The 60,948-nt window shown below is 37.3% G+C and overlaps 2 protein-coding genes across 2 annotated transcripts; one reads left to right on the forward strand and one right to left on the reverse strand.

The window, feature by feature from the left end:
• The first annotated feature begins 51,448 nt into the window (after positions 1-51,448).
• LOC145164121 (uncharacterized) lies at positions 51,449-51,942 on the forward strand. The gene is made up of 2 exons (XM_079082845.1): positions 51,449-51,681; positions 51,723-51,942. Exons 1-2 carry the CDS (start codon positions 51,449-51,451, stop codon positions 51,940-51,942), a joined length of 453 nt encoding a protein of 150 aa, XP_078938971.1.
• Positions 51,943-53,845: 1,903 nt separating this feature from the next.
• Positions 53,846-55,804, reverse strand: LOC145164122 (uncharacterized). Its single transcript, XM_079082847.1, has 4 exons — positions 55,613-55,804; positions 55,270-55,518; positions 54,879-55,125; positions 53,846-54,750 (listed from the first exon to the last, which is right to left on the reverse strand). The coding sequence occupies exons 1-4, from the start codon at positions 55,802-55,804 to the stop codon at positions 53,846-53,848; spliced, it is 1,593 nt and encodes a 530-aa protein (XP_078938973.1).
• Between the last annotated feature and the right edge of the window lie 5,144 nt (positions 55,805-60,948).

Genomic DNA, 60,948 nt, shown 5'->3' on the forward strand with positions numbered 1-60,948 from the left:
GTGGAAATCATAGGGTGATGCAGTGCGACCAGGTCGGGCCCTTCCCATTTGAACTGGAAGTACCTGAAACATACACTGAAAACTAGAAGCACAAAGCTTAGTGTGTTTCCCCAACATAACACATACTAAAAAAACCTACTGCCAAGCGTATCTGGTTGTTGTCTATTTCAATCAGATACTACCAAGCATATATGGGTACTTGCCTATCCCTTCGGTCTATTTCAAGCGGATACTATCAAGCATTCTTGGGTGCTTGCAATCCACTTCGGTCTATCTCAACCAGATACCGGGTCTATTTCGCCCCTACTACTACCACATAATATCATAACATGAATCACAAAGTCATCAAGCAAATACATTCATAAGTGACACTTGTAACAAAGACAATCATCTCAGCGCATCATAAACTAGTCGGCCGACATTAGTGCCTTTGACCCACAGATACTACAAAGGAAGACCCACCTCAGACAGTAGGTATCAAATTGCACATAGCGGATGACTCGCGAACTACTTTGCCTATCACACAAGCATAAAAACCTAATTAGAAATTAGGCCACATTCTAACCTGAAAGTCCAAAACCCTAATTATTGACTAAAGCAAAAAAGGGCTTCTTTACATTGCCTCATTGTGCCTCCCTCCTTCCAAGGCCAATGTAACAGCCCGAAATTCAGGTACATCTATTTAGCCCTTCTTCTTTTCTAATTTGTCAAGTTGGCCCTTAAAAGGAAATGCTAGGCTCGTGAGTACGCTGGGCGTACTGAGGAGTACGCTGCGCGTACTCGCGCGCTTAATTGTTACGCGGGTTCATCCGGGTACGCTGGGCGTACCAAGGTTACGCTAGGCGTAACCGGCCCAGATGCAAAACCATAATCCTTTGAGCCTCCCTATTTAAAGAACCTTATGACCCTTTGTTGGCCACCCTTCTTCAGAGACTTATCTCCTCAAAACCCTAATTATCTTTCATATAGCAAGGAAGTGCCTTGGAAGAGCTTGTTGGTGTGTTCTTAGCCATTTGAGTGAAGTGAAAAGCTTTGGAAGAGGAAGAGTTAGAGCTCATGCTTGTGGATCCGAGATTAGCAGTGAAAGAAGCTTTATCTTGAGGTAAAAAGCTTCAAGCTTGACATCTTTTCTGTTCATGCTTTGTAAAGAGAAGTTTTAGGGTTTTTGTCCCCAAGTTCATAGCTTTATGAGTTGTTGAGTTCTTGGAAGCCGAGATCTGTCCGACGATATAGACCGGACCGGAGGGTCCAACGATATAGACCGGACCGGAGGGTCCAACGAGCTATGACCGGACCAGAGGGTCCAACGAGCTACGGGACTGGAGGGTCCCGCTGAGACACATCGGAACGGAGGGTCGTATTGTAGCCTCGAGTGGCATATGTGTTGTATGTGGTATATTGGGGAACTCACTAAGCTTTTATGCTTACAGTTGTTGTGTGATGTGTTTCAGGTACTAGTGAGGATCGCGGGAAGGCACCGGCATGATTCGTACACACGAGAGAGGATTTAATTGTTTGAGATCTTGGGACATGTTTTTGTGATGATACAGAGATTTATTATGATTTTGTGATTTTCATGTGGTTGAAAGTATGTTTTGAAATGAAAAATTATTTTAAAAATTTACGTCATTACAGCCCAAATCCAACCAAAGTCCAAAAAAGGCATCCAAGCCCAACTATCACGCCTCTAAGGCCCAATATGACCCAAACAGCCTCTACATGGCTTAAGGCCCAAAAATGACCTGCTAGAATCAAGTGGGGCCGAGGCCTAACTTAAACAAGTTCAAAGCCGAATGCCAAACAAGCCCAAAAATCATTAAATCTCATACATTGCATACACGTGATGTACTTGGCTTGCACGCCCAGCGTATGCTAGTGTTGATTTGGAGTCGGGATGTTAGTCTAGTACACGCAACGTACACTGCAATACGCATGGCGTACTGGTCTGCCAACCCAAGAACACTTGCATGACTTAGTCCATTAAGCCCTAACGTCAAACTTAGATCCAAGTTCATAATAACTTCTTCATCCATAAAGTTGCAAACTTTATGCTTTTGCATGCATAGATGGGACTCAAACCATGAATTAAGTCCACTAACTCACTTGGATGGTTACTAGCACTTGCATGGTGGAGTCCTAACCACAAAAATCCCATTCTTATGACTCAAAACACTTCCAATAGTCCAAAAGGACAGCTCAAATTGCCTGGAGTTGCTTATATTCCAAGAAAGCAAGCTAAGTGACGAAAAATGTCATATTCTACCCTAAACCTAGATCTAAGCTTGCAGTGATCAAGATTCAAACTTTATACCTTCAATGGGATAGTAATGGTAGAAAACTTCTAGTTCTACAAGCTCCTTCTCCTCTTTTTCTTCTTTCCAAACCTCTTTCATCTTCAAAACCAACAAAGATCACCAAAATACCCAAGGTAAGCTCAAAGATGCACTCAAGAAAGCTGGGGTTCGAGATTAGCACTAAAAGGGAAATGGAGGCTGAAAGGGTAAAGATCTTGCGGGACATAAGCACATTAAATAGTGTGCAAAACCTAAAAATTAAGGGTTTCCCTTGGCTTGATTACACCAAGCATACGCATGGGTACGCCCAACGTACCCCGGGGATCCCTCGATGGCGCACATGCAACTAGTACGCCATACATACCTAATGTACACCCAGAGTACTCACAAGCCCTCCACCACCTTAACTTGAATCAAAATAGATTAAGTCAATAGCTTCAAACTTGGCGACTCTGGTGCTCCAGTTCTCCCCCACTTGAATCAAAATTTGTCCTCGTAGTTCGCTGCCGGAAATAACTCTTGGTAATGCTCTCTCATCTCGTCCTCCAACTCCCATGTCCATTATGAGCCCAGTGGTGCTGCCATTACACCTTAACCAACTCAATAACCTTCTTCCTCAAGTTTTTCGTCTTCCTGTCGAGGATCGGTACTGGTCTCTCAATGTAGTTCAGACCGTCGTCCACCTGAATGTTCTTCAAGGGAACCACTACGGAATCATAGGCCAAACTTTTCCGTAGTTGCGAGACATGAAAAGGACTATGAAATTGACTGAGCTCCATACGCTGCCCTGCCCACCCGGGCTATAACCCTTAAGGGATCGATATACCTGGGGCCCAGGTTGCCCCACTTCCTGAATCGAATGACACTTTTCCAAGGCGACATCTTCAGGAGTACCATATCCCCAATCTGAAAGCCCAAGTATGATCGGCGCTTGATGGCATAACTCTTCTATCGACTCTGCGCTATCTAAAGTCTGATACGAACCTACTGAATAACCCAGTGGTCTTGAGTACCACCTTGGTACTCCCCATGACTCGATGACCGACCTCGCCCCAACATATCGGGGTCCTGTATTTCCTCCGATAGAGCATCTCAAAAATAGGTCAATCAACGTTGGTGTGCTAGCTATTTTTATACGAAAATTCTGCCAGCTACCACCGAAATCCAGAACACACGCCCGCAGCATATCCTCTAATGTTTGGATGGTCCGATCGCTTTGACCATCCATCTGCGGGTGAAAGGCCGTGATGAAATGCAGATGTGTACCCAACTCGTCGTGGAACCTCTTCCAAAATCTCGAAGTAAATCGGACGTCCCTATCAGAAACCATAGAAACCGGCACCCCATGCGGTGCGACGACCAACCTAATGTATATCTTAGCCAACTTCTCCGTAGAGATACTGTACTGAATCAGAATAAAGTGTGCGCTCTTTGTATATTGATCCAGGATGACTCAAATTGAATCCACTTCGCGCTCTGTCCGAGCTAGCGTTGTAATAAAATTCATGGTAATCTCCTCCCATTTCCAAAAGGGAATATCCAACAGTTGCATCTTGTCGTGATTTCGCTGATGTTCGTCCTTGACTTTCCTGCAAGTCAAGAACCTCTCCACATACCAAGCTACATCCCGCTTCATTTAGGGCCATCAATAATCAGGACAAAGATTGTCACACCCCCGAACCAGACGGCGGAAACGTCCGGGGGCTTGCGAATGACTTCATCTTGTAATATCATCACAATTGTATATAATTGAAACAAGACAACACCATCATAATACATATCAAGATACAACCAGCATTGTTTACATCAAGTACAATATCATAAATTACATGTTCAAAATATTTAATGTATGATGATAACAAAATATAACAAATTCCACCATTTCCTGCTGACCTTTCTGCTTAACGATTTCCTGAGAATACAAGTTATTTTGAAAAACGTCAACATATATAATGTTGGTGAGTTCATAAGCATATTTGAATGAAAAGTTTTTAATATTTTGTAAACACCAGAAAATCCGATATTTTCTGAAAATGGTTTGAACGTGATGTATCAAAATCAAGTATTAATGCATGTGTGTTTTCTGTATTTGGAATGTATAAAAATGTAATCCAGATAAAAACTCTGTATTTTATGTAGTACGTAAAAGATATTGTTTAACGGGTATTACCCCAGAAAATCCGATATTTTCTGTTTATAAAAGTGTTGTGGTCTCAACCCTAAGACCGAATAACAGTATAGGCATGTTTTTGTATCCACAAGATTTTATAGGTATTCTATAAATTTATGTTGGAGAGGATTTCTAAGTCAGCCGTTTTAACCATACTTGATTTTTGACGAGTTCGCTTGCCGTGGCGTTCTTAGGTGCCGGTTTGATTTACGGTAAGGTTTGTCACCCTAGACTGGCCTAGTCTAACTGTAGTGAACAGCTCAGGTGTGGGGTGTCACCCCATATAGATCTATACACAAACTCTCGCTCTCCCTCCAGGAGACTGTGGTTATAACTACAGGCTACGATCATACACTCTAGAGGTATCAACCGACATGTCTCACTAGATCATTAATTGTTTTCACGCGAGTATTGAATTACGATATGTATAATGTTTTCGTATATATAGTTAAGATTTGCAAAGCCCAAAAAATATGCATATGAATGTATAAGGCCCAACATAGATGTAAGGGAGCAGCTATGGCCCACTAAGCATGTGATGTATAGACTGAGCCCATTTAGCATGTTAATGGGTCACATAGGCCCAAATTAACATGTGATAAACATGATTTGCGCAAAAAACATGTAAATGGGCCACAAAGGCCCAAATAGATATGTAATGGATATATTAGGCCCAATATCACGAAATTTACATTTATGGCCCATTTTTATAGAAATTGACATTTTTTAGCCCAAAATATATATAAAATATTATTTTCGGCTCATTGTTGTAAGGATTTACATTTTCAGCCCATTTTTAAATAAAATGACACTTTTCGACTCAAGTTTTATAAAAATGACATTTTCGGCCCATGATTATAAAAATTTACATTTTTATCTCACTTTTCATAGAAATTACGTTTTTGGCCCAAGTTTTGGAAAATCTTCATTTTTAACCCAAGAAACCGTAGGTTTACATTTTGGACTCAAACATGAGTTAAATGACGATTTACTCCATAAAAATCAAGATTTTTACATTTTAGGCGCAATAAAACCGAAAAGCCCATTTTTATGGCCAAATATTCAAAAATTTGCATTTTTGGCCCTTTTACTCCCAAGAATATCATAAAAACTCATTTTTGTATAAAAGTGACTCTTTTAGTCCTTGTAAAACCGAAAGTGTCATAAAAATCTCATCTTTTTGTTTATTTGTCGAAAATGGCCCTATTTCAAGATTTTGTTTCATTTTTCCAACAATCATCACATATGTACACTTTCATTCCCATGTTATGGTGTGTAATGTGTTGTAGTTTGTAAATTTCACAATATGTTGTTATAGATTTCGAGATATATCATATTTCATCACATAAACAAAGAAAATCACACATAACATGCACTAATACATAGATCTACACATATGTACTTGTATTCTCCCCTCAAAACAAAGTAAAACTGAAAACAAGGGGGTATGAACTCACCTTGAGGTTTGGATTCGATTTTTATGAAGATGTGAGAATATCTCGGCCCTAGGAAGCTTTTTGAGAATGATTTTCGGCCTTAGATGGTCCTAGGAAGCTAGTACACGAAAGGAACCATGTAAGGGGGTGTTCTTGGCTTAAAAATGGAAATCAATGACATATGTATGATGACAACTTACCAAGTAGATGATGCTTGTTGAAAAACTCTTGGAGTCTCACCTAAGATCACGAAAAATGGCAAAGGAAATGAGAGAGTTTCTCTTTGAGCTTGAGAGGATTTGAGAGGGAGTTTGAATAAATTTTGAAGTGAGATGTGGAGAGGGGGGGCGTCTCGGCCGAATATCAAGAGAAGAGAGAGAGATATGAGGTGATGTTGCATGGAAATCCACCATGTAACAATGATGTGTCACAAGCACCAAATTCCTCATTTTCCCTTTTTTTTATTCTAATAACCCTATTGGGCCGAGAATTTGGAATAAAATGATTTGGTTTGGGCCCATTCTTAGTCTTGTTCGAATTTATGAAGCCCAAAAATTATTTTTCAACCCATTGGGCCCTTATGATGGTTTACGGCCCAATAGAAGTCCAATAGGTAATTTACGGCCCATTAGGACTAATGGAATCATTTATGGCCCAACAAGGCCCATTAGGGATAAGAGAGCCCTTTTAGGTCCACATGGCCCAAAATGCTAAAGTTTTACGAGTGTAGGTCTAATTAGAGCCCAATTACGGTTTTTAGGCCCAAGATAGTCGAGTTGAAGGTTTATTGGTCCATTAGGCCCAATAAGAGAATCCTTGTTCATATTAAACTTGAACCAGAATTTTTTAGGGTTTTCAACACAAAATTGACTATAAGAGATGTATTGTATAAGATTTTGAGCTTTACTGAAGAATGTTGATTAAGTTTGTTGTCATTGGATGAGCATAGGTTACACTATAAAATTAGGGTTACAAGCATCACAGTAGAGAATGTTTACATGAGACTAGAATTTCTTAGCCAAAATGCTAGTTGTGACAAAGATCTATGTACATCTTCGTCTCCCCGGGATGAATGGAGAATCTTGATTTGTGTGCTTCCTTCTTTACATTCTGATGCACACCACCCCAGTTCGGAACCGATATTCTACGATGGAGAGTCAATAACCCTCGACTATCATAATCAAAGGAAGCTATCTGACCCAATATGCGCTCACTCTTCCAATGCTTTTCCTTCATGGCCTCAACCTGTGCCTCTCGAATCTACTTCAAAAGTGGAGTAATCACTTTCATCCTCAGACAAATATCTCTGATAAGAGACACGACCGCCTTGCGGCTAAGAGCACCGCCCACCACATTGGCTTTCCCTGTATGGTAAAGGATCTCATAATCATAATCGTTCACCACATCCAACCACTGGCGCTGCCTAATATTCGGATTCGGTTTATCCATCAAGTACCTTAGGCTCTTGTGATCCGTATAAATAGTACATCAGAACCCATAGATGTAATGTTTCCAAATCTTGAGGGCGAAAACCATAGCCCCCAGCTCTAAATCATGCGTTCGATAGTTCGCCTCATGAGGCTTCAGCTGCCTCGAAGCATACGCAACAACACAACCCCTCTACTTCAACACCACACCCAATTCCGTGATAGGCGCGTCACACTAAACCAGAAAATCCTCAACAACCTTTGGCAGGGTCAGAATCGGTGCCTCGCACAATCTCTGTCTTAGGGTCTCAAACGATACCTGCTACTCAGGCCCCCAGCAAAAAGTGGCAGTCTTCTTCGTCAGTTGTGTCATGGGAACCGCTATCTTGGAGAAATCCTAAATGAATTTCTGGTAATATCTTGCCAACCCAAGGAAACTCCAAATCTCAGACGGAGACGTACCTCGGAACCTCCCACCTCATCACGACCTCCACCTTGGCCGGATCGACCAGAATAGCATTATGGGTGACAAAGTGCCCCAGAAATTGCACCTCGTGGAACCAAAACTCGCACTTAGAGAACTTAGCATACAGTCTCTCCCTCGTCAGGGTCTCAAACACCTCTCGCAAGTGCTCCTCATGATGCTCCTAGGTCTTGGATAAGACCAGGATGTCGTTGATGAATACAATCACGAACTGATCCAACATCAGTCGGCACACGTGGTTCATGTGGTCCATGAACGCGGCAGGAGCATTGGTGAGACTGAAGGTCATCACCACGAACTCGTAATGACCATAACGAGTTCGGAAGGACATCTTCTGCACATCGTCCTCTCTGAATCTCATCTCATGATAACCCGAACAAAGATCAATATTGGAAAAACCAAAATGCACCTTGAAGCCGGTCAAACAAATCATCAATCCTAAGGAGTGGATAATGGTTCTTTACCGTTAGCTTGTTGTGCTCCTGGTAATCAATACACATCCGATGCAACTCATGCTTCTTCTTCACGAAATGGATCGAGGCACCCCAAGGTGAACTACTCGGCCGGATGAATCCCTGATGTAACAACTCATGCAGCTGTGTAGACAACTCCTGCATCTCTGGTGGAGATAATTGATATGGTGCTTTGGCTATCGGTGCCGCACCAGGAACTAACTCAATCTGGAACTCCACCTGCCTCCCTGGAGGCACCCCAGGCAAATCCTCCGGAAACACATCCGGGTACTCTCGCGTAATCACCACATCATCAACTGACGACTTACCCTTCTCCCGGGTATCCATAACATAGGCGACGAAGCCAGAACAACCCTGATGAAGATATCGTCTGGCCCTAGCGGCTGAGCATAGGGTCGGACCATGCTGAGCTCCCTCTCCATGGACCACCAACTCTCCTCTACTTGGGATGCGAAAATGTACCAGCTGGCACTCACAATCAATCACCGCCCTATTGCGGATAAACCAATCCTTCCCCACTATAACCTTGTGATGGGTTTTAGTATACTACGACATCCTATGGTGCACATACAACCCTAAAAGCTTTGGTTCTATGTTTTCTCTAATTATACATGCAATATTGTTTCCAAAGCTTTAAGCTTACAACTAGCATAAACATCATAGAAATGAGTTGTAGAATTACCTCTTTGTTGTAGCTTGTAGTTTTGGCCTTTAAGAACTTAGCACCAATAGTATGAATGCCTCAAATGGAATCACAACACACCTTTGGACAAAGGATGACTTTTGAGATAATATACTTGCATTCTAAAATCGGCTCCATGCTCTCCAAGAACACTAGTGTATCTAGTAACCAATTTTGGATGCTAAGGGGTTTCTTATATAGTGTGACAAGATTAGGGTTACACCATGTAAACCCTAATGGGTATGACCTTCCATATTCCTTAGGCTCCATGGGTTTAGCCCAACCTAAGGAATCATGGATCATTGGTCCATACCATAAAAATGAATGATTTACCAATTCAATCCCCATATATTTAATTAGTCTCTTTTGATCACAAAATTAATTCCAAATTAATTCTTGATTAATACTAATTAAATAATAGGATTCCGTATTAGTATATTAGAACTTATAATATATTAATAAATCATGAATATCCTCTTCTCAAAAGTCCATCCTATCAAATTGTCCTGGTGATATACAGCCCAAATGGACCATGCTACTCACGGGTCAAGTACATACCAATTATTGTTATGGGCTTACACATCTAATCCAACAGTCTCCCACTTGGATAAGTCTAATAACTATTATTGCAAGTACGACTCCACAACCCGACTAGCATTCTTAGCTCTTAAAAGTCGTTGTCGAACTCTGACCCAGTCAATGATGCGTCCATTAGATAAGGGATCATATATTCCTCCATTCTAGATATCATATGGACTGAGACATGGATTATAATAATTCTATATGTCCATCTGTTGTTTCCCGATTTCCGATTTATGAGGACCGACTACATGAACAAATCAAATCAGTCCAGGCTTGGCCAAGCACTTAGGGGTGTCATCACTAAATCATCGAGAGGCCCACAGATATCGCTTTTATCCACATGGGTTAAAAGGAACGGATAAACTTTGACCCAAATGCTTGCTTGTACATACTCACCAAATTAAACACAGCAGTATGTTTTATAACACCAAGTTACTGGTGCGTTTACATATGTCAATGTGCAACCGACTCGCAAATACAACTCACATGTCTCCGTTTGAAGAATATAATATATTATCGTCCCACAATCACTCGTGATAAAATCCATGAAGTGATTCAGATGAGCGTGCGTTGAATCCAATACTCGAATATTATTCCATGAGTACTCATGAACACTGCAGCCAACTTGTGTTATGACTAAAGCACCTCCACAGGCCTATTCATGACAGTCTTGTCTCAATACCTACTTTCAAAGTATGATCGACTGTCGATGGTTTGAATAACCTAGTTATTCGAGAAGTCAAAACATGCAAAGTGAAACACCAGAATAATACTAATCCTATATGGCTAAAAAACTTTTGAGTCCCATATTGATTACTCACTATTCATTATATAATGTTTCGATTTATCAACTTAATAGTTGAATTAAAACAATAGCTATGCCATGCTCCAAGCATTCACACTATGTTTGTCTATGGTCCTGACTTTGTGAAATAGATCAATTGAAAACATTTCAATGACGCTCATTTCTCAATTCCAAATTTTTATTGTAAGTGTAAGAATTCAAAATTCTTGTCATTGCTAAACTTTCATGTAATGCAGCCTTTGTAATCTCATGGTACCAAAATTCACAAAGACTTGACCAACGATATTACAAAACTTTCCACTGGAAATTGATAACAAAGCAATTCCAAGGAAGAGAAGTCTCAAATTCAAAGTACATTCCTTTGAACATCCTTCTTGCATTAAGTTTCCTAATCTTACACAGATTTAAAGAATAACTTCCACTTATGGAAACATTTCCACATTCCCATTTTGACTATCACTTCTGAACAAGAGTTACCTCTTTTAGAGTATGTCAATATGGTTCTTTCCAAAATTTTAGATATACTTCCAATTGTCGATGAGCAACCAATCTTTGGTAAACCTCAGATTGTCCTCGACAATTGGTTAACCATTTTAGTCATATCTGGTTCTATTCCTTTTTCCCTCTTAATGCCCTAGGCATTTGAAAAAATTAGAACACGAGAATATTATAGCATATGCAATTGATCCTATACCTGAAGCATATAAGATGCGGTTCATAATGTCTAACATAAAGACATGATACTTGATCAGTCTTTTGCTATAATATTTCTATTTGCCATGTTCTTATAATTTTGATTATGAAAAGGGATACCGTAATCATAATAAAAAATATTGAGAACACATTAACATTTCCATATATATAGAATTTCCTTATGTTGAATTCTATTTGACATGTTCTCACAATTCGAACTATGAAGAGGGATGTTGTAATCATAATCGAATTTGAGAACGCAATTAACATTTCCAACATAGCATTCATATATATCCTTAACTAAATTTGATTAAAATCTCAATCTAAGATTTTAGATTTGAAATGAAGTATGAATTCCTCTCCTTTAATTATATCAAAACAACTTTTCAAACCCTCCATCTTTGCAAATTGAAACTTTTGTTTTCTATAATTAACATTGCTAACTTGCAACTCTTGACGCAATAATTATGCTCCCACTAGCATAATAATTACATCAGCATAACACTTATGCTCCCACTAGCTTTGACATGTGTTCAGAAATCAGCTGGACTTATAGAAATCAACACTTATTGACTTTCATTACCAATGTTCAGATTTCTTATACGGGATGCTTCGATAAGACTTTATCTAGGCTTCTCAAAATCACACACCTTTCCTTAGACAGCTCACATGTCACACCCCCAAACCAGACGACGGAAACGCTCGGGGGTGGAGGACTTCATTTGTAGTATCACAACACATGCATCATAGTAAATCATGTACAAACAGCCATTGCATTTAATAGTAAAAATATTTACATGTGTTCAATCACTATATATTGACACCAAAATAGTTATAGAAAAATACAGAATATGGGACTCAAAATAGCTCCATCTTCTCAAAAAGATCGGGGAGTACCTATTTATTGTTTCCCTGAGAATACAAGTAATTTGAAAAGAGAGTATCAACATAAAGTTGAGTGAGTGCATAAGTATTTATGTTTAAAAGTATGTTTTCTGTTCCATGAATCTGTAAGCTGTTCCAGAAAATCCTATATTTTCTGTTGTATATGAAAAGTAGTTTTAATCTCATAAAACCGTTCTTATTTGTAAACCACTATTCTGTATTTGTATTCCTTTATGTAAAACTTGTAACTGTGAGTGTGCCTGGTTCCACCAGCTGTTATTGTAAACTGTAATGTACTACTGTAGTTTGTATTTTGTAAACTAGTACTTTGAAAATGTACTTACGTTTAGTTGATTATACACTAACGTATTGTTAATATCTTTTTAATGAGTTATTATAATCATACTGAGACTAGATGGCCTGAAACAAACGCTTTGTAGGCGTTTAAACTATTGAGAACAATTGTCACTCATTGGCGTGTATGCCTGATTGTAGCTAGCAGCCTGAGTGCGAGGTTGTCAATCCCAATATAGATCTACACACAACTTGTTTCGATCCCCTTACTAGAGATTCTTGTTATAATATCAGGACTTTAACTTTGTTGTTTAAATGAATTAAACAACCTGAATCGAATGACTCATCAAATGCCTATAAACGTTACATGTATAATAGTTATTAAAACTCAATCATCCTGAAATAATGATTGATTGTATATTCCTGAATTAGTATTCTTAACATGTATTTGAAAGTTGTATACCCTTGATTTGTTTTGAATCAAACCTTTGTTTCTTGTAAAACGGTGTATTATAGTATACTTGTATCATGAATTAATGTTCTATGTATCATAAATTATACCTATTATAATTTATATGTACTTTCTGAATTGGTATTAGCTGTTTTTTAATGTAACCCTTTGCTCAACATGTTACAAAGGATATTTAAACTGATGAAATAACTTTTATATTTATATACGTATATAACTATATATAAGTAAATTTTAAACGACATTCGGACAAATAACCGGTACTATAAGCCCACATCCAAACAAGGAAAAGGACCCATAATGAGTTATCAGTCCTAAGCCTTTTAAATATTATTTATATAAATATATCTATACAAATATGAATTTTGGGGAAAAATATAAGTTTATAAAAGAGTTTAATATTTTGAGCATTTTGATGACTTAATGTCATTTTATCACGATTTGAAATCATTTGTTTGTAACACAAAGTTCTTGTGTTAGACTTGTATTCCCCCCCTTAAAACAGTAAAAATTATGAAAATACGGGGGTATGAATTCACTTGATAGGTGGTGATTTGGATAGCGTTTCGTTTTCTGGAAATAAGTTTATTTGAAGAAAAACCGGCTTTACTTGGATAGAGTTTTGATTGGAGAAGGTTGTTTTTCTCGCGAATCTCGGGGCTTCGAGGCTTGCTTAGGGTTTTAGCTATGATATTGGGGCTTTGGGGTTGTAGGTGAGGTTGTGGGAGTGAAAGAGGTGAAAGAGGATGGAAAATGGTGTAAAAACGGGGTTAAAACCGGAGGGTCTCGCACCATATATATAGGCCGAAGCCTCTGAACCGAAGGAAGGGGAAGGAGAAGCGTGTCTCGGACAGGTGGCGAGGGGGAGGCTTCGCCTCGGACAGCTGGCAAGGCACGCCGGATTCTCACTAGGCCGCGACTTCGGTCGAATCAGAAGCGGACACGGGGCAGACACAAGGAGAAATTTCCCGGTTTTCAAGGATTTCTTGATTTTTGAGCCAAAAACTTCCAAAATTCATAACTTTCGCATACGAGCTCCGGTTTTTACGTTCTTTATACGCACGTGTAAGTAAAATTATACTCTACGATTTTCGTTTAGACTTTGTCGGCTAATTTTGAATTTATTTTTAATATTATTATTTTTAACAGACCGGGACAGGAAAATCCGTTAAAAATTCATAACTTCTTCATCCGACGTCCATTTTTGTCTGTCTTTTTACCGTTGTACTACTATTGACGAGACCTTCAATTCATTTAGATTGTGTTGGCTAAAAATCACTCGATCTTTATTTCGAGTTTTTAGCTGTATACTCCTCTACTAAAACTTAGAAAAATCATAACTTCCTCATACGAAGTCAGATTTTGACGTTCTTTTTATGAAAGTTCTTGGTTTAACATATTCTACAACTTTCATTTAGATTGTTAAGGCTAAAAATCCATTTATTGAAAACTCACTTTTTACACTGAAAGGTGTTTTGCCGGTTTTGTCGCGGATTTTCGATTGATCATAACTTCTTCGTTATAACTCGGATTTTAGTGTTCTTTATATTTTTGGAAACCTGGTTACAATATCTATCACTTTGTTCATACCAATCGAGATTGTTTAATACCTTATTTTTGAGGGTCAATTATGTAAATGTACACAGTATGCTAAAATTTCTCTTTATTATTTTAAAAAGAACTACAAATTGACCTATATTATTACATAGGTTTGAAATAACGGTTTGTTACATTATCCCCCCGTTAGAGAGAATTTCGTCCCAAAATTAGCATTACAGATAGACTAGGGAAAAAGATGTGGATATTTCTGTTGCATTTGTTCCTCACGCTCCAAAGTGAATTCGGGTCCCCGTTTTGCATTCCCGCGAATCTTCACTATCGGGATATGGCTTTGTTTGGTTTTCTTAACTTCCCTGTCCAGAATCTCTACGGGTTCTTCCACAAAGTTGAGGCTCTCGTTTAACTCGATTTCCTCGAGTGGGATCACAAGAGTGTCGTCGGATAGACACTTTTTCAAGTTCGAAACGTGGAGTGTAGGATGAATGTTACTTAGTTCTTGGGATAGTCGAAGTTTGTAAGCTACAGGACCGATTCTGGCAAGAATCTCGAATGGTTCTATGTACCTTGGATTCAGTTTGTCACGCTTTCCAAAGCGTATCATGCCCTTCCAGGGTGAGACCTTTAACAAGACGCGGTCACCAACCTGGAATTCCAAGGGTTTTCTCCTTTTGTCAGCGTAGCTTTTCTGTCTATCTCTGGAAGCTTTAAGTCGCTCCTGAATTTGTACGATTTTCTCTGTAGTTTCTCGAATAATTTCCAGACCAGTGAGAGCACTGTCAGGAGTTTGACCTCTAGCTAGCTACGTGTCACCCACTTCAGCCCAGCACAGAGGGGATCTGCACTTGCGGCCATAGAGGGCTTCGAATGGAGCAGCCTTTATGCTAGTGTGATAACTGTTGTTATAAGAGAATTCAACAAGGGGTAAATGAATATCCTATGTCTTTCCAAATTCTATCACGCAAGCTCGCAACATGTCTTCTAATGTTTGAATCGTCCTCTCACGTCGTCTGTCGGTTTGTGGATGGTAGGTTGTACTAATGTCCAGCCTAGTTCCCAGAGACTTTGTAAAGACTGCCAGAAACGAGAAGTGAATCTACTATCTCGGTCAGAAATAATAGATATTGGCACACCATGCAGTCTAACAATCTCCTTGAGGTAAGTTCTTGTTAGTTTCTCCATCTTTTTGGTTTCTTTTATTGGCAAGAAGTGTGCGGATTTGGTTAATCTATCGACGATTACCCAAATAGTATCATAACCACCCGATGTCTTGGGTAACTTAGTTATGAAGTCCATTGTAATCCGCTCCCACTTCCATTCAGGGATTTCAGGATATTTTAATAAACCTGAAGGTTTCTGGTACTCTACCTTGACTTTGGCACAAGTAAGGCACTTGCCCACAAAGGTAGCGATTTCGGCCTTCATGTTAGGCCACCATTATAGTTTCTTGAGGTCCAGATACATCTTGTCTGAACTTGGATGAATGATGTATCTGATGGGTTTGAGCCATAAGAACTTTCCTATGTGCACATGCAAACCCTAATGCTTGGATCTTGGTTTCTCTAATTGAACATGCAATGTTTCCAAGGCTTACAATGTTAGATCTAGAGATAACAATTGAATCATAACACATGAAATCAGATCTAGAAGAATACCTTAAGTTGATTGCTTGAATCTTCTTGTTCTTGGAGCTTAGAGTCACAATTGTCACTCCTCTAATGGCTTACAAACACCAACTAGCAAGAGGATGATTTGGAGAGACAGGAGAGATGAGAAAATCGGCTCTAGGGTTTCAATCTTACAAGAGTGGCCGATTTCCCTCACCCATAGGGTCTATTTATACTATGAGCTACTATGGTTACATCCTTAACCCTAATTGAATAACTTAGGCCCTAAGCAATCCAAGGATCCTTCTAGATATGAGGCTTGGACAAATTTAAGATATCCTAACCCTAAAATTCGGCCACCCTAATATCCATAAGGATTCATAGCCCAAAAACACAACTATCACACATTTGACAGTTTAAGCCCCTTTATTCAATTAACCTCTTTTAGTCACCAAATTAATTACTAATTAATTTATGACTAATATTAATTAAATAATATGATTATTCCTTTAATATATTATTCTTATAACTTATTAATATAATAATATCTCTTCTCTCTATATAAATCAACCTGTCAAGTTGCTATGGTGAAGGCAACCCAAAAGGACCATGCACAACCGGGTCAAGTACTTACCAAATATAGTTACGGGCTTAGACACTAATCCAACAGTCTCCCACTTGGATAAGTCTAGTAACTATAGATGCAAACACAATCCGATTAGCAATCGTAGCTCTCAAAGACGCTGTCAAACTCTGATCTTATCAGTATCCTGTCCTTCAGATAAGGGATCGTATAATCCTCTGTTCTAGATATCGTGCGGACAATTACATGGAACATGGTCATACCTATTGTCCTGCAATTGGTTTCTCGATCTCAGATTCATTTGACACAGAACTTAATTGAACACATCAATTTAGTCCTGACCGGGCCCGACACATAAGTCAAATCAAATCATCGAGGGGCCCTGATATCGCTTTTACCCTCTTAGGATAAAAGGAACAAATAAACTCCGACTTATATGCATCTACTATCCACTAATCAAATCACACACAACAATGCGTTTTATAACATCAAGTTACTGATGCGTTTGCACATTATCAATGCATAACCAATTAACAAACAATAAACCATATATCTAGGTTTTAAGACCATATGATCTTACCATCTTGCGATCACTCGTGATAAATTCCATGAAGTGATTCCAGCAAGTGTGGGTTTATTCCAATGCTCAAATCAAGTTCATAAGCACTCATGAACGTTGTAGCAAACCTTTGCTATGTCTGATACACTTTAGACAATCTACACACCAATTCATGACAGTCTTCATTCATATCTACTTCCAACATATGAACGACTGTGGACCATTCGAATAATTCGATTATTATCAAATAACTTAATTATTCAGGAAGTCAAAACATGCAAAATGAAACAATAGGTAAAATATTAACATAAGATAGTAACATTACTAATAAATAATACTCCTTTATCTAATCATCAAATGTTAATAACAACTTATCTATTACATGTTTCCAAACTATCTAATCTAAACTAATATCGTCCTTTAGCCCAATGCTCCTAGCGTGCTGCAAATACTTAACCCTACTCAGTCCCTTCATAAGCGGATCTGCTGGGTTATCTTTTGACGATACCCTCTTCACTACGAGGAGTCCTTCTTCCACCCGATGTCGAATAAAGTGATATTTTCTGTCGATATGTCGAGATCTACCGTGATCTCTTGGTTCCTTGGTCAAGGCAACCGCTCCTTCATTATCACAGAAAATCTCCATGGTCTCCTTTATGGCTGGCACAACTCCAAGGTCTCCAATGAAGTTTTTCAACCATATTGCCTCCTTTGACGCTTCACTTGCTGCAATGTACTCTGATTCACACATTGAATCAGCTACAGTTTCCTGCTTGGAACTCTTCCAAGTTACTGCTCCTCCATTGAGGGTAAAGACCCAGCCCGACTGCGAACGATAGTTGTCCCTGTCGGTCTGAAAACTGGCGTCTTTGTACCCTCGCACCTTTAAGCCATCACTCCCACCGAGGACTAGAAACCATTCCTTGGTCCTCCGAAGGTACTTAAGAATGTTCTTGACTGTGATCCAATGCGCTCTGCCAGGGTTCCCTTCATATCTACTGACCATGCTCAAAGCGAAGGCCACATCAGGGCGAGTGCAAGGCATAGCGTACATGATCGAGCCGACTGCAGAAGCGTAAGGTACTCGGCTCATTTCTGCTATCTCGACTTCAGTACTCGGACTCTGAGTCTTACTCAACTTGGCATTACTTTGGATTGGTAACTCCCCTTTCTTTGAATTCTCCATACTAAAACGTTTTAGTACCTTGTCCAAGTAAGTGTTCTGACTAAGTCCTATTAGTCTCTTACTTCTGTCTCTCATTATCCTTATTCCGAGAATATAGGAAGCCTCTCCGAGGTCCTTCATAGCGAAGCACTTCCCGAGCCAGGACTTAACCTCCTGCAGTGTCGGGATGTCATTTCCTATGAGTAGTATGTCATCGACATACAATACGAGGAAGCTTACTACACTCCCACTGGCTTTGACATATACACAAGACTCATCTTCGCTTCGCAGAAAACCAAACTCTTTGACCTTCTCGTCGAAACAAAGATTCCATCTGCGAGACGCTTGCTTAAGTCCATAAATAGACTTTTCAAGCTTACACACTCTATTGGGATGCTTCGCATTGACAAAACCCTCTGGTTGAGCCATGTAAACATCCTCAGCCAACTTTCCATTAAGGAAAGCGGTTTTGACATCCATTTGCCATATTTCATAGTCATGAAATGCAGCAATGGCCAGCTATCCATAGCTTCTTTCCACTTTGTAGACTATGGGCCTGCCACGGCTTCCTTATAGCTATTAGGTTCGTCCATATTCACTAGTGTACTATCACTAATGAACGTATCCCCTTCCATAGTAATATGAAAACCATAAAACTGGGGTGGAACACTAACTCTTTCGGAACGTCTAAGAGGTAAGGATTCGTCAATCGGTTCAACTGGAGTTTCCTCCTCGGGTTGAGCGCCAGTGTTAGAGGTTCCTTCATCGCTCGATTCTTGAAGCTCTTCAAGATCGATCTGCCTCCCACTGTCTCCTTGGCTTATGAGTTCTCGCTCTAGGAAAACCCATCTCCTCGCAATGAAGACAACATTGTCACTCGGTTTGTAGAAGAGATATCCAAAGGATTTATGTGGGTAGCCGATGAAAATACATCGCTCACTACGAGGTTCGAGCTTGTCGTGAGTTTCCCGTCTTACGAAAACCTCGCAACCCCAAACCTTGATATGTGCTAACGAGGGAGCCTTCCATGTCCACATCTCGTGAGGTGTTTTGGCAACCTTCTTCGTAGGTACTAAGTTAAGGATATGGCCGGCAGTCTCTAAGGCATACCCCCAGAAAGAGATAGGTAGTGAAGCACGACTCATCATGGAATGAATCATGTCAAGCAAGGTTCGATTACGCCTCTCAGCTACACCATTCAATTGTGGTGTCCTAGGTGGCGTCAATTGTGAAACTATTCCACATTCCTTAAGGTAGTCGTGGAATTCAAGACTTAGGTACTCTCCACCTCGATCAGATCGAAGCATCTTGATTTTCCTGCCCAATTGATTTTCCACTTCTTGTTTAAACTCTTTGAACTTTTCAAAGGTTTCTGACTTGTGGTTGATCAAGTAGATATACCCATATCTGCTATAATCATCTGTGAAAATCACATAGAAGCGATTTGCGTCCCTTGTGGTGGATCTAAAGGGTCCACATACATCTGTATGTATGAGATCCAATAAACCCTCACCCCTCGCACAAGTGACAGTGAAGGGTGACTTGGTCATCTTTCCAAGTAAACAAGACTCGCATACGTCATCATCCCTAAGGTCGAATGACTCCAACACTCCATCCTTTTGGAGTTGGGCTATGCGTTTCTTATTGAAATGTCCAAGACGACAATGCCACAAGCATGCTCTATCCATATTATTGGAAGAATCCACACATAATACATCATTTCCTATGTTGTCTACAACCATCACAGTTTCATATATTCCATTACAAGGCAATGCTTCAAAATATAAAACATTATTAAAATAAGCATAAATAAAACCCTTTTCATTATCAAATGAATATCTAAAGCCTTGTTTATATAAACCATGAAATGAAATGATGTTTCTAGCCATATCTGGCGAATAGCAACAATTATTCAAATTTAAATCTAAACCATTACTAAGCACTAAGGAATAAACTCCAATCCTGGTCGCATGCGACGATCTTCTGTTTCCCATGATCAGATTCATCCTTCCACGCTCCACATCCCTTTTTCTTCTTAGTCCCTGCAAATCAGAACATATGTGAAAACCACATCCTGTATCAAGAACCCAAGAAGTAGCATGTGACAAACTATTAGATTTAATTGTGTAAATACCTGCGAAAGATGGCTTGATCTTTCCATCCTTGATGGCCTGCAGATATTCTGGGCAGCTTCTCTTCCAATGCCCTATCTTGTGGCAGTGGTGGCACTCTGCCTCCTTGGGGTTTGAGTTGGGTTTAGTAGAACCAACTTTGGTTCCACTAGAAGAGGTTCCATCTTGAGACTTTCCCTTGTGGTGGCTCCTTGAGGAGGCCTTCCTCTTCTTACCCTTCCCTTGCCCTATTGCCAAGACAGGGGCAGCAGCTGGAGTGGGAGGTGATGCAACAGATTTATCCTTGAGGTTGCTCTCAGCAGTCCTCAACAAGCCCAGAAGCTTGCTCAAGGATACTTCTTCCTTATTCATGTGATAGGTCATGCTGAACTGGCTATAGCAGGAAGGCAATGAGTGAAGGATAATGTCAATTGCTAGCTCTTCATCGAAGTTCACATTCAACTTCAGCAGGTGATCAACATATCTCTGCATCTTTTGCAAATGGGCAGTAAGAGACTCTCCATTTCCCATTTTGGTAGTGATCATCGAAGTGATGATCTCATACCTTTCTTGCCTGGCACTCTGGTGGTAGCGTTCCAGCAGATCCTGATGCATCTCGTAGGGGTACTTGTCCTCATAGGACTTTTGAAGTTCAGCAGTCATATTCGCGAGCATGATGCAATGGACTTTCGTGGCATCATGCTCGTGGGCCTCGTAGGCCGCGATCTCATCGGCAGTAGCAGTTTCAATGTCAATCTCCTTAAGCTTCTCGTTGAGGACATCCTCTTTGTCCTCGTAGCTAATGACCATGCGAATGTTGCGGATCCAATTACTGAAATTGGTCCCATCGAAGATCACTTTCCCATACAAGTTCATGAGTGAGAATGAACCAGAGGAGTTTGACCCAGAAGCGTTGTTGTTTGCGTTCGACATCTGAAATGGAAAAAAGAACAAAGTTGATTAGAAATGAATTTCCCAAATTAATCACCCAAATGAAAAATTAGGGCTAGGAACCAACAACATTATTCACTAATTAGAAGAGGGATGCCATAATCTAATAAGTAAATAACTTGAAGGCAAGTGAATGTCGATTCACTAATTCTCCACCATGAAAAACGAAAAGAAATTAGGTTTTAAATGTATTGAAAACTCCTAGATCTTTTGAGATACATTGAACTTTTCAATGGCATATTTAAATCTCGATATGCCCCTCTCGTTTGTGACTGGGATGCCGAGGATCACAAAGTAGGTGTGAATAACCATGCAAATGTACATGGTGCCCTCATTGTTACAGTTACCTATTCAATGTGCTGGTTAACCACACACGCTCCATTGAACTATAACAAACAACGAGTCACCCTTTGCCACCTTTGCTTAGAACCCAATTAATGTGCCGGTTAACCACACGCACTTCATTAACGTCTTAGCAAGGGTACAAAGTGTAATTTCATGGAATTGCATCAATTCACTTTTGCCTAAAGTAACTAAGATTGGGAATTTTGTAAAAACATTTAGTTACTTAATATAGATTCATTATACTTTTAATGAGGAAAAGTTTGCCCGATCCTACCCGTTCGGCTAACGACCCTCTACCAATCAAGGAAGCGGTGGATGAAAATGGACACCCATTAAACGGCCATTTTATAGGCCATAACCTTATACCCCCTTATAGATTGGCTTCGTGAATGAGGCCTACTAACGGTAAGACTAGCATTTAAGTTATATATATATATATATATATATATATATATATATATATATATATATATATATATATATATATATATATATATATATAATCTTATAATATTATAAGTATAGGGTTGAATTTTATAACTTGTAAAATTCTAGGGTTTGAAATTTAAATTATTCAAATTAAACTTTTAATCACAAAACTTAAATTTCAAAACCTGAGGGCAAGTTTTGAACTTTTCAAAACATAAAGGATCAAATAGCAAATAATATAAATCAACTAATTAATTTAATGATTATCTAAATTTGACCTAGTCAATATTACTTGCAAAACAATTTACCAATTTAATTCAAATAATCAATTATTATCATATAAGGAAATTATTATTCAATCAAATGGTAATTATCTTTTGTTTGGTCAAGGATATACTCAAATATATGATAAAATTCGGATTTTAATGACCCAAAACAATTAAGGCAAGTATCCTCAAGCAAAACAGCAAGAAATCCCGAAATCTACTCTAACTGACGCTTGAACTCGCCGAGGTCCACAATGGGACTCGCCGAGTTCATCAGTCACGGGCACAAAAACGATTTTTTTATGCAAAAAGCAATCAACCAAAGCATCAATTCAATAGAAATCAATCAAGGCTCTGATACCACTGATGGGTTTGAGCCATAAGAACTTTCCTATGTGCACATGCAAACCCTAATGCTTGGATCTAGGTTTCTCTAATTGAACATGCAATGTTTCCAAGGCTTATAATGCTAGATCTAGAGATAACAATTGAATCATAACACTTGAAATCAGATCTAGAAGAATACCTTAAGTTGCTTGCTTGAATCTTCTTGTTCTTGGAGCTTAGAGTCACAATTGTCACTCCTCTAATGGCTTACAAACACCAACTAGCAAGAGGATGATTTGGAGAGACAGGAGGGATGAGAAAATCGGCTCTAGGGTTTCAATCTTACAAGAGTGGCCGATTTCCCTCACCCATAGGGTCTATTTATACTATGGGCTACTAGGGTTACATCCTTAACCCTAATTGAATAACTTAGGCCCTAAGCAATCCAAGGATCCTTCTAGATATGAGGCTTGGACGAATTTAAGATATCCTAACCCTAAAATTCGGCCACCCTAATATCCATAAGGATTCATAGCCCAAAAACACAACTATCACACATTTGACAGTTTAAGCCCCTTTATTCAATTAACCTCTTTTAGTCACGAAATTAATTCCTAATTAATTTATGACTAATATTAATTAAATAATATTATTATTCCTTTAATATATTATTCTTATAACATATTAATATAATAATATCTCTTCTCTCTATATAAATCAACCTGTCAAGTTGCTATAGTGAAGGCAACCCAAAAGGACCATGCACAACCGGGTCAAGTACTTAGCAAATATAGGTACGGGCTTAGACACTAATCCAACAGTATCGGGTTTTGTGTGCTTCATTCATAACCATGTCTTTGTAACCACCGAACTTTGGTGTCCAGATTCAGTTCATGAAACAATAGACTCCATCATTCCTGACTTTGAAGTTCTTATCCATTCCTCTCAGGGTTTCACCTGCCACGTTTTCAGGTTTCAAGGCTTCAAGTTGAGCTTCTTTGATCTGTGTGGACAGATGTGAATGTATTGTCATGGTCAATGACTTTACCCGGCCTCCAGAGTATTCTTTTCTGCTAAGGGCGTCAGCTACTACGTTTGCTTTACCAGGGTGATAAAGAATTTCACATTCGTAATCGTTCAGTAGCTCCACCCATCGTCGTTGTCTCATGTTCAGCTCTTTCTGATTGAAGATATGCTAGAGACTCTTATGGTCCGTGAATATTGTGCATTTCGTTCCATATAAGTAATGCCTCTAGATCTTCAGAGCAAATACCACTGCTCCTAGTTCAAGGTCATGTGTTGTATAGTTGAATTCATGTGTCTTTAGCTGTCTTGAGGCATAGGATATAACCTTTCCTCTTTGCATAAGAACACATCCAAGCCCTTGATTAGAAGCATCATAGTACACTAAGAAATCCTCTGTCCCTTCAGGAAGAGACAGGATCGGTGCACTACACAAAGCTCGTTTCAGCGTTTGGAACGTTGTTTCTTGCTTTTCTCCCCAACTAAAGGTTACCCCCTTTTGCGTCAGGGTGGTAAGAGGCTTAGCTATTTGAGAGAAATTATGGATGAATCTGCGATAATAGCCAGCAAGACCTAAGAATTGACGGATTTCTATAGGTGTTTTGGGTGCTGATCAGTTTTCAATGGCCTTTATTTTGGAAGTATCGACGTGTATTCCTTTTGAACTGACCACGTGACCTAGGAAATCAACCTTCCTGATCCAAAACTCGCACTTTGAGAACTTCGCATAGAGTTTTTCTGTTCTAAGAGTTTGTAATACTTGACGAAGATGTTGGCGATGTTCCTCTTTGCTTCTTGAGTAGATAAGGATGTCGTCAATGAATACTATGATGAATTTGTTCAGGAATGGACGACACACTCTGTTCATTAGGCCCATGAACACGGCAGGTGCATTCGTCAATCCGAATGGCATCACTATGAACCCGTAATGACCATAACGAGTTCTGAACGCGGTTTTGGGAATGTCTTCCTCCAAAATCCGTAACTGGTGATACCTGGATCTTAATTCTATTTTTGAGAATCAGTTCGCACCTTGAAGTTGGTCGAACAAATCGTCAATGCGAGGCAGATGATATCGATTCTTGATAGTAAGTTTATTCAGCTCGCGGTAGTCTATGCACATGCGAAATGATCCATCCTTCTTCTTTACGAACAAAACCGGTGCTCCCCAAGGTGAGAAGCTTGGTCTTATGAAACCTTTCCTTAGGAGTTCGTTAAGCTGGCTAGATAATTCCTGCATTTTAGAAGGTGCAAGACGATAGGGGGATTTGGCTACACGGGTAGCTCCAGGGACTAAGTCGATTTGGAATCCGACTTGTCGTTCGGGAGGCACTCCTGGAAGATCATCGGGAACTATATCGGGAAAGTTGTAGACCTCAGGAATGCTTGCGATGTCTTTCACTTCTTGCTTTTTGTCTACCACGTGAGCTAAGAATGCACAGTACTCCTTGCGAAGGTATTTCTGTGCCTTGATGCAAGAAATGATCTGAAGGTTCGTTCCGGGTTTGTCGCCGTAAATAATAAGAGTTTCATTAGTTGGCAAGTTCAAGCGAATATCTATTTCAAAGCATAGGATGTCGGCATGGTTAGGGTACAACCAATCCATACCTATTATGACGTCAAAACTTTTGATAGAGACCAGCATAAGGTCTGTTGGTGGATTCGGATTTCCCGTTATCCATTTCGACTGTGAAAGTTTCATTTAGTGGTTGGGAGTTTTGATTTAGTAGATGTTTAAAATTATGGCTCACGAAGCTCCTCTCATCACCACAATCAAATAGAATGCATGCATAAGTATTGTTGAGAAGGAACGTACCCGTGACCACCGCAGGGTCCGCCACTGCTTCTTCGTGACCCAGTTCTAGAATCCTCCTAACTCTAGCGGCATTTCCAGCTTTTGGACAATCTCTCTTGAAATGCACCACATCACCGTATTGGTAGCATGGTTGACCTACTCCAACGGCAGTTACTTGGTTAATCGGTTGGGGTGGTGTTCTACACAATCGAGCAGTATACCCTTTCCTGTTGCAGTTATGGCACTGCATTTCTCGGCAATTTCCATTGTGGTGAAAATTGCACTTGTTGCATTTAGGGAGGTTACCAGCATAGGGCTTAGTTGGTGCAGGGTTATTAGGGATAGCAGCATGTACAGTAGCAGGTACAGTAGCGGCATGGACTGCCACTACTTGTTTCTTCTTTGAAGGTTCCAGAGGAGATTTGCCCTTCCGCTTGTTCCAACCCTTCTTCTTGTTGATGTTGTTGTTTTCTTTAGGTTGTTCTGGGGAAACAACCACAAAGTTTTGTCGATTTCCATGGTCAATAAGTGACTGTGCCAGCTCCTTGGCATTGTCAAAGGTGACAGGCCTAGAAGCAATGACACTTGCCTGTATCTGGGGCGACAGTCCCCAAATATACCTTTTAATCTTTTTGCTCTCCAGAGCAACCATTTCTGGACACAGAATCGCCAAGTCACAAAATCGATTCGTGTAAGTTTCTATGTCTGCACCGACCATGGTAAGACCCTAGAGCCCTTGCTCAAGTTTTTGAATTTCCCCTCGCGGACAGTATTCCCGCATCAACATGGTTTTTAAGTTCTCCCAACTTATAGTATTAGCCACTACCAAAGTCAGTGACTTAACATGGCCGTTCCACCATGTTAGGGCCCTATCTGAAAAAGTACAAGCAACAAATTTAACTTTGCTACCCTCCGGACAGGAGCAAATTTCAAAGATTGCTTCTGTCTTCTCAATCCATTGCCTTAAAACCATCACTCCTCCACAGGGCCGACCCCGAGATCTTGATGGCCCTGTGCGATTTAACAAAAATTGGCCCTAAAATTTGACATATCTCAAAATTTAATCAAAAAAGTTATAAATTTTAAATTTCTATTGCAAATACATAAAATTAAAATTTCATTCGAAATATTACACAAAAAAAAACTTGGTTCTACTTGAAAAGAGTCATCCTTCTAATATTTGTAGATTTTATCTTGTCTTTGTTCTATATGTTGAAACTCAAGCAATAAAGGGTATAAAAGCTGTAAAAAAATCAAAACAAATAAAAAAGTTAGAAATCAAATCAGAAACTAGTAAACTAATAAAAAATGAATAGATATGATTCCATTAAAAAAAAATTAGAAATCAGATAACCTTCTGATTTTCTTCACTTCAAATCAGCAAAAAGAGAGTATCAAAACTGTAAAAAAATAGAAATCAAATCAAATCAGAAATTCATCAGTTGGATTATAATCACTGGTCACACAGTTATAAAGCATGAAAGAAAAACGAAACTAATTTACATCTTAGAACTTGATCAGAAACGAAACAGATGTTGATGTGATTGTTCAAAACTTATCAAAAACGAAAGAAAAAAAAATGATCTTGATTTTCTTGTACTTTGAAAACTCAGAAATCGATTTCCTCAATGCATTTCAGTTCTTGTTCCTCTGAATCTGATTTTCAAAACATAATTTTTGTTCCTTCAGAATTAAAAATAAAAAAAAATTAAGCAGATTTCTCCCTGTGATTTCGAACCAAGAAAAAAATAGAAATACCTTAATCAATTAATCTCTACTTTCTCCTTCTAATTTCGAAACTACAAGTCCACAACATGAAATCTAAAGCTTCTGATTTTCGAGAAGAGAGAAGTGAAGAACATGGTTTCTGATTTTTGAGAAAGATTGTAGGATCGTTTGTAACTTTGCTTCAGAATTTCGTGAAGAAAGATGAAAGAAGGAGGATTGTTCATAGCCTCTGAAATCACTGATTTAATTCCTACCCCATGCGTAAGAAGAAATCGAAGCGTTTTTTTCCTCTTTTCCAGAAATTTCCTCTTTTGCCGCTCCTTCTTACATGATGATTGTCGACTGATGCGTCGTTGAGTTAACCTAATTTGTTTATTTTTTTGGGCCAACTTAACATAGGTAACATGAATTGCTATAAAAATTTTGGGCCTTCTGATTTTTTGCGCCCTGTTCAGATGCACCTTCTAAACATGCCTTGGGCCGACTCTGCTCCTCCAGTTCCATTAAAGGTCATGGGTTTGGCGTTCGAGAATTCTTTATAAGTGCACTCTCGCGAGTGCTCATGACTCTCGCCATGGTTAGAAGGATGTGCACCAGCTCCCAACCCACTTGCACCAGGAGTATTGATATGAGACATGGCAGCCGCTACAGCCGCCGTGACCGCTGCTTGAAACATAGCAGCGTCGAATTGAGGAGGTGGTGGTGGAGGTGGCGTCGTTGCTTCATTAACATTGTTACGTCTTGGATTTCTACGAGGAGGCATCTTTTTCTATAAAAGTTAAAAGATAAAAAGATGGTAAGATATCAAGAATGAATATGAATTCGATAACTCCGAACTAAACACTTAATTCAATATGAATCTTGTAAAGAATTGGAAATAGAAGTCCACTGCAAGTACAACTTGCAACAGGATAATATGAATTTGAGTGGTTATTTTTCAAAGAGTATGAAAATATATGTCGATTGTATTGGTATATTAAGTGTATGTAATCTGGAAAACTTGACCTTAAAGCAGGTCTATAATGCACCACAATACTGAGAAAGCGTCGACATCAAACCGACCTACCGAAAATAAAATTTTCGCGGTCGTATTGAAAAACATGAAAAATAACACTAGAACATATTTGTAGATTTATACTATAACCAAAACTTTGTAATGGGATTGTTTATGAAAATTGTTATAACTCTTGTTGAAGTAAAGTGCTTATTATTTTATTGATACACGGTTCTGTACATATCGTGAAAAGTAGTATATACACTCGATATATTAAAATAGAAAGTAGAAGTAGTGTAAACACTACTTGCGGCGGTTGCTACGACGGTTGCTGGGTCCTGGTTCATCTTGTGTTTTCCAGCGCCTTTCTTGTGCAGCTTGATGCTCTCTCAATTCTCTTATCTCAGATAGAGCAGCATTGACTTGCCCTTGAAGGGCTTATGTATGATGTTGGGTGTCGTCCTGCATTCCAACAAGACGAAGGATATCTGCAGTGTTAACCTGCGCTACCGTATTTACTTGTAGGATTCGATTGATTGAAATCCTTGCTTGATCAGCTTGATGGGCTATTCGATTTACTATTATCGGAAGAGCTCTATCGGGTGTTCCTCCTCTAGAGACATTATAGAAACCTTTTTCCATCCCATAAGGAGGGCGTTGGCCATCTTGCCGACTCCAGTGTTTTATATACTGGCCCCATTCTGGTATAGGTTCTGCTTCACCTTGTCTCAGGGGACGTTCCCCGGGATTGTAGACTTGTGGTTCCATGTCGATACCACTTGATTCACTGTCTTCGAAAGGTTCTTCATCTGAATTTGGATTCCAACCCGCATCTTGTTGATTGTAGGGGTCTCCAGGTAAATTGTATTCAGCCATGTTGTCTGTATTAGAAGTAAGGATAAGAATAGTAAAATACGCCTATAGTATTTCAATCTTTATGTTCTGTTCTATAGTTCTTCTGAATATGTATGGTTGGTAAGTTTTAGACATGTCGGAACACTACTATCACTCCCAAACACATGTTGGTCATATCTCAAATCAATATAGTTGATCAGGCTATATTAATCCTAGATATGATTACATAACTGCCCAGATTTGACTATACTGTTCAACATCCAAATACTTTTAAGTTCTTATGATTGTGATATTGTACTTGTAGGTATGAGTGTTAGTATACTTCTTGTAATAATACTTCAATTTTTAAAAAGTATGCTTGTAGTCAGAGCTCTTAGCCCCGATGTATTTATAGTTTGTATATCTTTTATGGAATGATATACTATGTTCACTATAAACAATGCTCTGATACCAATCTATCACATCCCCAAACCAGACGGTGGAAACGTCCGGGGGTGGAGGACTTCATTTGTAGTATCACAACATATGCATCATAGTAAATCATGTACAAAAAACCATTGCATTTAATAGTAAAAGTATTTATATGTGTTCAATCACTGTATATTGACACCAAAATAGTAATAGCAAAATACAGAAGATATGACTCAAAATAGCTTCATCTTCTCAAAAAGCTCGGGGAGAACCTGTTTATTGTTTCCCTGAGAATACAAGTAATTTGAAAAGAGAGTATCAACATAAAGTTGAGTGAGTGCATAAGTATTTATGTTTAAAAGTATGTTTTCTGGTCCATGAATCTGTAAGCTGTTCCAGAAAATCCTATATTTTCTGCTGTATATGAAAAGTAGTTTTAATCTCATAAAACCGTTCTTATTTGTAAACCAATGTTCTGTATTTGTATTCCTTTATGTAAAACTTGTAACTGTGAGTGTGCCTGGTTCAACCAGCTGTTATTGTAAACCGTTTAGTTGATTATACACTTACGTTTAGTCACTCATTGGCGTGTATGCCTGACTGTAGCTAGCAGCCTAAGTGCGGGGTTGTCAATCCCAATATAGATCTACACACAACTTGTTTCGATCCCCTGACTAGAGATTCTGGTTATAATATCAGGACTTTAACTTTGTGGTTTAAATGAATTAAACAACCTGAATCGAATGACTCATAAAAAGCATATAAACGTCACATGTATAATAGTTATGAAAACCTAATCATCCTGAAATAATGATTGATCGTATATTCCTGAATTAGTATTCTTAACATGTATTTGAAAGTTGTATACCCTTGATTTGTTTTGAATCAAACATTTGTTTCTTGTAAAACGGTGTATTCTAGTATACTTGTATCATGAATTAATGTTCTATGTATCATAAATTATACCTATTATAATTTGTATGTACTTTCTGAATTGGTATTAACTGTTTTTGAATGTAACCCCTTGCTCAACATGTTACAAGGGATATTTAAACTGATGAAATAACTTTTATATTTATATACATATATAATTATATATAAGTAAAATTTAAACGACATTCGGACAAATAACCGGTACTATAAGCCCACATCCAAACAAGGAAAAGGACTCATAATGAGTTATCAGTCCTAAGCCTTTTAAATATTATTTATATAAATATATCTATACAAATATGAATTTTGGGGAAAAATATAAGTTTATAAAAGAGTTTAATTTTTGAGTATTTTTGATCACTTAATGTCATTTTATCAAGATTTGAAATCATTTGTTTGTAACACAAAGTTCTTGTGTTAGACTTGTATTCCCCCCCCCCCCCTAAAACAGTAAAATTATGAAAATACGGGGGTATGAACTCACTTGATAGGTGGTGATTTGGATAGCGTTTCGTTTTCTGCAAAGGAGTTTATTTGAAGAAAAATCGGCTTTACTTGGACAGAGTTTTCACTGGAGAAGGTTGTTTTTCTCGGGAATCTCGGGGCTTCGAGGCTTGCTTAGGGTTTTAGATATGATACGGGGGCTTTGGGGGTTGTAGGTGAGGTTGTGGGAGTGAAAGAGGTGAAAGAGGATGGAAAATGGTGTAAAAATGGGGTTAAAACCGGAGGCTATCGCACCATATATATAGGCCGAAGCCTCGGATCCGAAGGAAGGGGAAGGAGACGCGTGTCTCGGACAGGTGGCGAGGGGGAGGCTTCACCTCGAACAGCTGGCGAGGCGCGTCGGATTCTCACTGGGCCGCGACTTCGGTCGAATCAGAAGCGGACACGGGGAGGACACGAGGAGCCTCGCATGCGAGGTGACGTGGCCGAATATGCACCATGCGAAATTTCCTGGTTTTCAAGGATTTCTCGATTTTTGAGCCAAAAACTTCCAAAATTCATAACTTTCGCATACGAGCTCCGTTTTTTACGTTCTTTATATGCACGCGTAGGTAAAATTATACTCTACAACTTTCGTTTAGACTTCATCGGCTAATTTTGACTTTGTTTTTAATATTATTATTTTTAACAGACCGAGACAGGAAAATCCGTTAAAAATTCATAACTTCTTCATCCGACGTCCGTTTTTGTCTATCTTTTTACAGTTGTACTACTATTGACGAGAACTTCAATTCTCGTTTAGGTTGTGTTGGCTAAAAATCACTCGATCTTGATTTCGACTTTTTAGCTGTATACTCCTATACTGAAACTTAGAAAAATCATAACTTCCTCATACGAAGTCAGATTTTGACGTTCTTTTTATGAAAGTTCTCGGTTTAACATATTCTACAACTTTCATTTAGATTGTTAAGGCTAAAAAGCCTTTTATTGAAAACTGACTTTTTACATCGAACAGTATTTTGTGGGTTTTGTCGCGGATTTTCGATTGGTCATAACTTCTTCGTTATAACTCGGATTTTAGTGTTCTTTATATTTTTTGAAACCTTGTTACAATCGCTATCACTTTGTTCATCCCAATCGAGATTGTTTAATACTTTTTTAGGGTCAATTATGTAAATGTACACAGTATGCTAAAATTTCTCTTTATTATTTTAAAAAGAACTACAAATTGACCTATATTATTACATAGGTTTGAAATAACGGTTTGTTACATCACAAGTGTGTCTAAAAAATTTTAGAACTTACAACCATAAGTCTGAAATGTTTAGACCTTTGCCATTTCTCACAATTCGAACTATGAAGAGGGATGTCGTAATCATAATCGAATTTGAGAATGCAAATATCACAATTGCTATCTCCTTAAAATCTACTTAATGAAAGCATTTCCTCACAATCATTTTCATGAATTGGAGAGAAACCTTATGACATTTAGATTTTATGGTGTATGTGTTTTTATCCATGTGAATTTGTCATAACCATAATCACAAGACAAGGTTAGTGAGAAATCCCAACGCATATGGACTGAACTTCTTCAATCTTAATTTCTTGCCACTTGGCAGCTCAAGGGCCTACCATTGCTTCCAAGTTGTTATGCAAACAACTGAGAACTCATAGAACTCACATACATAGTCAACCAACTGGAATGGAACAGAAACAAGAATATGTCAACACGATAGGTTACAAACCTCAAGTCGTGTGCTAGTGTTTAACAATAGGTTTACCCTTGCTTAGTTCTTGAAACTTTCAAGATCTTTAAGATTCCCACTGACCTCTTGACATATAAGATTTACTTTGTCAAGGAACATTACTTGACAAACAAATATTCAAGAGTTAGTGCGGATTCTAATCAAGACTAACACTTCACACAATTGGCCTTAGTTGGTCTTTGTTTTATCCAAAACATCACAACTTACCAATTTCAAATGTACAAGAGTAGAAAACATTTTACTCTACATTTGATAAGTGTTATAAACCTTTCTTAAGATTATGTCACTCAAGGCACAATCTTGGAGTATGAATCTAAGACTTGTTTGGGAACGAAGTATGACTCATCTTCTTGATTTAACCATTTCAACAATTCACTATTCCTCTTCTTAGCCATACAAATGCACTAAGATATCCTTAGAGGATCAATTGTGACATGACTTTCATAATCATCAAGATGATCATAAAACAAGATACTCAAGTACTCTCCCATATTTTCAGATTGGAGAAATTTTTATCTTTCTGCCTAATTTGATTCTTCTCATTCGTTCTGCCATACAATGAACCTTTCCAATGATTCAGAATTATGCGTAAACTTGTAAGCATAACCATATTTACTAAACTTTAGTAAATCGTGACGAACAGTCTTATCGTTCTTTGTGGTGGACCTGACCAGCGCACACCCAGTGTACCCGATCCCCTATTCCTTCACTTGACTCACATATACATGTAAGCAAAGAATTAGTCTTAATTTCCCAAAGATGAAGGTTCTTATTCATCACACACTACAAGTTGCAGGATTCCAAGTTTATATCTAACTGAAACTTGGGTGATGACAAATCTTTCCTTATTTGGTAAATTTTGACACTACCACAAACGAAAGAATCAAATCCATTTTCCAATATTGATATCAATGGAAACATATAAGCAATAATTTTTTCACAAATGTCGTTGTAAGGAAATTTTAAAAATAAGATAAATTTCAATATTTTCTTTATTTATAAAAATTGCGGAAAACTTGTCCTTACAATGCAAATACAAGTGAATGTTGTTATCTATTCCTAAGCAATCTATCATAACTCTTAAGCATCAGCTCACAAATCTAATCATCGAACCATGCGATCGAAATCGATCTCTTCACGATCAGACTCATCATACTCTTCCTTTAAGCTTCCTTTCATTTCTTCGATTCTTCAAAACATCAAAATGTAATTACATTACATCATGTATTAAGGATCTCCAAATAGGAACTTAATAGAGCTAGATAGTGGATTTTACCTTAAGTAGAGTCAAACTTTTGACTTTACCATCCTTGCAATCTTTCAGGTAAATATGGTAGCTTTGCAACCAATGCCCCTTCTCTTGGAAATAGAAACAAATGAACTCTTTCAGAATGGTACACGAGACTATCTCAGACTTAGCCTTTCTCTTTACCATTTAGTCAAATGACTTGACCATGGTTGATCCCTTTCCATTGGGAAGAGAAAGATTTTCTGGACTTGCAATGTTACCATTGTCAATATCCATGTAAGTTTGGGGAGCAGATCTTCCAATCAAATTTTCTTTACCAGTGCGCCAAATCATTTCTGATTCAGCAGCAACAAGCAAATATGTTAGATCAATAAGGGCCATGTCGTGATCTCCCATATAGTAGTCCTTAAAGAACCAGCTACATGACTTAGGAAGTGATTGAAGAACCCAGTCAACAGCCAACTTCCTCGAGACTTCGACACCCAACTCTCCCAGCCAGTCAGTATGAAACTTCATCTTCAAGACATGATCACATACTGACTTTCCTTCCTGCCAATAGGGCTTTGAGTAACCTTGAACTTGTGGGTTAGGGAGAATTATTGAAGGAGGTGGAGGAACTGAAGTTCCACTATAGCATGAAGAAGGGATTAATCTTTCACCTTGATCGCCTGGTGGAAAATTATCTTTATAAATAAAGCTTTTTCCAAAATATCCGGGAAGACCATAGTTGTCTGAACTTAGACATTTATGAGGGTGAAATTCAAGTTCAGTTGATTTTAGTCCTTAATATAACACCCAATATGAAATATTAAGGCTAGGACCCAACACAATATTTTACAATTCGGAAGAGGGATGTCGTAATTTGAATTGTAAAATATTTGAAGGTAGGTAAATGACGATTAAAAATTTCCACCATGAAAAACGAAATAGATTTATCAAGTTTTAATTGGATTTGAAATTCCTAGATCTTTGATATTCATTGAACTTTTCAATGACATGTTTAAATCTCGATTGTGCCCTTCAAGTTTGTGACTGGGATGCTGAGAATCACAAAGAAGGTGTGAATAACCAGGCAAATTAACTTGGTACACCCAATGTTATAAATTACCTAGTCAATGTGCCGGTTAACCACACGCGCTCCATTGATCTATGATTAACACCAAGCTACCCTTTTCCACACACTGTCAGTCCCAAATTAGTGTGCCGGTTAACCACACACGCTCCACTAACGACTTAACAAGGTGCAAAGTGCAATTTCATGGGTTAGCACCAAATTCACGTTTTCCTAAGTAACTAAGATTGGGAATTTATAAGTGTTTAGTTACTTAGTATTTCATTATACTTTTAGTGAGAATTTAAATGTCCTGTCTAACCCGTTCGGCTAACGACCCTCCACCAGTCAAGGTAGCGGTGGGTGAGAGTGGACACCCATTAAACTGCCATTTTATAGGCAGTAACCTTATACCCCCTTATAGACCGGCTTTGTGAATGAAGCCTATTAACGGTAAGATTGACTTTACTCTTATACATATATATAAATATTAAATCTATAATATCATAATAGTATAAGGGTTGAATTTTACAATTTTAAAATTCTAGGGTTTGGAACTAAATGTTTCAAAGTGAGACTTTGTATTTAGAAATTCCAAAACTTAAGGGCATGTTTTGAACTATTCAAAAACTTTTGAAATCCATAACTTATGAGTTTAATATAGGTTTTATGAAAATACTGTTGACATTCCATAACTTGAGGACAAGTTATGGAGTTCATAAAAACATTTATGTGAAAGACTCTTCAAGTTCCATAACTTAAGGACAAGTTATGGAAGACTTAAAACCATTTTAGGATGACATTTAAAAATGAGTCCTTTCACTTTCCATAACTTGAGAACAAGTTATGGATTTCATCAAAAACATTTAGATAAAAAATTGTAACTAACAAAATCAAACAATTTGCCTATGATCTAATTAAACTCATAAGTTAAGATAATTCATATCAAACAAGTTTCAAGAAATTAGCCTAATCATATAAACTAATACAAATCATGAAACTTTGACAATTATCTTCTATTTGGATGAGAATCATCATTACCATATCAAAAAAAATCAGATTTTATGAACTAAAAAATTTTGTGGTAATGATTCTAATCCAAAACAGGCCAAAAAAAACTCGAAAAAACTGCCCACTGGAGCACCAACTCGGCGATTACATGAACTGGACTCGTCGAGTTGGACTTTTTCTGAGTGGACTCGGTGAGTCCCCCAGTGGACTCGGCGAGTTCACTGTCCAGAATGCAGAATATTCGATTTTTTTGCTTTAAAAACCAATAAAACATCAAGTATAGTGCAAAACAATCCTAGGCTCTGATACCACTGATGGGTTTTACTATACTATGACATCCTATGGTTCACATACAACCCTAAAAGCTTTGGATCTATGTTTTCTATAATTATACATGCAATATTGTTTCCAAAGCTTTAAGCCTACAACTAGCATAAACATCATAGAAATGAGTTGTAGAATTACCTCTTTGTTGTAGCTTGTAGTTTTGGCCTTTAAGAACTTAGCACCAATAGTATGAATGCCTCAAATGGAATCACAACACACCTTTGGACAAAGGATGACTTTTGAGATAGTATACTTGCACTCTAAAATCGGCTCCATACTCTCCAAGAACACTAGTGTATCTAGTAACCAATTTTGGATGCTAAGGGGCTTCTTATATAGTGTGGCAAGATTAGGGTTACACCATGTAAACCCTAATGGGTATGACCTTTCGTATTCCTTAGGCTCCATGGGTTTAAATCTCCATGGATCATCCATGGGTTTAGCCCAACCTAAGGAATCATGGATCATTGGCCCACACCATAAGAATGAATGGTTTACCAAATCAATCCTCATATATTTAATTAATCTCTTTTGATCACAAAATTAATTCCAAATTAATTCTTAATCAATACTAATTAAATAAAACAATTTCATATTAATATATTAGAACTTATAATATATTAATAAATCACGAATATCCTCTTCTCAAAAGTCCATCCTATCAAATTGTCCTGGTGATATGCAACCCAAATGGACCATGCTACTCTCGGGTCAAGTACATTCCAATTATAATTATGGGCTTAGACACCTAATCCAACACCTTGTTCCCGCGCAAAGGAATGGGAACCAAGTTGATTAGATACCATTCGCTAAACATCTCTAGAAAACAATCCCGGTGAACCATCGATACTCGGACGGATCGATCAGCCGCACTCTCAAACTCTAATGGATGATCCAGCTCACCCGGAGCTCCAACAAACCTCTTGTTGAGTGCAAGAGAAACGAAAGATCGGGTAGCCCCCGAATCAATTAATATCAATGCAGAGATATCGTTCACATGGGACGATCCGAAAACAAAACAAAAAAATATAAGCATAGAAATCAACATAAATAAAGAGTTAAGGAGAAGAGAAATACCCATCACCACATCTGGTGCAGCACGCGCCTCCTCGGCAGTCAGCTGAAATGCTATGCTCCTCACAACAGGCGCATCCGCCTTGCCCTGTCGGCCATATGTAATTCGTAGGGTCGTTGGAGCAGGTGCTACTACTGGTCCTCCTGATGCTAGACTCGAGCAGTTGGCCTTCTTTGTGTGGTGGTGATAGTAGCAGTACCATCCTTGTTCAAGTCACCTGACTTGCCGCACTTGAAGCAGCTCGAACCACTCGCTCTGCAAACCCCACCCTGCTGGCCCTTCGACCTAGAGTCAAAACACTTGGGTTTCTTCACTGAAACCCCAACTGTATGCCTAGGCTCCGCCTTCCTCTTCCCTTTTTGCTCCAGATCAATCTCTCCCTCCCGCGCCCTGGATATCATATCATCCAGAGTCGAGCCGACAGAAAAACTAATGAACTCCCTGATTTTAGATCTCCATATATCTTGTTATCGGGTCTTCCTTATCTCCTCATCAACTTAATAATGGGGTACCAACAATTCCCTCTCTCTGAACTTGGCGGTGATCTCCGCCATAGTCTCAGTTGTCTGCCTCATGTCAAGAAACACCCTGGCTAACTGTTGCACCTCAACAATCGGTGCAAATTATGCACGAAACCGAGTCACAAAATCTGGACAGGTCACGACCTCAATGGTCGGCGCTCCCAAAGCATATCCGACCTACTCCTACCAATCTCGGGCTCTCTCCCTCAAACATCCTACAGCGAACCTCACCTTTGACCCCTTGGGGCAGAAGCTCGTCATCAGGAACACTTGATGTCGGTTATCCAACGTTTGGTTGTGATGGGGTACTTAACTCCAAAGAAATCTAGTGCCCCATATCCCCTAAAATCCTTGAAGGAGAGTGTGTGGGCCCTCAGCTGGCTAGCGGCCATATCAGCCCTAAAGATCCGAAGGCTATCCTCCATCAACTCCATGATACCCTCCGCCATCGACCAAAACATCACCGGGGTCGCATCACTGATGCCTCTAGTAATCTCTGACACAAGGTACTCGCGTAATCCCTCATCAATCGGTTCGGAGCTCGTGCCCGTACCAGATCCAAATCCTGAACCTCCCACTCCATGACGTGTCATCACCATACTAAAACATAACCACATAAACAATTATCATACACACAAGAAGGTTCACACTCTCGAGCTCCCAATATTCACCATGGTCTTCCTCGTCTCGGGTATAAATCTTGTGCTTTCACTAGTACGGGCCCAATACTACCTTCCACACATATTTATACCCTCCTCATGGACTATCCTGACTCCTCCAAGTCACTCTTCCTAACTGATACATTTCTCAAACTATAAGGTGTCGTACGCACCAAAGCATCCCATAGGGACTCCCTAAGAATCCTTTCCTCATGCCTTTCTGCTATCAGCTGCAAAAGGAACTTCTATAAATACTACCTAACTACTGGATGAACACAATTAAATACTACTAGTACTGGATAATTCTTCGAATGACAGGTCCCACACTACAACGGTTGGACTCAAACAAGAGTTGTGCAATAGAGTTAAACTTATCCGTCTAAAATTATCGAATCACAATAACATGTAACCCAATGCATTCATCCACTAGTTAGCTAGTACTAACAGAATTTCCTAAGGCACAAAGAATGCAACAATCGAGCATCAGGCAATTCAACTCAAAACATACCCTATACAGTCCAGCCTAATAAGTAACTGATCTGATACTAGCATGCAAATATAAAAGCTCATACAAATATGAACATAAACGCATCTCTCCTAGCATTCTATCATGCAATTCTAAGCAAATCCTTAGCTCCTAATCTAGCATGTAATTCTCACATCATAACATAAAAAATATAACTTGTATGTGTATTTTGGGAAGACTTACTTGAGCTTAGCTAATTGCTCGCATCACGTCCCTTGTCTTTTATTAAAATCCTTAGATTAAACTATTTTTTTTCTGAAAAACCAACTAAATCCTCGATTTGAGTCCAGGCACACCCAAGAGTATTCCCAAATCTGTCAAACCAAGGCTCTGATTACAACTTGCAGCATCCCAAAAATACAGATAAAATTTTGTTTTTAATTTCATTCAAATCACAAGACACTCAAATCAAAACTGTCAAAAGAGTGTCATAGTAACATGTTATCTTAGTACAAATTCCCAAAATCACTAAGTGTGGAAATCATAGGGTGATATAGTGCGATCAGGTCAGGCCCTTCCCCTTCGAACTGTAAGTACCTAAAACATAAAGTGAAAACTGTAAGAACAAAGCTTATATGGGTGTTAGACTACCCCTTCGTTCTATTTCAATCGGATACTACCAAGCATATATGGGTGTTTTCCTACCCCTTCGGTCTATTTCAACTAGATACTATCAAGCATATCTGGGTGCTTGTAATCCCCTTCGGTCTATTTCAACCGGATATCGGGTCTATTTCACCTCATACTACTACGACATAATATCATAACAGGAATCACAGAGTCATCAAACAAATACAGGCATAACTGAAAATTGTCACAAAGACAATCATCTCACTATATTATAAACATATGAGCCGGCATTCGTGCCTTCGACAAACGGATACTGCGAAGGAAGACTCACCTCAGATTGTAGGTAACAAATCACACTCAGTGGATGACTCACGAACTCCTCTCCCTATAAAACAAGCATAAAACCCTAATTAGATATTAGGCCACATTCTAACCCGAAAGTCCAAAACCCTAATTCTTAACTTAAGGTAAAAAGGGCTTCTTTACCCTTGCCTCATTAGGCTTCCCTCATTCCAAGGCCCAAATCCAACCAAAGTCCAAAAATGGCATCCAAGCCAAACTATAAGGCCACTAAGGCCTAATATAGCCCAAAGACGCTCCACATGGCCCAAGGCCCAAAAATGACTTGCTACAATCAGGTGGGCTCGAGGCCCAACTTAAACAAGTCCAAATGCCAACACCAAACGATCCCAAAAATCATCAAAGCCCACAGACCGTGTACGCGCAGCGTACTTGGCTTGTACGCCCAACATACGCTGGTGTTGATCTAGAGTCAGGACGATGGCCCAATGCACGCAACGTACACTAGAGTACGCATGGCGTACTGGTCTTCCAAGCCAAGAACACTTCCATGACTTAATCCATTAAACCGTAACATCCAAAACTTAGATACAAGTTTATAATAACATCTTAAGCCATAAAGTTGCAAACTTTATGCTTTTGCATGCATGGATGGGACTCAAACCATGAATTAAGTCCATTAACTCACTTGGATGGTTACTAGCACTTGCATGGTGAAGTCTTAACCACCAAGATCCGACTATTATGACTCAAAACACTTCCAAGAGTCCGAAAGGATAGCACAAATGGCCTGGAGTTTCTCATACTCCACGAAACAAGCTAAGGAACCAAAAGATGCCATATTCTACCCGGACCCTAGATCTAAGCTTGCAATGATCAAGATTCAAACTTTATACCTTCAATGGGCTAGAAATGGTGCAAAAATTCTGGATCTACGAGCTCTTTCTTCTCTTTTTCTTCTTCCCAAACCTCCATATTTTTCAAAACCAACAAAGCTCACTAAAATAGCCAAGGTAAGTTCAAAGATGCACTCAAGAAAGCTCGGTTTCGAGATTTTCACTAAACGGGAAATGGAGGCTGAAAGGGTAAAGATCTTGAGGGACTAAAGGACTTTAAATAGGGTGTAAATGCTAAAAATTAGGGTTTTCCCATGGCTTGATTACGCCCAGCATAAGCATGGGTATGCCCAGCGTACGTCGGGGATCCCCCGATGGTGCGAATGCAACGAGTACGTTAGGCGTACCTAATGTACTTCCAGCATACTCATAAGCCCTCCACCACCTTAACTTGAATTAAAATAGATTAAGTTAATAGATTCATACGTAGCGACTCGGGTGCTACACTTACCACCCTTGTAAAGCGAATGTCGTGGAAGATGCTTTTAGTAGAAAACTAAACATGGAGAGGAAAAGGACAAGATTGTTAAGAATTAAGAATATCTCGCGATTGTGGAAAGTATCAAGAAAGCTCAGAATGATGCTTTGGAAGGAGATAACCAAAAGGAAGAACGTTAGGAAAGATGTTAGTGTTTGGAACGAACAGCCAAGGGTTGAAGGTATTCAAGAATAGAATTTGGGTGCCCAAGATGGTGGGGAATAAGAGATTTTCTTATCAAAGAATTTCTCTGGACCATGTACTATATTTATCCAGGTAGCATCAAGATGTATAAAGATTTGAAACCTTACTACTGGTAGCCAACGATGAAAGTAGATATCGCTAAGTATGTGGTCGAGTGTGTAACATGCGCTAGAGTTAAAACTCAAAATCAGAAGCCATATGAGAATTTGGTACCTTTACCATTACCCATGGGTAAATAGGAGTATATTACCATGGACTTCATAACCAAAATACCTAGAACAAAGTAAGGTCATGATATGATTTGGGTGATTATATACTGATTAATAAAGAGTTCATATTTCATAGCAGCCATCGAGAAGTGTTCTATGGAAAAGCTTGCCAAGATTTATCTGAAAGAGATAATGAAAGCTCATGGTGTTCCTTTGATGATTGTTTCAGATCGTGACAATCGTTTCACTTCATGATTTTGGAAGGGGTTACACGAAAGGATGGGTACGAAATTGTGATTAAGTACAGTCTACAATCAACAGACAGATGGTCAGAGTGAAAGAACGACTCAAAGACTGGAAGATGTGTTGCAAGCATGTACTTTAGAGTTTATGGGTAACTGGGATGAGCATCTTCCATTAGTTGAATCTTTCTACTTCTACAACTACCATTTGAGCATTAAAATGGTGTTCGAAAATTAATTTTATTAATTTCCAAAAATTCTCCGTTTTTTAGCACGGATTTTGAACTTTTAACGTATTCAAATAGGAAAAATTATTATGTGTTCGTGTTCTCCTCTGTGATACCTTCGTTTGGATATATCACACGTCTAAAACAGATTAGAAATAAATGAGAAATTACTTATCAAAGTTTGGTAGTTGGAAGAGGAAAATAAGTGGGTTAAATAGTTTTAACTCATCCCACATTGATGGGAGAATGAAAAAGAAATGGGTATATAATTACAAAGACTAGTTACCTTTGTAAGATTTATTAGAAGCAAGGTTCTCTCTTGCGCGCGCACGCAGGGGGGTGCAGATGCGAGCCAAATTTGGCTTCGGGCCACTGAACTTGTGTGCAAGCGTGCGTCATGCGGGCACGAATGCACCACCAGTCGACAAAAAAAGTCCAAGGACCTTTTTGCAATTATTTCCTTTTGGTTAACAGTTACAAAAACGATTTAAGAGCTATTAATCATAGATTTTGATTTTGATTCTTGATAATTTCTTATTTAATTATGACAGTTACGCTTTCATTTTAATTACATCAATTACATTGGGTAGTATAAATACAACGCCTATGTAACTGATTCGATACACCGAATGAAATGAAATACTCTTCCTCTCTTATGCTTCTGCTTCATCTTTTCTCTCTTGCTGCAACCAAGGTACAATCCGGGCCGGGCCAAGTGAGGGTTCAGGCAATCTAGAAGAATTGCTTTCTGCTATTTTATCCTGGGAAACAAACACACATATAAGGCGAATTTGTTTTAAGGAAACTGTGTTAAACACAGGCCTTAGTAAAAAAATTTAAGGTTTAGTTCTTTCGTATAATTTTTGGGTTATATTTTCCTAATAGTCTTAAAATCATTTTTTTTGCCGAAACGAACTTGAAAAAAAACGTTTTTGTTTCTTCTTCGCTGCTTATATGAACAATTTTTTCCTCCTTCACACTTGTAGAATCTGTTTTCGAAAATTGTTTTCTAAGGCAATTTTCTATTTTTTCTGCTCTCATGTTTACATGTATTTAACCGTTTAAGTTTATTACATTCATAATCTGTTACAGTTTTCAGATTCTTTCTTTTTTCCTCACAACTTTTCAGAACTTGTTTTCTGGAAATAGACCATACTTAATAGTTTAGTTGTTATTGCAATCTAATCTTTAATAATTTTATATTTGCTTCCTCTTGTAGCATGACTACTGGTGAAATTTCTCAACCACCAAAGCCTATTGGTACTCCTAATGCTCAAGGAGCTCCAATGATGACCATGTCTGTCAATCATGCTGAGAAACCTGAGAAGCTCTCTGGATTGAACATTAAGAGGTGGCGGCAAAAGATGCTTTTCTTCCTTACCACACTGAATCTTGCTAGATTCTTAACAGAAGAGGCTCTGAGAATGCCCGAAGGAGAGGGATATGTACAAGCTTTGACTGCGATTGATGCTTGGAAACATTATGACTTCTTATGTAGGAATTATGTTCTTAATGATCTTGTTGATACACTTTATAATGTGTATTGTGTAACAAAGTCAGCTAAACAACTATGAGACTCATTGCACAAAAAGTATAAAATTGAAGATGTCGGGACAAATAAATTTGTGGTTGCCCAGTTTCTTGACTATAAAATGGTGGATGGCAAAACTGTTATGTCCCGAGTCCAAGAACTACAAGTCCTCCTACATGACATGCATGCCAAGGGTATGGGGTTTAATGAGCCTTTTTCTGTTGCTTCCATGATTGAGAAGTTACCCCCTTGTTGGGTTGATTTCAAGAATTACTTGAAACATAAGAGAAAGGAGATGTCTATTGAGGACCTTATTTTTCGCCTTCGAATTGAATAGGACAATAAGATAGCTCAAAAGAGTAGTAATACCCCTATTTATGAGAAAGCTAATGTGGTGGAGCATGGTCAAATTTATGGGAAGAACAAGTTTGGAAAGGGAAAATTCCAAAAGAAAGGCAAAGGTGGAAACTTAGGAGCCAAAGTTGGAACTTTTAAGAAGAAGTTTCAAGGAAACTGCCACAATTGTGACCAACGTGGTCATCGGGCTGCCAGTTACAAGTTTCCAAAGAAAGCAAAAGAAGTAAGCATTATGGAGAAGATAACCAAAGATGTGTCTGACAACGATCTTGCATCCGTTATTTCTGAAGTTAATCATGTTGAGTCCAATCCAAGAGAATGGTTGATTTATATGGGAGCTACCCGTCAAGTTTGCTCTAATAGATAATGGTTCTAAAACTTCAAGGTTATGGATAATGGTGACAAGTTGTTCATGGGTAACTCGGCAACTTCTGATATCCAAGGTGTTGGGAAGATTGTGTTGAAGATGACATCGGGAAGAGAGATGACGTTGGATGATGTGTTGTATGTACCCGAAATTCGTAAGAATCTTGTGTCGGGTTGGATGATGGTTTTTGCTTGATGTTTGAGTCAGATAAATTGGTGTTAACCAAAAATGGTGTGTATGTGGGTAAGGGGTATACTGATAGGGGTATGTTCAAACATTGTGTAATGGCTCTCAAGCCAAGTCACAAATGATAATGAAATGAATAACTCTTCTACTTACTTGCTTGAGTCTTCAAATATTTGGCATGCTAGATTAGGACATGTTAATTTTGATATTCTTCGACGTTTAATTAAACTCGAACACATACCACACTCTCACATTGACTCAAAAAACAAATGCAACACTTGTGTTGAATCAAAATGAACACAACAATCTTTCAAGTCCATTCAAAGGGCAACCGAACCACTTAGATTAATTCACACCGAGGTGTGTGAAATGAAATCAAGTCCGTATAAGGATAGAAATAAGTACTTTATCACTTTTATTGATGATTGCACTAAATTATGCTATGTCTATTTATTTAAAAGTAAAGATGAGGCTATAGAGAAGTTTAAAGTGTATAAAAGTGAAGTTAAGAATAAACTTAACAATAAAATTAATGTACTAAGAAATGATCGTGGAGTTGAATATATATCACCATTTGAGGAATTTTGTGCAAATCATGGTATAATCCCTGAGTTAACTGCACCTTATTCACCACAACAAAATGTCATCACAGAAAGGAAAAACCGTACCTTAAAGGAAATGATGAATGCCATGTTGTTAAGTTCTGGGTTGCCACCCTCAATGTGGGGGAAGCTGTATTGTCGGCTGATTACATTTTAGATAAGATTCCATGAAAGAAATCAGATAAAACACCATAAGAGTTATGGTCGGGTCTAAAACCATCCTACAAATACCTTCCAGTGTGGGGGTACCTTGCAAAGGTCGTGGTGTCTGCACCCAAGGTGGTTAAGATAGGACCCAAGACTATTGATTGCATATTTTTGGGCTATGCACAAAACAATAGTGTGTATCGATTTCTTGTGCATGACTCAAAAATTCCTGAAATTCACAAAGGCACAATAATGGAGTCAAGAAATGTATCATTCTTTGAGAATGTGTTTCCATGTCTTGATAAGGTTGAGACAAGTGCTTCAAAGTTAATTGAGCATAAAGAATCCTATTATGAAGAAGAAATAGAGGAAGAAACAGAGCCTCGTATAAGTAAAAGGGCATGACATGAGAAGTCATTTGGAGATGATTTCAACACTTACATGGTTGAAAGAGAGCCTCAAACTTTCAAAGAGGCAGTCACCTCTTTTGAAGGCCCTCAATGGAAAGAGGCAATTAAAAGTGAAATGGACTCCATATTACAAAACCATACATGGGAGCTAGTGGATTTACCTCAAGGTTGCAAACCACTAAGGTATAAATGGATTTTCAAGAAGAAAATGAAAGTTGATGGAACCATTGACAAGTACAAGGTAAGACTAGTAATAAAAGGCTATAGATAGAGAAGTGGCCTTGATTACTTTGATACCTACTCTCTTGTCACACATATTACATCCATTAGATTGGTACTTGCAATCACTTCCATAAGAAATCTGGAAGTACATCAAATGGATGGTAAAACAGCTTTTCTAAATGGGGATTTAGAAGAAGAAATCTACATGGAACAACCAGAAGGGTATGTTGCCCTAGGACAAGAATCAAAGGTTTGCAAACTAGTGAAGTCATTATATAGGTTGAAACAAGCCCCAAAACAATGGCATCAAAAGTTTGACCATGTGATGTTGGAATGTGGATATAAGATTAATAAATGTGACAAGTGTGTTTACGTTAAAAATACAAGTGAGGGTTATGTAATCTTGTGCCTTTATGTTGATGATATGCTTATTGTTAGTAGCAATGATAAAATGGTTCAATCAACAAACAACATGGTAAAGGTAAGATTCGACATGAAAGATATGGGTTTGGCAGACATCATCCTTTGTGTGAAGATCACAAGGACTGCAAATTAACTTACCTTAAATCAAACCCATTATGTAGATAAAATTCTTGAGAAGTTCAACTCCGATGATACTACTATAGCTAGGACACCAATTGATACAAGTCATCATCTAAGTAAAAATAAGGGTGAAGGAGTTGCACAAGTCGAATATGCAAGAATTATTAGTAGTCTGATGTACCTTATGAGTTGTACCAGACCTGACTTAGCTTTTTCAATAAGCAGACTTAGTAGATATACCAGTAATTCGAGTGATGAACGTTGGAAGAGTATTAAAAGAGTATTACAATACTTAAGGTACACTCACAATTATGGGTTGCACTATACAAGATATCCTGAGGTGATAGAAGGGTAGAGTGATGCAAATTGGATAACTGACATTAAAGACTCTAATTCAACCAGCGGGTTTTTGTTCACACTTGGAGGTGGAGCTATATCATGGAAATATTCAAAACAAACAGTTATAGCTAGATCTACCATGGAATCTGTATTTATAGCACTTGATAAAAGTGGAGAAGAAGTTGAATGGCTACGACAGTTTCTGGAAGATATACCACGATGGCGTAAACCAGTTTCTGCAATCTAAATCCATTGCAATAGTCAATTGGAAATTGGACGGGCGCAAAGTGCTATGTATAATGGTAAGTCTCGACACATCCGTCGAAGAGACAACACCATTCGACAACAACTCTCAACTGGAGTTATCTCAATTGACTACATAAGGTCCAAGGATGACATCGCGGATCCACTAACCAAAGAGTTAAACAGGGAGTTAGTTGCAAAATCATCAAAAGGAATGGGATTAAAACCCATGAACGAATAAGTTATTGCAAAGGAAAACCCAACCTAGTTGACTGGAGATCCCAAGATCTAGGTTCAATGAGGCAACCTACTTGCATATAAGATATATGGATCACTATAGGGGTCAACCCCAACCCATTCCTATAAATAACAGTGATACAGGTTAAGCTTATAGTAGTTGATGATAAGTTGGAAATCATCAAGCTTTAGCTTTTAATGATTATGATATAATCACTTATGTGAGAGAGAAGTGTGGTCGCTTCAAAGGGAATTGAATGGGCAAGTTCCTAAGAGCTCTTACAGAACCAGGAAAGTGACCATGACCATAACGAACACATCAATGAGAACCTAACTACATCAGGGAGAATCATGTGAGACATGTATTGATTATTTACACAAATGGCAGAACAGTTCAAGGACATCGAGTCTATTGGTCCGCTAGTAAAATAAATATGTATCTTAAGGGAAGGTTCAAAGAGTCAAACCCACCTATCATGTGCATGACTTAATTGTTGGATTTTACCTAAAGCAGCTTGGAAATGCGGATGCTAAAGCAATTTTCATTCATGTGGGGGATTGATAGAAAATTAATTTTATTAATTTCCAAAAATGGATTTTCTCTATTTTTGAGCATGGATTTCGAACTTTTAATGTATTCAAAAAGGAAAAATGATTATGTGTTCTTGTTCTCCTTCGTGATACCTTCATTTTGATATATCACACGTCCAAAACGAATTAGAAATAAATGAGAAATTACTTATCAAAGTGTGGTAGTTGGAAGAGGAAAATAAGTAGGTTAAATGGCTTTAACTCATCCCACATTGATGGGATAATGAAAAGGAAATGGGTATATAGTTACAAAGACTAGCTACCTTTGTAAGACTTATTAGAACCAAGGCTCTCTCTTGCGCGTGCATGCAAGGGGGGGTGCAAATGCGAGCCAAATTTGGCTTCGGGCCACTAAACTTGTGTGCGAGCGCACGTCCTGTGGGCATAAATGCACCACCTATCGACCAGAAAAGTTCAAGGACCTTTTGCAATTATTTCCTTTTGGTTAACAGTTACAAAAACAAATTATGAGCTATTAATCATAGATTTCGTTTTGATTTTGTGATTAATTGTCTTATTTAATTGTGACAGTTATGATTTTGTTTTAATTATATATCAGTTACATTGGGTAGTATAAATACAACGCCTATGTGACTGATTCGATACACCGAATGAAACGCAATACTCTTCCTCTCTTACGCTTCTACTTTATCTTTTCTCTCTTACTTCAACCAAGGTATAATCCGGGCCAAGTGAGGGTTTAGGCAAATTTGTTGTATCCTCGGTAAAAAAAATTAGGGTTATGTTCTTTCATACAGTTTTTTGGGATATATTTTCCTAAAAAATGGCACCATATCAAGCAATTTACGAACATAAGTGTCGTAAGTCGTCTTGTTGGCTTGAATGTCACACCCCAAAACCAAGAACGGCGGAAACGTTCAGGGGTGGAGGACGTCATGTCAAGTATCATAACAGTGTAAAGTAGTAAACAAGCAACAACATCATCCATTGCATTAAAAGTAAAGTTTTAATACATGAGTGTTCTTTCATTGTAATAAGACACCAAAAATGTAATCAAAATAAAAGACGAGTCTTGTCTGTGCTCCGTCTTCTCAAAACCTAGTCATCGTACCTGTCTACTGGTGACCTGAGAATACAAGTTATTTTGAAAGAGTAGATCATCATAAAGCTGGTGAATTCATAAGTATTTTAGTGTCATTACTTTGATTTGGAAAGCTGTTATGAATGCCATGTAAATATTTGAATGAAACAATTGATATAAGTTTGAAAACCCTAGAAAATCCCATATTTCCTACTAGTATAAAAGCAGTCTTCTACCAAGACCTGTATGTTTTGAAAGTAGTCTTCTACCAAGACCTGTATGTTTTGAAAGTAGTCTTCTACCAAGACCTGTATGTTTTGAAAGATGTACTTCTTTGCCAAAGATGGTTTTTCCTTTATGTGACTATTATTAACAATATATAGTCTACATCATCGTTTATGTGAAAGTATCACAAAATAAAAGTAGTAGGAAAGATATATGTACAAGTATTATCCTTTTTATATTAGGATAACCCTGACATAGTAAACCAAAAAGTATCCACCGCAGGCATCCGTAGATGTTCATTGTCCTCTGTAGGAATGGTGAGTCCCGTAAAGTACTATAGTATCAACCGTAGGCATTCGTAGATGTTCATTTACCTCTGTTGCTAACAGCTGGGTGTAGGAATGGTTAGTCCCTTACAGTATCCTTTTGTACTAGGATAGACAGATCTTATCTACACATATATATGTAATAATATCTATTGTATAGAATCTAATGTAGAAGTATTCAAGTAAGTGTATCCATGTAAGTGTATCCATGTAAGAGGATTCATGTAAGTATATCTCTTCATATAGCATTTAGTATAGACTCATGAATGAAATGACTCTAGTGTAATTCCTTGTACTAGGAATAATGTTTTGTATTCCCTAAACTATTCCTATAATAGTTTACTAAGATGTATTGATGTCCAAGAAAGTTTATACACCCTTGCTACACAAGAGTGTGGGAACTGAAGGAAGAGTAAAAGAGTTTTGTAAAACATTTAAGAGTGTTGGAAAATAAGTAGATATGACTTGATGTCATCTCATAAAACCTTTTTAAAGTAAGTCATTTGATAACAAAGTATAAAACAACTTAAAACCATTGTGATTAACACATTTTGAAGTATGTGAAATCAGTTGATGGGAAACATAGTTATAAATCAAATGTGATTGATTCTATAACTTAGTGTTTCCTACTTGTATTCCCCCCCCCATTAAAGCATTTAAAAACATTTAAAAGATTGATTAAGGGGTATGAACTCACCTGTAGTTGGTGGTTTGGATGAACGGACGATGTAGGATTCTCAGTGTCAAGTGAGGACTCGTACACACACTATGATCCTAGTTAACATATGATCAAATATATATGTATCTAATTAGTCATTTGACAACTAATTAGCCAAGTTAAAACATCCTAGGACACGAAAACACTTTGATTCAAGTGTTAAAGGTACCAAAGGGTTGCATCTAAAGGTCGTATGGCATGGCATTGGAGTTTATGGCCCAAAGACCACTCCTTATGGAGTTTACGGCCTAAGGTCATTACCCCCATGAGTTTACGGCCGTAAACTCATGGTACTAAGTGTCATTTGGTGATTTAAGGTCTTACAAGTAAAGATTGAACATCCAATGATCAAGTCCAAGCCTTAGGATAGCATTAAGGGCACAATAACACTACCTAGTAGAGTTTACGGCCTAAGGACCCTTTCCTTAGGTGTTTACGGCCGTAAACTCTTATGGGGAGTTGTTTTGATTGTTTTTTAAGGTCTTAAACACATCTAGGAAGGATCAAGGTTGGTTTCCAAGGCATAGGAAGGAACTAAGGTGCAATTTACCACCTTAAAAGGGGTTTACGGCCCAAGATCATCCTTGGCCGTAAACTCCTTTGTTCTATGGTTTCTTGATGATTTTCAAGTGTTATTAAGATCATACTAAGCACCCAAGAAGCTAGGACAAGTGTACTTACAAGATAGAAGCTCGATTGGTGTTTAAGGTCCAAGAACACTAGTGTATGTTCTTGGTGTTCTTGGTGTTTGAAGATCTAAGTGAAAATCAACAATTGAATGGATGAAATGATGTATAATGACTAGGAGATAGGTTATAACAACAAATCAAGTCAAGTAATACTTACATTTTCGGAAGATCGGGTGAAGAACGGTATGCTACTTGAGAGAGAATGGCTTTGGTTCTTGAGTTAGGAAATGAGAAATGAACCAAATGGGGAGTAAACTCATGCCTAAGGCATGAGTTCACGGCCATGATAGAGTTCACGGCCCAAACTCCCTTAGTTTGGCCGTGAACACCTAACTAGGGTGAGGGTTGGTCAATTGCTATCCCGATATTCTAGAAATCACTTCATTTTATCTGTCCGATTCATGAATAATTAATATAAATACTCAAACGGACTATAAACCGGCTAAAATTTAGCAGAAAAGTATTTAACTTTTAATTGAAGTGTTGGACTATAGAGTTCGTACGAATGAAAATTTTGGGTTGTCACATTGAAGCTGTAGAGAAGCAATTTATGGGGCCTGATATTGTCCATCAGAGCGTTGAGAAATGATTAGAGAAAGAATTCTAGCAACTCAGAACTATCAAAAAAGCTATGATATTAAGAAGAGACAACCATTTACTTTTGTAGTTGGAGACCAAGTGTTTCTTGAAGTCTCTCCATGGAAGGGACTTATCAAATTTGGAAAATGTAGGAAATTGAGTCCAAGGTTCATTGGGTCATTCAAAGTGCTTCAAAGGTTTGGATACAGAGCGTATAAGCTAGAGTTACCAGCTGAATTGTAGGTATTAATAATATCTTTCATGTTTTTTACTTGAGGAGGTTCTTAGGAGATGTTCCACTTTCGGAATTAAGAATCGATGAAAACAAGAGGTTGATTGAAGAGCCTGAAGCAATTTTTGATCGTAAGACGGAGAAGTTACGATGTAAGATGGTTGAATTATTACTTGTGCAATGGAAACATATGCCAGGGACGAACCTTACCTGGGAGACAGAAAGCCACATGAGGAGTCGCTATCCACATCGGTTTGCCGATGCATGATTTTAGGATGGAATCATCCTAAGAATGAGAGAATTGTAATACTCGTGTTTCTCGCTAGGCATAATTACCATTATAATACTATTGTACTGATGAACTAGTCATCTAGCAGAGTATAGATGGTGAACACATACTATTCTACACAGTCCAGTGGAACATTGGCAGACTCGCAACCTGTAGGTGTTAATAAACTATGTGTTCATTCGATGTACTCTATCCCCCATGGTTGAAAAGTTTATCTCATTACTAAGTAATATATTCAAAATTTGATAAAACTAAATAACTTTATTAAACTAAATATCAAAAGTTCATATCGAACCAGTATAAAATTTATTGTATGTTATTCAAATTACCTTTAATCCAAACCAATTAAACTGAATTTTATATATTCCATTAATATTTTTAAAGTCAATACAAGTGACTGATTGTCCACTTTTATTTTTAACCGAAGACAACGACGTATTTATAGTAAGAAACGAAAATGGAAACATATTTTTACCTTTAAGTCAAAACCACATACATATATTTTTAAAAAAAATATATAGCATCATACTACTGTTGTTATACTAACATATTCTTTTTATAATCCGACATAATCTTTTTTCATAAAAAAATAAATAAATTTGTATAAGAAATAATAAAGGTAAATTTCAAAAATAATATCACACAAAACATAAAAGTAGATGAAATGATGTTTTATACTTTATATGTTTTTAGATGAAAATAGAAAACAGAACTATTTAATGATGTATTATAGATTAAATATTTTAGATAAAGTTTAAACAATAAAATTTATTTATATATTAAATAAAATATATTTGCAGTATTTAATAAATGAAATAGAAAAGGTAAAAAAACTAAAATATAGAAAATGTAATATTTATATAACTAAGTGTTAGAAATGATCCTTTTTTGAAGTTTTACAAATGGTAATTAGTGAAGTTTCACAAAATATCATAAATGCCCTTATCTAAAATTAACTTAACTTAACGGCTCCATCAAACGAACATCAACAATAAATGTTAGTTCGTCTATGCGTTTTTCTAAAACAAGCTCATATATGCTAAATAACGTTAGTAATAAACATAATGTTGAGGCTCATGTTGGACATGATTCCCTTAACAAATTTCTCATTTGGTCGTAAGGTACAACAACTAAAGCAGGGTGTACTGCCAAATTAGACCACTAGCCTGGAAAACTTTTTGGAAAAAGTATACAAAGAGAAAGAGAAGAGATTATTAGTTCAAGTATCTTATAATGAGAAACAAAGGTCTTTGTAAAGTTCTACAAAAATATGGCTTGCTTGGGCCAAGAGTTCCGGATCGACATTCGTGTCTGCGGATCGTGCATACATACAAATTCAATGATTTTTGTCTACAAAATCCATAACTTTCAAACCTGCATGCATGTGTACATGTCTTGGAGTAAAGTCATACATAAAAGCTTGCAAACTCATTATACATCTATGTTTATAAATCCAGTGAGAATTTACATTTTACTCCTACGCGGATCTATTAAGCCCTCTGCGGAATTGCTACACCTCTGCGGAATGTTGTTTTTTTTTTAACCTTTTTCATTTTTTTTTCATTTTTTTTGCATTAATTTTAGTTTATTAATATTATTTTTTTTTAAATACACTAATACATTATGTGATTATTATGTAAAAAATTTGACAAAAAAATGTTTTTTTTTTTTTTTTTGCGTTAATTTTAGTTTATTAATATCAATTTCTTTTTAAAATACACTAATACAAACCAAATACATATAAATAACGTAATACAAACCGGTGCATATAAATAACCTAATTAAAATTATACAAATATTCCATGTTTTTTATAGGTTACAAAACATACCTTAAAAAACATAAACATACAACCCTCATAATAAACATACTTTGAAATAAACTTCATTCATTCAAATCGAACCATGTAAACTTTGATCTGTTTTCGTATTCCGTCCATAGGTTATCTGTTGCTTGTGTCCCTAGGTTTACTGTCTCTTGCGTCCATTGGTTATCTGGCTCTTGCTGCCATTGGTACTCAGTGCAACCCTGCCATTGGTTCTGTGGCTCTTCCTGCGGTTGGTATTCGGTCTCTTGCGCCCATTGGTTATGTAGCTCCTGCCGCCATTGATGTTCGGTCTGTTGTGTCCATTGGTTGTCTGGATGCTTCTGCCATTGATGTTCGGTCTGTTGTGTCCATTGGTTGTCTGGCTGCTGCTGCCATTGTTGTTCGGTATGTTGTGTCCATTGGTTCTCTGGCTCATGCTGCCATTGGTTTTCGGTCGCTTGCGTCTGTTCCTCTTCTGTCGCTTTTGTCCCACTCCCTGAAGCCCTAGTACGTTTTTTAGTTTTACTTTGGTTCTTTGGAACGATTTCCTTACACGTCCTTGCATTATGAGTTGTGTTATGGCATCTAGTACACCTTCTTATTTTTGGTTCCTCACCTTGAGATGGAATACGATTGGTGTTTTTTGGTCTACCGGCTTGACGTATTTCCATCACAGGAGGGTTAACAACCATAAGGTCATTTGAAACCTCCCAATCACTAAGTTCTGAAAGAGGGTATACGGTCTGCTCGTACGTTCTTCGATATGTTTCAATTTTATAAGCATCTATAGCCATATGGCCACAATGATCATTTTTCAAGTGCGTTAAAACCATTATCACATGACCACATGGCAAACCAGTTAGTTGCCAATATCTGCAAGAACAAGTCTTTTCCCTCAAATTCACTATGCCGCCGCTTTTGAAGTCATGCACTTGATATGTTGTATTGTCAACACCGGATACCAACCATCCTTGAATCCCCTCTTTATTTTTTTTTTAACCATATCTTCAGCCCACTTTGTTAGTATTGTTGTACTTTTTTCTGTTAAAACAAACATATATTATTATATATGACATTTATCATATAATTTAAAATTAAACATAATCATACCTACAGCCATCCGCCGTTTGTAAAACCATTTCTGCATAAGTGCGCGAAAGAACTCAAGAAGTGGTAATATAGGCAACTTCCTTGCTTTATTTGATACAGCATTCATCGACTCCGCACTATTTGAGGTCATATAATCATACCTCGTGGTAGGGAAATACGCTCTGGTCCATTTCTCACGTGGAATTTGACTGAGATATATCGCTACATCATCTCTTATATTACGAAGTATCCCCCAGTAGAATTCAAGCTAAGTGGTTTTGTAAGCTCTTACCAGCTTCCAAAACAAAATTGCTGTTTTTTTGTTTTTTCGAAAGGTGTGGACTATGTTTCCTATTAGATGAAAACCACACAATCCATGTTGAGCATTTGGAAAAACATTTTGAATACTTACAGCAATTGCGGGTGCTCTATCTATGACCATTGTCAGACCTTCCACATCACCAATGCATTCATGTAGTTTTTCAAGAAACCATGTCCAAGAATCTGTAGTCTCTTTTGGGCAAATTCCATACCGAATAAGCAAGATCTGATTGTTGCCATCCATGGCTACTGCATGCAAGATGGTGCCTTTGTACTTTCCCTTCAAATGAGCACCATCCATAATAATAACTTTTCTACAACACTCTCTGAAAGCACGTATCTGCAACAACAATATAAAAACCATTAATATATCAACAATATAAATTGTTTATAAACATTTAAGATAATAACAAATATATTTAAAAATATATTACCGCGCATCCAATAGCGAAAAAGCAATACTCAAAACGATCCTCTGAATCAATTTTTATGTACGCCACAATACCAGGATTATGTTTCTTCAGATTGTGAAAATAAATTGGAAGTTTGGAGAAACTTTTTTCGGGGGTCCCCATCATCAATCCCAAAGCAAATTCTCTAGCATGCCACGCTTGTGAATAACTCATATTTATTTGTTGCAAAGCATTCATATCTCTAATTATATTATTAGGCTTCCAAACTCTCAAACTTCCTTGACCCATAATGTTATGTATTATGGTTCCCACAACTTCGCTATTTGCTTGCCTATGATTTGGGTGTATAAGCAATGAAGAACATGTATGCTCGTCATTAAACGTCTTAATTTCAAACATTTCTGTTCCTTTAATGACACATGCGTATAAACGTCAATGACAGTTTTCTTGCATACAAACAACCTGGTACCGAGATTTTGAATATTTTTCAACCTTTATCTGAAACTTTTCTCTAACGGGTTTGAATTTAACAGTAAATGCTAGCTATTTTTTGGTGTTATAGGTTTGATTGACAATTAATTTATCATTCGGACCTAAACTGTGAAATGGTCCAGGTTCAAGAATAGGTTTTGGACAATCAGGAATAGAAGGAATACAATACCATGGATTAAAAGCAGTTTTTCGTTGCGTGTACTCATCATCCGGCCACCCTTCATTTGATTTTTCCTCACATCTTCGATCATCAATTTCAGAAACTTCTCCAAACTCGAACAAATTTTCACGTTGTAATTCAGTCATGCCCACTTTTGGTTCTTTATCATTATCTGATACAAAAGTGTCATTTCCTCTTCCCCTTGAATGGTTTCCATCACATTGGCTTTCTCTACGACCTCTATTAGTTTTTGTTGGATTAAACTGGTTGTTAACCACTGCTTGTTCTTCATCTTCTTCACCTACCACCGTTAAATACAAATGCACCGTCTTCTTTGATTCAGACATTACATGTCTCAATTGAAATACATCAGTTTCATCTCCAAGCTCCATGACATACCCTAACTCCGGGTGTTTAAAAGACAAACATATATGACTATTTAACACACCCGCCTTACTTCTAACCATTTGTAATAACATTTCATGGTCAATGTTAGGAGGAAGATTTAAACCATAGTTTTTCACATTATTTCTAACGTAAACCTCAACTCCATTAACTAACTGCCACGACCCTCCCGTACACAAAATAATAAAACTCATTTTACAAATCACTCTCTACAAACACAACGAAAAAACAACTTCTACTAGTAATTGAAACTCACAAACTCACAAATAACCACTTAAATACGTCTATAACTTCTATAACTGATACGCAGAGGTGTACATTGATCCTTAGAGGTGTGCACTGATCCGTAGAGGTGTACACTGATCCTTAGAGGTGTGCACAGATCCGCAGAGCTGTACACTGATCCTTAGAGGTGTGTACTGCTCCGCAGAGGTGTACACTGATTCTTATATATATATATATATATATATATATATATATATATATATATATATATATATATATATATAAAAGACATTTCATTATTAGGTTATTTACAAAACCAGTTCAGTTAACTTTTACTTTCTTCCATAGAACATAAAATACAAAACAGTACAATACATGAAAAACATACATCAGTAGCAAACGTATTACATAAAACATTTCATTATTTTTAACCTTTTTTGTCAAATTTTTTACATAATAATCACATAAAGTATAATTGTATTTAAAAAAAATAATATTAATAAACGAAAATGAACGCAAAAAAACGAAAAAAAATTAAAAAAATTAAAAAACCAACATTCCGCAGAGCTGTAGCTGGATCCGCAGAGGCTTTAATGGATCCGCAGAGGGTGGATTCCCAAAGAGTTCTGTGGACTGATATCAAACATAAGTTTATTATTTTTAACCTTTTTTTGTCAAAGTATTTACATAATCACATAAGGTATTAGTGTATTTAAAAAATTAATATTAATAAACGAAAATGAACGCAAAAAAAAACGAAAAAACGAAAAAAAAAATTAAAAAAAAATCAATAAACAACAATTCCGCAGAGCTGTAGAGGATCCGCAGAGCATTTAATGGTTCTGCAGAGGGTGCTCTGCGGATCTTGTGGTCATTTTCCAAAATTTGATTTTCCTTGGTTATTTTTTTCAAACCAATCTCATCGTTTATTATCCGAATTTTCTCTAAAATTATTCACAAAATATAAAATCAACTAAAATACAATGAACAAGCACCACATCTACTAAACATCACCACTTGTTAATTCACCTGGGACAAAACCAATTATTAATAGATAAAAGTCTTGCATTTATACATGCAACATGAAGTATAAAATAGGGTAAACAAAACATATATTACTCGAGGAATATAAAGTCCACTAGCTCTTTCTGTTTTTCATATTCTCTTTGCATGTTAAACCTAAGAGTAAAGAGCCATAGATTAAGGATACGTACGTACACTTGGTATTATTTTATGTACTTTGCTTGTCTGTTTATTTATTTTAATCTTTAGAAAGTCAACCCAAACATGTTCATCAAACGTAAAAGATCCCTCTTCTCTCATATATATGATAATATGATTACATTTTGTTCATCAAAGGTTGAATATCGATCCCTGTTTTTTCATTTTTTATTATTATTATTATTATTATCATTTCTCATTTATTATTATTATTACAATTACTACTTATCATATTATTTCTACTATTATTGTCGTTTTCCAATTCGTATTTTTTCCGCTTAATTACATAAGTGTATATACAAACGTATATACATATGAAAATATATATAACCAATATGCATAAACTCATTATTATCAATATAATATTATTACTATTATTGCTTAAATCACTACAAGAATATTGGGCTTTAGGGGCGACAACCACTAGCTCCGACACCTAACATTCGCATAAATATTGCGGAGCTAAATGGGCGTTGGGGTAGTACAGTACCCCCAAAAAATTATATATATATATATATATATATATATATATATATATATATATATATATATATATATATAATATTATTTGTAAACATGTTTAATGTTATTGTACCCCCAACTATAGAGATTATAACATTTTTGAGTAAATTACACGAATGGTCCCTATGGTTTAGGGTAATTTGCGCGTTTGGTCCCTAACTTATTTTTTTAACTCGGAAAGTCCCTATTGTTTGTTTTTGTTATGCGCTTGGTCCCTACTGTTTGTTTTTGTTATGCACTTGGTCCATGTCTTACCTAACAAGACTATTATTTAAATAGGAAAAAATGGTGGTATACGTAAGGTAAGGTGAGGGGGGTTGGGGTTGGGATGTGTTTATTTAAATATTTTAAAAAATCAATGGCAAAATAGTTTTTTTAGGTAAAACGGGGACCTAGCGTGTAAGAAAAACAAATAGTAGGGACCTTCCGAGTTAAAAAAACAAGTTAGGGACCAAACGCGCAAATTACCCTAAACCATAGTGACCATTCGTGTAATTTACTTAACATTTTTTTAATGTTGGATATTGGATAACTACATATAATATATTGACAATGTTTGTACCCCCATATCAAAATTCATGGTTCCGCCACTGATGGGGTTAAACTCTATTTCTCGATTTATTGCCTAATCCAATGGCTGAACCAAGATACTGACAAACCAATAGCGGCGATGGGTGTCATCGCTAGTACTTCAAAAAATGACCGTTGTTCTTTTTCTCCAAAGTTATAAACACCGCTATTACTCTATTCGTCGCCACAATTGATAGTCATCGTTGCCAATATGCGACACAAATATATATCACCCTTGGTAGCTCATTCTTCCCTCTTCCATGAACCCTTTTTTCTCTATAAAAATTCGGACAACCCCACTTCTCTCTTCTCCCCAACTCATTCTACCATCGAATTTTCACTGACAAAGGCCGCCATCGATGTCAACGACATCGACGACGTCCACGACACTACCAACGAAGACGACATGTAATTCTACGATACAACTGTTGGAATACAGCCACCACCACCCTTCTCCTTCGGATTAAACAACCACGGGTTCTATATGATTTGTTTTTTATTTTTTATATGTATAATGTATATTTTGTGTATGTATTGTGTATTTTATGTATGTCATGTATATATATGTGTATTTGTTTGTATATCATGTATGTATATGTGTATTTGTATGTGTACCATGTATATATATATATATATATATATATATATATACACGTTTGTGTATGTGTATTATGTATGTATATGTGTATTTGTATGTGCATCGTGTATGTATAATGTTTTTGTATGTATAACATTTATATAAAAATAGAAAATTATGTATATATATGTATTTGTATGCAATTTGGAATGTATGTGTGTATAATGTATGTATATTTGTGTATAATGTATGCATATATATGCACACTTGCTAATTATAATGTGTAATGTATATGTGTACATAATCTATGTCAAAATGATTGTATTTATATGTGTATATGCAAAATTGTTAATTTGATTGGAAAATGAATTAAATTTGAAGGGCTTAATTACTAAGGGCTTAATCATTATGACCTTAATTTGTAAAGTATAATGTTATAATGGAAAAAATGAAAAACAAAGTAATATGCTATAATTCACAAAAAACAATATAATATGTAAAGTACAAAACTAAAATAGAAAACAACACAATATGATTGTTTAAAGTACAATGTTATAATATAATAAAATAAATAAATAAATAAATACATGAAAAGTGCTATAATAGAAAAAAAAAATATATTATATTTAAAGTACAATATTATGATAGAAAAATTAAAACAAAATCAAATGTCATAAATTAAAAAAATATATAGAAAAGTAAGATGATATAAATAACAAAACACTACTATGTCGATGACACCTGTCATCAGTGCCGTTTCATATATACCGACAACATGTCGTCGGTATAGAGTTGACTAAAATTATATGACCTGAGAATGTATAGAGATGATAAGTTGTCAGTATACCTTAGGCGGGAACGAAAAACATTTTTGCGGTTTCCTTAAAACATTTATCAACGATAAGTCATCAGTATATGTTACCCCAGATAATGTTTATGTTTATTTATATTCCATTTTGTAGAAAATAAAATCGATGTCGGATTTTTAGGGCTATCCTGATGACAAATCATCGGTAAAGATTGATAGCGAGCCATGTGACACTCAGTGGCCGACAACTTGTCGTCAGTTCAGATATATCTTATTTATTTTATTTTTAATGTACGAAAATAGCGGACGACATCGTGTCTCTTAACTGTATACCGATGACATGTCGTCGTTTAGGGTTTTAACTCAACTTCTTCGTT

The sequence above is a fragment of the Lactuca virosa genome, chromosome 3 (assembly GCF_052849685.1).
Source record: "Lactuca virosa cultivar CGN04683 chromosome 3, Lactuca_virosa_CGN04683_v6, whole genome shotgun sequence".
NCBI lineage: Eukaryota > Viridiplantae > Streptophyta > Magnoliopsida > Asterales > Asteraceae > Lactuca > Lactuca virosa.

Bases quoted from the DNA above. Each gene is read 5' to 3' on its own strand.
- LOC145164121 (XM_079082845.1), top strand. From the start codon at position 51,449: ATGATTAGAGAAAGAATTCTAGCAACTCAGAACTATCAAAAAAGCTAT. The intron at 51,682-51,722 runs GTAGGTATTAAT...TTACTTGAGGAG, and splicing joins CTAGAGTTACCAGCTGAATT to GTTCTTAGGAGATGTTCCAC.
- LOC145164122 (XM_079082847.1), bottom strand. From the start codon at position 55,804: ATGAGTTATTCACAAGCGTGGCATGCTAGAGAATTTGCTTTGGGATTG. The intron at 55,519-55,612 runs GTAATATATTTT...TTGTTGTTGCAG, and splicing joins TTTTCGCTATTGGATGCGCG to ATACGTGCTTTCAGAGAGTG. The intron at 54,751-54,878 runs GTATGATTATGT...AAAAAAATAAAG, and splicing joins CAAACGGCGGATGGCTGTAG to AGGGGATTCAAGGATGGTTG.